The sequence below is a fragment of the Apteryx rowi genome, unplaced genomic scaffold, assembly GCF_003343035.1.
Source record: "Apteryx rowi isolate R43461 unplaced genomic scaffold, aptRow1 scaffold_983, whole genome shotgun sequence".
NCBI lineage: Eukaryota > Metazoa > Chordata > Aves > Apterygiformes > Apterygidae > Apteryx > Apteryx rowi.
Window position 1 is genome coordinate 554 of NW_020451297.1, and position 72,089 is coordinate 72,642.

The following is a 72,089-nucleotide window of genomic DNA, read 5'->3' on the forward strand; positions in this document are numbered from 1 at the left end:
TGAAAACAACATTTTTGTTCTGCTCATAAAGCTTACTAATCTCATAAATTAGAACAGAGAAAAAAATTATTCCTTATGTATTGGTTTAGAGACACTACAGTCATTACTTACTGTAAACTTTACATGATAAGCATTATTTTAAATTTAACATAAATTGTTATTAGTTTCCTGGAAGTGCAAAGTTTATAATTTCTCTCTAGTTTAAGAGAAGATACTAAGGAGGCAGGAGAGAAAATACGTACGATATTAAATTCATTAACTGTTACAGACATACATTCATTTACAGTATTACAGAGATACATTTTTATGGCATACACCAGAGAATTAAAGGGATGCTTTAGGGTACTTATTGATATTAATATGTGCACTTTACATAGGTAGAGAAAAATCAAAATAAATTAGCCAGCACATTTATATAATTATTACTCATAGCTGACAAAATTATTTATAGACATGGTTCATTAATCAAATTACTTGAAATACCAGCAGCTATACTGTCGAGAAGGAAAACAAACCACCAGAAGTAAGCCTTAGCAGCGTAGGTCACATGGAGCCTGAAATTCACCACACTCACATGCTACTGAATCACAAGTACATGTTTCAAAGGCAAGATGATCTCAATTGCTGCTGATAAATACAACATTAGAAACACAAGATGCACAGTTTCTGCACGTCTGTAAGGCAAAGTAATTTATTTCCAGGAACCATCATTTTCTCGGACYATTCACTGGTTCCCACCGCATCCAACTGCAGTTAGAAGAACAAAGTGAGTACTTGGGAGTGTTTATGCTCCAAGGRGCTCTCAGAGTCCCAACACAAGGCACGAACAATCTCCTGAAGGCTCTGGACAGTCTTCAAGGTTAAACCTGAGTACAGCCCTGAGCCAGCAACAGCAAAATTGGAGAAAACAGCTGTGAAGTAACACAAGCAATAAATGATCACAGGTTCTTGTCTAGCAGAGACGAGCAATCGCATGCAGTGTCACCAGTGTCCAGTCAGGATGAAAGTTGGGATCAATAAATACTAACAAATTTTAAGAGACTGTGAAGAGACATCTACCAGTAATAGACACTGCATTGCTGCCTATTTCTATAAATATTTTTCTAACATTACAAAATTTGCTTTGCAATTTTCTCTCATGCTGAATAAATGGCATTCTTTCATCCAAATGTCCCTCAGCTGATCAGATATGGGAGTGGTGAAGTGGTGTCTGGAATAATACTCATGCTGGAGTTTCCTAATCCTGCATACAAATTCTGAAAACCTTGTATGAACTAATAGAATCAAGGAATCACTAGAAAAAAACCATACAATCTAATGACTTTAATGCTACTGCAATCCTAGACCAATTAGGAATTCTTTATTTGGGAAAAGTTAGACTTGTAGATTATTTTCCCCACACAGAATTTATATCAGGACACTTACAGAGGTATAATCATACAGGTAGAGTAATGCTGATAATTTTTTCCAGGAAAACGAGCTCTTGTAGAGGAATATCAAGCCTATAGCTCCAGAAACTAAATATTATTAATTCTTCTCATATTTTTTTCTTTCTTCTTCTTTTAAAGTTTTTCATGCTTTCAGAAATTAAGAACCGACTATATATTATTGGAAGACTCAAGACATTTCTTAGATTGCTTTTTGTTGAACTCTTTGGATTCTTGATAGCAGTTGCTAGAATTTCAGATGGTTTTGATTAAAGAACAGCTACTATGAATCATGCAACCAACTACAGGACATCATTCTCATGGCGAGTCCCTCACAATCAGAGATTACAAGCRCTATAGGGGGAGCAGCAAGCCACTCTAGTGTGTGTACAGATGATAGTACAAGCCAGTATAACATAAGTATGTAAGACTATAATAAGCACCTTTTATTTCAAAATTCATAATGCAACTCAGCACAAGCTAGTCTGCTGACACTGATGTATCCTCTACCTTACAGACTTTATTCATTCAAAAGCATGCTGCTTCTATCGAAAGAGGCTTTGATAAAGTTGTATTTATTCAATAATTTTGAATTACCAGACAAGATAAAGCACTTATTACTTTCAAAGAGAAAGTGTTTGAGACAGTGCTAGGTACTTTCTGAAAAACCTTGTATTAACTATTCAGCTGTCTTTGATATTTCGACTGTTTCCACTTTCTGAGGGTCAGTGAGTGAAAAACATCTCTAGGCAGAACACAAGACTAGGCAAGTGTGGTAGCAACATCTCTGTTCTGCCTGGACAGATGTGCTGAGGGACACAAGCAGCTTTCCAACAGTAGGGATACTACATCTTCTTGTATCCATTGAGGATAACATAGCTCCAAATCTAATTCTCTGTGAGATCTAATGGCCATTATATACAACAGTCCTAATTTATTAAAATATATTATTTACCCCATAAAGAAATCTGATATCCTGTGCTCACCTTGTGGAGTTCAGCTAGCTTTGGGAAAATCCATACATACCAGTAGAAAAAAATTCCATCATACAAATAACAAATGAATTAGTTGAATCAGCATCTGGCTGATTCTGAGGCAGCTCCTAAGCTGTTGTATTAGTTTCTGAGCAAATATAGTAAGTGGATATTTGCAGTCTTTTTTTTTTTTCTTATTATGGAATATTGGTGTATTTTTATGACATTTGCATTCCCACTGCAGACCATTCTTTTCATTAGTTAGTACTTTAATGAAGAGAACTCTGTTACAGTGAAGAGAACTGCTAGTAATCAGCCTATCACAGATTTCTATATCTAGCATTACTATTCAAATGAGATGCTATGAAGACAAAGCTTAATGACAAGATCTGTTTAGAACTTAATCTCTTGCAGTTGTGTCTAGAGGTTCATTAAAAAAAGATACACATGTAGAATTAATGAGAAAATGGCAGTCTAGAAGTTACTTCATGTTTGTATACTTACAATCAATAGACTGTTCTTAAGACAGCTTTAAAAGAATAAACAATCAATGTTTACATGAATCTCTTAGAATTATAATGCAGTAACTTGATGTGAGACACCCACAATAGTGTGATCCAATTGGCTTCCATTCAGATCTCTTGACTTTTCCCCAGAGAAAATAAGGAACAGCTGTTTGAGCAATAGAAGCCTTTCCTACAGTCAAAAGCCTCCAACAGTCAAAAGTCTCTTCTTGTGTCTGCTGTAGCACAATACAGAATCACAGAATCGCTGAGGTTGGAAGGGACCTCTGGAGATCATCTAGTCCAACCCCCCTGCTCAAGCAGGGTCACCTAGAGCACATTGCACAGGATTGCATCCAGGCGGGTTTTGAATATCTCCAGAGAAGGAGACTCCACCACCTCTCGGGACAACCTGTTCCAGTGCTCTGTCACCCTCACAGTGAAAAAGTTTTTCCTCATGTTMAGATGGAAGTGTCTGTGTTTCAGTTTGTGCCCATTGCCTCGCGTCTTGTCACTCGGCACCACTGAAAAGAGTCTGGTCCCATCCTCTCGACACCCTCCCTTCAGATACTTGTACACGTTGATAAGATCTCCTCTCAGCCTTCTCTTCTCCAAGCTAAAAAGGCCAAGCTCTCTCAGCCTTTCCTCATAAGAGAGATGCTCCAGTCCCCTAATCATYTTTGTGGCCCTTCGCTGGACTTGCTCCAGTAGTGCCACATCCCTCTTGTACTGGGGAGCCCAGAACTGGACGCAGTACTCCAGATGGGGCCTCACCAGGGCTGAGTAGAGGGGGAGAATCACCTCCCTCGACCTGCTGGCAACACTCTTCCTGATGCACCCCAGGATACCATTGGCCTTCTACAAACAGTTGCTGTCGGCTGTAGCCGAAGGGGAAGACGACAGTTGCTGAAAGAGGCAGGTGCTGGTGTGGGAGTGTGATGTCAAATCCTGCTCTAGAGGAATGTGTGCAGGGAAGGAAAATGTGGCCCAGGGAGAGAGRAGCAACATCTAGATTTGGCTTTCACTGTGTGTAAGATTCAACCGCCTTAATCTAAATGCTTACTGGATTTGGTCATATGAATTTTCAGTCTAAAAAGAACATTTAACGCATGGCTCAGAGTTACCACTCTCATGGATATATTTCACATTTCAGTTTTGTGACTTTTATTGTGTCAGGCATCAGTCTTCATGTAGATAAATATACAATGCTAGTGAGAGGACAAAAAAAACTATTGAAGTTATTCTATAGTACTGTTTATTCCATATTTCCAGGAGAGGGACTAAACTGAATCTAATAATAATTTATTCCTAAGGCTCTCAATTATTGTATAATTCTACTGAAACTTTACAGCATGTTTTCTAGAAAAACTTATGATCTTTGCTTAAGTTTGCATTGTAGCCAAAACAGAGGCCTTTGACACCTGTAAATTGTAATTGTACTCATCAGGATATAATTAATATTAGCTTGCCTTGAACTCAAATATTAGTATACTAAAATATTGTCACTAACAACAGTATCTAAGTATTTTTTAATATTGTGATGGCATAACCAGACACAATGTATAAGCATTTTATGTCAGCAATGTCACCACCAAAGGAGCAGAGAAAGAAAGACAGATGGGTATAGTTACATGTAGGAGACATTCAAGTAACAAAAAGTGTCAAGACAAGATTTGTACAAGGGACTGCAAATAGGCAGAATGACATCCCAAGTACTCAAAAAGGATGACCAGCAAAGCCAAAAAACAAKATAAGCAGTATCGAGGACTCCTCCCTCCCCCTCTCCCCTTTAGGAGGAAGAAGGCAATAGCATAAAAACCATCAAGCATAATCAAGGAAAATCAGAAAAGAAGTAAGTCAAATCTACTTTGATTCCAACTTCTCTGACAAAGAGCTCTCAAGAGTGATCACCTTGACCTCTGAGAGCAAGAACCACCAGGGATTCAGCCATCAGTTCTAACCATATGGCATCAGCTCTGTAGCATTGTATGATCACAGGTGTTAAAGACTAACAGTTTTGTATACATGTGGTGACTATGACTATTAATGTTTAAGAATTAATCGTTATCATGAAGTGTGTTTTTAATGAATAAATTTACTAAAGTTAGGTTTTAAAGTTTAAAACTGGCCTGATTTGTCAATCTTCTAAACACTTATATTACAGTAACCTAATTCCCTGATTTTATATATATATATATACACACACATACGTATATGCACGCACACACACACACATATATATTCAGCTGCAAGAGCATTATAATAGAGACTCATTTGGTGAGATTATAGAATACATCGGCTAGTCTTCAGTAAATCACTTAAGTGTACATCAAGTTGTAAATAACTTGACTAGTTCCACTAAATGCAATAGAATGATTTAATTTTTAAAGTTGCATTAGATTTTTTTGCTTATTATGGGGAGATTTGATATCAGATCTTACCTTTCACAGAGTTTTAAATGTTTTGAATAATTGTATAAAAAAAAAAATTGTTGTCTCTGGGACAACGTAATCATATCAATGAAATAAAGTTCTGTCAGTGACCCTCCTCCCCTTCAGTAAAAGGAAATTAAATCTACATAGACAAAGTGGCTGTGGGACCTATTAATTTTACTATTCTGGATTATCTCATGCTACCATGATATATGATGGTATACTTTAAGGACTCCGAAGTTTCATATCTGTAAAAGCTTTGTTCAAAACACCAAGATAAGAACTAAGGAACCCGACCCCAAAATTAATACAAAATAGTTGTATATTTGCCTTCTGCCCAATCCCTCAAGAATACTTTCCTGGCTTAGGTTATCACTCATGACAATTTTTTAGGAATCAGTGTCTTATTCTAAGCAGGGCCAGCATCATGAACTGATCTGAAGACAAATTAGGACATAAACAGTCAAGAGCAAAAATTATGCTAGCAAGAGAGAGACCCACCAGGCACTATTCACTCTGTGTAGGTCATAGTGAAAAAGCCATGCACACAGTGATCCTCTTTACAATTAGAAAGCAGAGTAAGGAGAAGGGAGACTAGAGAAGAATGCGTGTATCTCCCTTCTCAGCTGTCAGCACTATGTTCTCTAGGTAAGGCTGGGCATAGGCACTCAGAGTTAAGAAGTTAGGGGACAGGGGCAGCAGAGGCAGGCACAGCCTGAGTCCCCAACTGTGGCCCAAAATATTCTCAGTCTACAGCAGTCAGGGAAAAAAAAATCAAAATGACAATGGTGTGACTTTGGAAGAAAGCTGAGCGGGTACTTGTGTTCTAAGAATTTAGGGTARAGGAAGTTAAAGATGTTATTCCGATTTCTATTTCTAGCTTCTTTGCTTTTTTTGGAAGTTCTCCCAGGACATTTTGGGATGGTCTCTTTATGCTTCCTCAGTTGGTCTATGGGGACTTCTAAAATCCAAACTATAAATGAAGACATGGGTACTTCATGTTCACATCTAACACTGCGCACCATTAATAAAGGAAAATTTGATGTGCTTATATTAGTCAAAATCACATAATATACAGAGGCAGGAATAGCAATCCAGGTGGGCTTAAAAACAATTTATTCTCTCTAGAAAATAAATAAATTAAAACACTGAACACTTTTCATTACCTTTTCACATCATTAGCCAGAGGTCTGACTTCAAGATTTGAAGGTTATGCGGGAAACCCTATAAAAAGTCACTCATTCCTCCTTATAACCCCATGCTGTATTAATACAGAGAAAATTAAACTGCTAAATCACAGGAAGTCATATTGCTTATTTATGATGGGCCATGAGAAACTGTTTAAGTGATTGGATTTAAAAGGAAGCATATGTTTCTCTGAAATGCTAAAACTTGACAATCTTTCATTTTCTGTACTTGGCAAAGTGGGATGAAAAGCACTCTAGAGCTCATGAGCAAATTTCTTTACATGTACTTCTGGAGTATTTTTTTCATCTGTCATCCTGGTCCTTTCATTCATTCCTCATTATCCATATCCATCTGTTGTCTCTTCTCTTACATGTAGATTATAAGCTTTCTAAGGCAGGGCCAGTTGTTTTTGTACCGTATGCCTCCTGGTGTGACACAATGGATGCAAAACCCAAAGACAGCGTTCCTAAATATTACAATATATACCATGAAATACCATTACCAGTCATCAGTTAAGCTCTGTCTCATTGATGAATACACTGTATTGATTTAGCTTATTATAACGAATGAGAGAACACAGTCAAACTGAAGACTACAACCCATCAGTGTAGTGCTTTGGGCTTTGATTTAAAACCTTGGTTGGGCTGCAGTGTTTTAATGAAGCAGAACAATGAGATACAGGTTCTAGCAGCTTTGCTCTTTCTGAAAATCCACTTATAGACTGAATAGCCATACTGTATTCAATGTGACTCCTGTCACGAAAAGCATCTCTTTCAGAAGCATCCTTAGCCAGAATTACAGACTAGCATCAAATATTTTGGAGGAGCAGGCAGAAAGAAGAAAGTCTTTAGAGCCAGCCCAGTCTTTTCAATATATACTTGGATAATACCTAACACAATGATGTCCCCAGCCTGCAAGTAAAGTGTCTATGCTTTATCACAAGAGGAATGAGACATTTATTCTTCAAATAGCTGGGGATAATCTTTCTGTTCCCTAAAGGAGGAGGAGGGCTTGAAAGGAAGTCACTCAGGCAGTAAACAAGCATTTATCATATTCCACTTCCTTCTGAATTGCATAATGACTTTTCTTTTTCTGGCTACCTGATTTATTGTGCCATACAAAGCCCAGCTGCTAACTTCAAATGAATCTCAGAAGCGTTAAGGCTCCTCTCCCGAGTTTTATCTCCATTCTCACTGTTGCCTACAGTTTCCATAAAGCAAATGTTTGAATAAAGCAAACTGGTCTACGGATCAAATAAAGTTAATCACAGCACTCAAGTCTCCATTCGGAAGAAAGATATTTGCTTCCCACATTTTGCGGGTGTGCCCTTGCAGTGAAACAGGAACAAACCACAGAAACAGCCCCTCTAATCCCTTTCTCACTCAAATTCTATGGTAGGAAGGAAGATACGGCTTATGCCAGTGTATCTAACATCTGAACTTTAAACTCACGCTGCCGTTAAGGCAGCTCTAGTCTGATCATCTGTATTTTTGTCAGATAATAAGAACAGATGGTGATATTTGATACAAAATAATCAGCTAACTTAGCAAAGAGTTAGGTATACATTTTCATAACAAGCAATCTGATGAGGCTGATAAATAAAACTTCCCATGGGAACAGAATACTTGAAATAACACCTTTGTAATAGAAAAATATAACCAATCCCCCCAAAAGAGCAAGTAAAGGTACACTTAATTATAGAAACCATGGTGTTTACACCCCTTATGCTATTGGAATTGTACTTGGAAAAAGGTGACTTTCCCACAGCTGATATATGAGAATGGACAAAATGCTCTTGAATGTCCTAATCTTTATCAAATGAATCTTTTCACAGTAATACAGGTATTATCAAAGTTAACAATTGGAAATAAATCCAGTCAGGAAATTTTTATAAAGTGTTTTTCTTCAGAAAATATTAATTTGTATTAATTAATAATTTGTATTAACTATGAATACTAATGTTCTGGCAGAAAAGGAGTGACTGATTTCTTCCCCCCTCCCCCCCAATCTTCCTGAAGTGTCCTGTTCTATGACATTTTTCACCAAAAAAAAGAACACATTTTGTATTTAATTGTAGGTGCCAGAAAGATGATGATAATAATAATAATAATAATAATAATAATAAAAAAGCTTTGGGCTAACAGTAAGCTTTTTCTTTTTTCATTTTAAAACTAAAATATTTTGCAATTTTTTCCCCTCATGATTCTATTTTTACTTTGAAATAAAATCATATCATAGCCATTATAATGGCATCTTAGCTGTGCTGGAAGTGAGGGAAAGAAGTTAATGTAACAGAACAAGATAAATAAAACTTACTTTGTTATGTCTCATGTCTTGCGCATGAGAAAATACCCATTACTGACAATGAGTCAACCATGAGTTCAGCTATAAACCAAGTTAGCTGTTAGTTGTGCCCATCTCAGAAAAACAAATCTTTCTCTGCACAGACTTTAAATGGGCTTTTTCAAATGCACAGTATAGGGTGTTTTGTTTTGTTTTCCAGTTTTAACTTTCAATTAAATAATTTGCTGTGAAACTTATGACTTCAAATAACCATCAGCAGTGGTTAACTTTTCTAACATTGGCTTTCTTGCAAATATCTCCTGTTAGAAGAGTCTAGAATATCTCCTGCTATCTTGTATGTACAACCAAATGTCTTTAAAAAAAACAAAACAAAACATTTCAGCACACAGCAAAATAATATCTTAATACTTGAGGAAGGTTCAAACCAGTAGTCCCTCAGCTCAGACCAGTCTCTCAGTAAATTCAGAATACTATGTGCTGAATCCAACTTATTCAACTATATACAAACTATTTATTAATATAAAGAATTCAAAGTCTTCTGCACTCATTGGCATGCTGAACTGTGCTTTACTGAATGCTATCATTTGAGAAACCTGTACACTGTATCATATTTGGTTAATAACACAACATTTTCATCAAGCAAATCACATCCGTGAGTACCTCTGTCTGCAGGTACCCATCATAAACTGGCAAAAATTGAATCATGCCTGCCCTAAGCAAGGACAGGCAGGGTCTTTAAAACTTTATGACTATCTTTTGAAGATATTTTGGAGCTAAACATTTGCTCAAGCTGAGAGGAAATCCTCAGAACAAAAGCAGAAGGGAAGAAATAATGAACATGAAAAATTATTAGCTAGGCAAAGTTATCAGAGGTGAACTATAAAGGTCTTACAGACAGAAGATTAATGGAGATACTAGAAAGCTACTGGAGAAGTAATTGTGCATGTTTTAGTTGCAAGGAGTACTAAGTTAAGGAATATTATATAGAGAGCAAGTCATGGTTGGGAAAGACAAGCTAGACTGAAAAAGATGTCATGGAAAAGCAATTTATGTCCTAGCCTAAGTAATACTCCAGTGTACTGATGAAGCTGAAGGATGGTTCTGAAATATATAAGCTTAAGAGGCTAGGAGCAAAAAGAGCCCGAATGACAAATAGAGCCTCCCTCGGAACTTCCAAGAGAAACCTGTCTTGAAAAGGAAAGAAAAGCTTTTGCTTTCTAATTCCTTTGTGTTTTATCTTTCAAGCAAAAAAATAAGTGTATTCAGAAAGTGTGTTTGCAAGTATAAAATGCCTCCTAAAGACTATGACTAAAAATTCATATTAGTCTGGCAAAGGGAGTGTTAAATTTCRGGTGCAAATCTGACCAACTATGACTTGATGCTATGACAGGCCTGCAGGTTCTACCTCTTACAAAGGTACTCTTAAAAGCAGGATGGAAGATTATGTCTAAACACTTAAGAAAGAGATCCTAATCTGAATAAGAAAAGCTCCTGAGAATCCACAACAACAAATATCCACTGAGTGACACCCAGCTAATTTCCAGCATACATTCTATATAAATCACCAAAAGATYGAGCTGTTTCAGTTAATAAACTGAGACAAAACTCTTCAATTACTGTGATGGCTAAAATGTAGGGAAAGTGTTACTTATTTAATACTGTGATGTTCTTTAAAAACAACAAAAAAAACCCTCAGACCTGTTGAGATTGCAATGGCAGGAGGAGTATCCACTTACTCCTCAAATTTTTAAAATAAGGACCCTATTTTCATTTCATACCTTTCATCTGTGCAGAATACTTATTTGTTTCATTCACATTATATTCCAAAACAGTTTCATTTGTTCTAACCACAGGATAATTAAGATAATGGGATAACATGGCTTTGGTGTCAATGCAGAATTGTAGAATTTTGGTATTCCAGAGCTAAACACTTCATTGTACCACTACCAAATCTGTTTGGTTCACTGCTCAGACTGTAATGCACACAAATTTCACCTACTGAGATCAATGGGATTCCATGAGGTAAGACAAACTGCCTGTATGCAGACCACTGATAGGCAACATGAAAACAAACAAACAAACATACATATTAGGAGGAATAGTTGATGGGTTCATCTGGTCTTGTATCAGGCTTGACTGTCTAGAATAAACGGGACAACTCATATCATAGAATAACAGTCTCAAGCATAAAATCATAAATTCTTTCAGGTTGGAAGGGACTTTAGAAGGTCATCTAGAAAAACATCCTGCTCAAAGCAGAGTCAGAGAAATAATTATACTCATCAAAAATACATTTGTCTCAAAAGATATACAAATATAAGTTTCCCTGTTAACTCTCACCCTTTAAAGTTCTTTAAAACTTGACATGCTTCACATTAAAGACAATAAGTAAAACTAACAATTTCAGTAGGAAGGTCTTCCAAACAAAATTCTGTTCTATTCAGCCTTGGTAGTGTAGTATGACACCTGTTGCTTTGGGCTCATGAACTGATTTCTCAGCAGGAAAACAAGAAACAAAAGTATGTTATTTGAACAGCTGAAGAACAGTGCAAAGAGTTTATGATGGGAAGACTGTGACCTACAGGAACTTCATGTGTTGCCAGCTGTTTTAAAAACCTGTATAAATTTGAAGAGTAATTTGAAGCCCTGTATGACATATAACAAAGAATTTTCTACTTAATAAAGCAAAAAAGACAAAGTCTCTTCTTGATGTTTCAAATAGAAATTTAAACCAGAAATATTTTCTTTTGTCTCTAGACATCTATTCTTAGAGATAGTAAATGCTGCCAAAATAATAAGGTTGTGTTATTCTTCTTCACAGCTTTCATCTGGGAACCAAGATCAGAACAAATACTGAGCCAAAAAGAGGTAAATGGATTTGCAGTCTGCAATTCATGGGGGATAGGCTGTGCCTACCCTCATATTTTGAACTGTAGCTCACAAGAAGACAGTGGTGAAGAAAATGTGCAAGTTTGGGCTGTATTCTAAAGAAATGGTATTGCTGGGGGAGGGGGAAGGAGAGAAGAATTTGAAAAATTCTTTGCTGTGGAATCAATTACAAATGTAAGGAAGAATATTTCTGACTTGAAAACAAGAGGAAGAAAGAGAGCTTTCAGTTCACTGACAGAAATGGGACAGAATTAATGACAACGTCTCATAGAACTCCAGAGGTAGGTTCACATCGTGTTTGGTTTCAAAAATACATGCCATATTTTAAATATAAAACATTATGGTGGTCATGTTATAATAAGCAAGTGGTCATATTATAATAAGCAAGTAATATATAGATTTTTTCAAGTGTGGGAAAAAGAGTGTGAGAAAAATCAAAGCAGGAGGGGTAGTAAAACTTGTGCTGACCTTTGTTCAAAGTTACCAAGAGTAAATATAAACTGAATTAGAGCTCACATTATGGCAACTTTTTTATGATTCCCTACATTTGATTTGTGAACTCTGCTGTGCCCAGTAACAACAGTGTAAAAGAGTGAGGATACTCTTTAACACTTCTGTAATTCTAAAACAAAACCCACATAAGTATAAGCTATTTTTTCTACCAGTGCAATGTCCAAAGAATTTTGTATTGTTTTTTTTTTCCTCCCCTTTTCCTTTTTTGGTTGGAATTTTCAACAGAATATCAAAATAAACTAAACAGAGCTGAGACGAAAAAGCTGTATTCCTTTTTGGGAATAAAAAACAGGCCTCCATAATGCTGCTCTTCACAAGGGATGCATGTAGTCTTCTAAAGCTTTTATATGATATATTACAAAAGTGTTAAAATTACTTTTCCTGACTTTGTATTCAACAAGTAGCATTTCTCAAGTATATATGTACTGTTGCCTCAAAAAACATTTCTTTCCTAAAAATACTGCATTTTTAAATACATATTTTATTATTCTACTTCTAGGAAAACTCATATGATAAATATTCTTAGAGACTGGAAATGTCATGATATACAATGAAAATCTAGAGATCACCCTGCAAAGCCACTCAGTGGTGTACTAAGATCTTCCAGGAGCTCTTCTGATGTTTTAAAAATCTTGAATTGTTGCCAGGTATGTGCTAGATTTGAAATCAATTTATTGCTGCATTGTGACATTTACTAGAGTAAAGTCCGACTCTCATGATACTCATAGACAGTCAATATAGACTATAAAATACAACAGAAACACAGAATGTGGTTAGTGTAGATCTCAGTGAAAGAGTTTTTGTAAGAATTAAGGGCTTATAAACAAACACTTCAAAGAGAAATGCTTACGTACTTCCCAGAAAGAGAAAGAATGAGGAGGCTGAGATTTTCCCACAAACAGAAACAGGATTTCTGTATTATCTCTTGTATCATGATAATTTAGATTTGATTGAAACAAAGTCTTTGTAATCACTTATCAGTTGAGACTTCTCTTTTCTTCTCCAAAGTTACCCGTGAAAGACATCACCTGCTCAATCACATCATCCTATTCCACTATGAAAAGTGGAGGCTTAGTCATTATCTTACCAGTACCTATGCTTTTTCTGAAGCTTTTCCAAGAATGCACCCCTACTCCTGGTCCTGCATGGTTAGAAGTGAATAAATAAGCCAGGGATGCATAGAATCTCCTAGCCTGTCAGAGTCTTTGGAGATTATCCRAAAAAGATGGGCCTTGAGCTGTATTATTGCTTTTTCCAAAACCTGTTCACAGTGAGGATTCTGAAATAGGGCACTGATATTTGTCAAACTATCACAAAACAGGAGGAGAGCAGACATTTATGAAGGATACTGACATCCTACAAATACCAGCACAAACAGGGTCAGCATCGTTTCATCAACTTTAACCTGGTTTGATGATTCAGATGTACCCTGTAAAAGTTCTCTGAAGAAATAAAGTTTTTCAGAGATCTCCTCCTGGCTCTTATGAATTTCACTGCTTAGCAATATGACCACGCCCAAAAATCTATCTACCAACATGCTTTTTACATCATGATTTTCATAATCATATATTCGCCGAAGTACAAAATAAAAATAGCATGAAAAAAGTGTTTTCTTACTAACTGCCCATTGTTTAGACTTGGGCATTTCAACAATTTCACAAGCCCATAATGAGGTAGATTTCTTTTACCCTCACAAAAAACCTCTTCTAGTTAAAATGGAACATCAGCTTTTATAAATTGCGAAGAACTCTGACCCCCTCTTGTGACGAAGGATCAGAAAACAGACAGTTTCAAAGTAAGTTGCTTTAAACTGTGCAGCATCACATTCAAATAAGATTCCTTTAGAAAGATGAGACTAGACTGAAATAAATTAGATTCAATTATTTATTGCTCATTTTTTCCCAACATTACAGCAAATGTCACATGAAGAGAAGCATCATACTTCAGTCACAGTATTCTGTTTCTGCTAGCTCTCTGGGTGATTACCTTTAAGAGTTACTTTACTTCCTTTAGTCATGATTCTCTCTAGCTTAATTTACCTAGGAAGGCATCCATCAGATAAAGTTGTACCAGATAAGAATAAGAGAAGTGTTTAATAGTCAGTCCAAATTCCTTCAGTCTCCATCACATATGTAATATTTGTATGCCTGCTACACCTCACACATAAGATAAAAAAGAAGCTCTACTAGCTTTATGCCATCTAGTAATTTTTCCATGCCATGGAAATCCTCACGTACAATCCACATGACTCTGTCTGTGAGTAGCTTCATATATGTATTTTGGAAATTATATTTCAACAGCGAACAAAATAAAAGCTTATACTATACTGATTTCCTAATTCTACAAACGGATAAAATCAGAGTTTCCATACCTGTGTAACAGAAAATCACTAGCACCAATTTTCACTCCTGTTAATGGGAGTTCTTCAGAGACTTGCATAAGGTATGAGAAAGCTGATGACTGTCAGAACTAAGACAGGGTCCTAAGTAGAGKGTAAATTAGTATTACAGAAGAAATTCCAACATTTATCCTTGCCAAAAGGAAACAGATTGTTTCTTTTTTTCTACAACAACATAACTCCTAATCCAGGATTTTACCCACAGGCAGGTAAAACACATTGTATAGGGGTTGCATAACCAAATCAATGTACAATATAGATTCATCCTGCATATCATTCCTTCCTCCCCTCTTGATACTTGGTTTTSAAATCCAGCACAGTATGACATAATTGCCAGCCCAAATAACTCAGTCTGCTTCCCACCCCTTGAGTTTTAGCTCCAAGTTAAGGGGAGCTGTCGTCTGGTAGCATCTCTTCTCAGCTCATTAGCATTCTGAGTTTCTCTCTTGGCATGGTGTCCCTTCTTCAGCTGATAGCTCTAGCAGCAAACTCACCCTTTTCTCAGCGAGTTTCACAGTTTTAGAAGAAATCCTGAAAGCGGTTTGTTTCTGCTATGCAGACTGGAGGGTCTGCATTTGGGGTCCAAAACATAATCAGTGTTCAGAGCTCTGACTGCCTGGCAAATCTCTACAGACAGACTGTACAGACTGGTCCAAGCTAACAAGATTCCTACTGAGCACATCTGGGAGAGAGCCTATAGCTTCTGACATGGACAGCAAAAATTAAAAAGTGCCTTCCCAAACCAGCTTCTAAAGTTTTTGAGGTTGTAAATGCTCTAAACTACCTACCCACATACTGATGGCACTCCAAAGTCATCTGCATAGCTTTTCTTATAGATAGGGTCATCCAGATAGCAAGGCAAATGCTGGTGGTCATCATCAGAAGTTTTATCCTGCAATCCCCCTGATTCAGCATAGTAGAGAAGAGGGCATAAACACAAATAAAACCTGTAAGGCACTCCCATTACCAGAAGGGTAACCATACGGTACAGACGTTTGTGTGCGGAATAAGCAGAGATGAATTTATAACATCCATCACCATCATTTGTACCAATATAAAATATTTATTCATGTATTTTTTATAAGATATCATCAAGTACTTCCATATAAGTGATATGTTGATAAATTTTCATTAAGGATTGAGAAAGGAAGTGTCTAGTTCTGTAGAAGACTAAAAGGCATCTGATGGGAAAAAGTTTTACTCATTTTGATCTCTTAGATATAATTCAGTGTTTTTTCTCTGGGAATTATCATTTAGAAAAATCTAGTTGTGCCTTTTGGGGAGGGGGGGAGGGGAGGAGCTCCCATTAATACATATTCTATCACTACTCTATCACACTATATAAACAGCCAAGCCACCTGGAAAGATTATCCCAGAGAAGCTTGCCTCTGCTACAGTCCACTTCTATACATAGAGAAGATGATAGCGTCTTATCAGCAAAGTGTAATTTTGTAAGACTTCCAATATTAGAGCTCCTTAGCTATCTTTAAATCAATAAATCTACATCAAGACTTGCAAGGTGGACTTAATTACACGGTAGGCCCACAATTTAGGCTCTAGCTAAGGAGAGAGATTTGATGAAAGTTTAGATTATTCTTAAGAGACTCTAGTAGCAACAACATAAAAAGGGCTACTTGGATCCGCCAAGGGTATGCTCTTAAAGTACAATAAATACAAGTAAGATTATGAGTCAGGGACGAATTTCTCCAAATCACCGGGTCTTCATGAAATACAGCATCTTTTGAAATGCAGCAGAAGGTCTTGTTTCTGTAATTATCAATATAATATTTTTTATTAACTGATGGAATTTCCAGGCACGTTATTACCATGCTGACTCAGAAGTGATGAAAGACAGTCCTACCACAGATGTGTGAATTACTGGACTGGCTCTTCTCAACACCTACCTGTCTGCATAGTACAGAGAGTTAATCTAACCATGATAACACACACACAGAGAATACACAGAATAGAAGTTAAAAAATTACTACTTTGAGGCTTCAGCACAGTAGTCAAAGGAGCAACAYGAGGCTCCTGTGAGTTGTTTATAAGCAGATTGTGAAAATCCTTATGTTGACTAACAGGATTAAGAATGCCCTTTGGAACTAATCTATCTTTTAGCTTACTGAAACACCTGCTGTACAATTGCAGAGAAAGCTACCATAAGAGAATGACTTTCATTACACAGTTATTTCAATAAAAAGATTTTAATCACTTTGGTCTAATCCTGATTTCTAATTTGATTCCCTTCAAGATGATACATAAAATGCAACTCTCATACGTTTCTAAGTGAAGTCATAAATAACCAAAAAGATTCAGTCTAAGAATGCCAACAACATGTTCAAGAGGAAAAACAGTAGCCCTGGAACAGAAATAATGATCTCAGATTTAAAAAACATACACTTCACATCAGAATATTGTGCATAAACTATGGGAAGAAAAAAAATATTAGTAGGAAATATAAGAAAAGATATTCCAAATACTACCATACAGCATTTCTCAAATTACTACTGAAAATCCCAGGGGCTGATACTGGGGTCAATACTGAACATCATTAGTGACCTGGATGATGGGACTGAGTGCATCCCCAGCAAGTTTGCAGACTGTACAAAACTGAGTGGCTGATACACCAGAGGGCTGTGCTGTCATTCAGAACAACGTCAGCAGGCTGCAGAAATGGGCAGAGAGGAACCTCATGAAGTTCAACAAAGGGAAATGTGAAGTCCTGTACCTGGGGAGGAATAACCCCATGCACCAGAACAGGCTGGGTGGCAACCAGCTGGAAAGCAGCTTTACAGAAAAGTCCCTGGGGGTCCTGGTGGACAACAAGTTGACCACGAGCCAGCAATGTGCCCTTGTGGCAAAGACAGCCAACAGCATTAGGGGCTGCATTAGGCAGAGCGTAGCCAGCAGGTCAGGGGAGGTGATCCTTCCCTTCTATTCAGCACTGGTGAAACACACCTGGAGTGCTGTGTCCAGTTCTGGGCTCTCCAGTACAAGAGAGACATGGACATATATGAACAAGTCCAGCAAAGGGCCACAAAGATGATTAAGGGATTGGAGCATCTCATACAAGGAGAAGCTGAGAGAGCTGGGACTTTTATCCTGGAGAAAAGAAGTCTCATGAAGGATCTTATCAATGCATATAAACATCTGATGAGAGAGAATAAAAAAGAATGAACCAGACTCTTCTCAAGAGTGCCCAGTGAAAGGACAAAAGGCAATAGACACAAATTGAAATATAAGAAATTCCATTTGAACATAAGAAAACAAACAAACAAAACAAAAATTCTTTTACTATGAGGGTAGTTGAACACTAGAACAGGTTACCCAGAGAGCTTGTGGAGCCACCATTCTTAGGGAGATTCAAAACTGACTGGACAAGGCCCTGGCAACCTGCTACAGTTGACACTGCTTTAAACAAGGGGGTTGGAATAGACAAGTATCAGAGGTCCCTTCCAACCTCAAACATTTCATGAAAAATCAAAAACATCCTGCCTTATGTACTGCATAATTTACCAAATATTTTGAAGATACTTACACCACAGTGGTTGAGTATACCTATGTTAATGATGGCTTTATCCCTTTTACACTGTTAAGAAGAAAAAAAAAAACCTTAAAGTTTCATTGGAAATTGGCAGCCAGCAATGCTTTATGTTTTCTCCTATTCATTTCCCAAAATGACTAGTTAGGAAAGCACAGAGTCATCAGATGTCTTTTGAAACCTTCTTCCTCAGAGCATCTCCTATATCTCCAGTTTGGAAGTATATACAGTTCAGAGTTTCACTGGAGGTAATGGTCATTTGTATGAAGCAATATAAAGCCTTGAGAAGTATTTTTAAGAAACAATCTTCTAGAATATCAGAGCCAGAAATGTTTTGTGTCATTTCTATGAACTACTGATAGACAAAGAGCAAAAGGTTCAGAGAACCTGAGATAAGATGGTGAATTGTACATTCAACCAGCCCAACTATTCAGACCTTTTCTAAACCAAATTATTGGAGCTCAGCAGTTCCATCCCAATTAGTCCACTGACTGTCTTTGCTCAAAGGATTGAGTACTCAAAAAATTTTCAAGGTTGCAGAACACACAAAAAAAACCCCAGCTATATTTCCTGTACAACCACAGGCCCACTCCCTCCAAGTATCCCTCGAGTGGGCCATCTGCTCTGAAYGAACAGTTTAAATGTTAAAAGAATAAAAAGTCTCTCTCGGCCTCATCTCTTCTTCCTCTAATCTTACCATATCTCTAAATCTGAATATTTCCTTACTGACTCCTTTCTTTTACCTTTTACTCTGTCAGTGAGTGCAGCCTTTTCTGCATTTGGATTTTAGCTAACAGGATGGGATGCCAAGTATTAATTACGGATTGTATCAGTGACGTGTATCTCAGTTTGAAATCAAGGAAAGTTGTACTGCTTTTAGCCAAGCTTAAAGCAGATCTATGATATGGTCATACTAGTGGCTAAAACCATAACTTTCCTTCCATTGTTCATTCAATTTCCTATTTTCCATACTACTCCCTATCTTACACCTTTTGCCCTGCTTGTCACTATTACAGGTACATACCCACTCATTCTGTCTGCACAGACATGAGCTCTGTCACATCATGTAGTCACACATCTCTTATCCAGCTACTAGACAGTATTTTAGTGTTAACAATCCACTTCCTCCCCTCCCCAGCAAAATTCTGACAGAGTTTTCTGAGATCTTGTAAAAACAGATATTTATACATGCAAAAATATTTTAAAATTAACAAGCCCTTCCTTGGGAAGAAAAAAAAGGAATAAAGTCTGGTACTGTTACAAACCAGGATATAAATTCCTGTGAGATAGTTCTATTGGGAAGCAGTTTCACTCACTTCTGGAGTAAAACAGAAGAGACTCTGGTAGGATTGTGTCAGGTGGTGAGTGGAGGCTGGCTATTTATATACTTAAAACAGCAGCAGTTATTTGCCATGATAGACTATTTCTCATAAATGGTGATTGAAAGATCAAGCMAGTATCACTTCCTACCTTTACTATCCACCCCAGAGCAGTGACCTAAAGTTGTCTTTAGGTCCTTAGCCTGCCTCCTCCCCTAACTGGTGCTGTCCCTTGGGTTAGTTCAGATGGTCTTTGAACTTCAGTTGCTGTGAAACCAGCATTTCCTGCTCTTATGTACAAGTCAGTCATGACATGGTCCTATTCGCTGGACAATCGCACCTGTTCACAAGACTTTTATATCTCATTACTGTTTGCATCCACATAGCACTCCATTGTGCCAGAACACTGGCAGTGGATGCTGGATCTATAGTTCTGGATGGCCAAAGCTCCAGTGCTTGTTTCACATTTAAAGTAATTTAGAGATCTCTACAGAGGTAAGGAAATCCTTCTGAGATTAGACTAAGCTTTAGGCATAGGCACTGAAGGTGTGAAAACAAAGACATAACAAGTAATGAGACAGGATCCATAGACAAATTACAGGTTATTGGTGCCCTTTGCAGCAAGACAATTCACTGATGCAGTGCTGCACTCATTTGAATTAGAACTCACTTCTTTCCTATAGTCACGTTCACAGTAGTGGGTTTAGCTCTACTTCATAGTCCTCTGTTCACGTAGATTTCTGTACGTGTTATTTATGGTGTAGCCTAGAACTTCCTGGTAGTAGCTCTACATTGCTGCAGAGACTTAACTGGACCTTAGAGACAGGAGTTGGAACTCAGTGTGCCTGCTCTGATTTGTTCTATGCTGAGTGAAAGCCAGRGGATAGGAACTAGTATAATGTATTAGGAAGACTTTCCTGAAGCAGTAAACAATGTACCGGAAGCAGAAGACAAGCTGTAAATGGATCCAAATTTAGCACTAATGAGCATAGTTCCAGAAAACTGCCTATCAGTGCTGAAAACATAAAGCTCCTGTTAAACTGATTTCCTATTCAAAAATGGAGAAACAGAAAACCCACTTGCACCAACACTAAGATGTCATGGCTGACAGCATTTCATGACACAAGTTTGCTAATACATTGTATATTGCGTTGTGAAATCTGTATCTGTTCAAATGAACTGCATATTAAATTTACTAGCACTTAATCCCATTGCAGTTGTGCTCTTTACCGAATAACTAATCATTTTTTAACGTTATGCTGCTTCACCTTAGGGAGAAGAACACTGCAGAAGGGTTTAAATGGATTCCTATATTTAGGCTGCAGTAATATTAAACCAATTAACACTAGGTAACTACCTTTCCCTGATATTGAAACATATACAGTGTACAGTATAGTATTATTGGGTTATAGTATTATTAGCTAAATATTACCTTAGTAGAGCTCCATCAGCTTTCAACTAACCTRACACTCTTCCTGTATTTGTACTTTGCTGAACACATGCAGGCTCACAGCTTCCTGTGTGATGGTGATAACATATGTCTGACTGTTGCTGGCAGCTGGAGTGGAGGGGAAGACAATGCCCTTTGACCTGTGAAAAGCAGTATAAAGCTTATCAGATCCTCTCCAGATATCACTGAAGGAAATGGGCTGGAAGAGTTGGCCCCACATAGGAAATACATATAAAAAAACCTGTCAGTGCTAATCTTTTTTGTAATGTCATTAAAAACTACTTTTGCAAATCTGAGCTCTTCTAGACAATGTCATTAGTACAAACTGAATTGAAGTAAAAAAGGAGAGGAAGCATTATATACCACACATAGGTTCATATAAACATAGGTTCATATCACTTTAAATGACTCAGTCAGTAATACCAAGAATGCTTCATTTTATGGTGCCAGAATAAATTTTTCTTAGTCATTATTTCTCTGGTCCATTTCTGAAGTAGACCTTAAAAGATCATGTTATTGTATAAAACATTATACATAACTCTTCCCACTAAACATTATTTTTTTAAACCTACAAGACCTTCTGGACAAACTGAAGTTAAGTACAATTCTGGGATGACACCCCCCCACCAAAAACCTAATGAAAAATGTATTTGCAGGTAGTGTTAGGGGAACACCCTTATTGCCCTGACAGATATTCTAGGCAGCATTAGTATGCTAAGCTTTAAATAAAGAGAAATAGCCTATTTTAAATTGATAGAACATCTGTCTCATCTACCTTACACTATATTGTTACAAAACCAGTTAACAGCATCAACACAAAAGTTAAAAAAAAAAAAAAATCATTTGAGAGTCAGGAAATTAGACTGGAGGTCATACTAATGGTTTCAAATATAAGAATGTTAGCAAAAGTAAATATTATTCCCTTCCCCAGACACCTATTACACAAGATTATTTCGAAGTAATGTCCTCACAAGCTTACTAGCAAGAATGAACATGCAACGTTCCACCATACAGTGTTCTGTTATCTCTGCTGTGTTCTGTTCCAGGTATCTGTCAAACCTGAGCTTCATACTTTTGGTGAAGAGGAAGAAAGGAAGAATTTGGGCTCTTTGCTGGTTTCTTCCTTACTTATTTATAAGTTTCATTCCTTAGCAGCTTAATTCTAAAAGTATGTGAAAAGAATACAGCTAGCTGTTGTCTGCCAGACYGGTACCAGTTTGGCTTTATTCAGAATTTACTGTTCAGTTCTAGGAGCTCACAGAAATCAGTGCTCTTTTGAAGAAACTCAAATCCAAAACTTATGGCAATTGCCTAAAGATTATTATTATACAATAGTAGTAGTAGTAAAGTAAGACAGCTGATCAGGACTCCATTGTGTCACTGTCAATACACACTGAGAGGACTTGCCTCTCCTTAAGATGTTACAGTCTAAACAGACAAGGCAGGGAAGAGGAGAAAAGAACCATTACTGATAGAAAACTGAGGCACAGAGTAATCTGGCTCAAGGCCACTCAGGAAGTCTGTAACATAGCGAGGATGATTAGATTCTCTTCAGTCCTGGTCTAACATTAAGCCAGAAAACTATCCTACCTTTCAAGCCTTAAAATATTTACAGTTCTTTTTTATCACTAATTTGGTACCTTTGACAGGAGGTAGCTTCTATCTTCAGGACAACTATTCCAGAAAACTAATCATTCTCTTCATTCCCAACATTTTTGATCCTATTATTCAGTCAAGGTTTAAAAAGTCCCTCATTTAAATAAAATTTCTTACTGTCCTGCTTCACAGTACTTGGAGGTTCCTGGGATAAAGAGACTGTGAAACACACTTGGTAATAAATATAATTCATTTTCAGCCACAGCAGGGAACATCTGTCAGCCTGGACTCCACAGAAGAAGAAACACCTGTTTTTTCAATCTTGTGGGCTCAAGCACAAGACAGGCACATATGTATAGGAGAGCACCAAGGCATACCAGACAGAATACAGAATGCCAAGAAACACAGGCACCCCCCCTCCCCAGAGCATGCAGAGGTCAGTGTTTCACAGAGATATTTGGGGAGTGGGGAAGAAGCAAAGGTGGAGGCATTCTCCATCCCTTGTGTCCAAGCACTGCCAGCACATGGAAGAGAAGACAAAATCTGTTTGGAGAAGAATATGAGTAAAGCATACAGTTTAGAATTAGGATGCTCACCTGGAAGAGGGAATGTGTCAGATTACACAACTGTCTTCCTCTGCTCATGTTATACTCAATGAGTGTTTAATACAGAGACTATCCAAAAAACAGGAACTGTAAGTTGCACAGGATAGTATATGAACTAGCATCACCTTATTGCTCTCCTGCCCAGTATATCTTGACTTACAATAGCACAGTTGCAACAAGAGAGGTGCAAAGTACCCTTTCCCATGTGGTTTCAAGTAGTTTAAATTCTGGAAGTCAGAGACTTCCCAAGTAGGTGGAAGATGTAGATTTGTCCTTCCACAAAGAGACATGGGAATTGAAATTTCATCTTAACTTTTCTCTTCAAAATTGAGTTCAGAATTGGGCTCCAGCAGTATTCAAAATTTCACCCCATAAGCTGGAGGGGAATCCAGCACTGTCTGGACACTTGATGGTAACAGTTTAGAAAGATGAAGACAGACAGATGGTGCTACATATATGCCTCTTACAAACTCAGCAAGACTTAGTAGCTCAAGTAGCTTGCATGCACTGAAATGAAAGATAAAGACCTCATTGCCTTAAAATAAAAAACAAAAAACAACAAAGAAGAGACACCCACTGTTCAAAGAACATTAGAAAAATAAAAAACTTGCACTATTAAGCAGCAGTTGTTTCTAAAGGTCATTAACAGTTGGATTCAGCCATACAGTGTGAGGGCTCTCAGAAACATTTAAGCTGCTAGGCCTGCTGGCAAAGATACCTACTGGCTGTTCTGCTTTGAAGGTGAAGAAAAGAGTGTCACTTTGCCCTTTGTAACATTTCAAGAGGATGAGGATTCGAAACACCTGTACTCTGAGTCTAATAAGCCCAATAGACCAAAAGGGGAAGAAATAACCAGACTGATTCTAGAACACCAATGGTTCAAAGGGCAGCCATCACCTTGTACAAGCAAAATGACACATCTTGCATTATGTCACAGAACAATTCATGCCTGCAAACAGAAAGGATCAGTCATGTTATATATGTATATACACACACACAACTAAATTAGAACAATATTTCCCATTTGCTCTGTAGAAGGCCTTCCTGTACTATGACTTGTAAAAAACATATGCCTAAAATATCCACAGTGTAGCTGTTAATCTATAACACTTACAATACAATAAAGCATGTGGCACATATCACTGAATGCTGGTGATCCTAAACAAGAGAAACTAAGGAATAATTTCATACAGGCATTGACATCTGTCCCTCCTGCCAGAAATGCTCTTGCAATGTCATGGAGCCTACTCTCTATCACAGATGTCGTATTTGTCATCTCCTTCTCACCAGCAATTTATATCCATTTATAGGAATATGTGTGTGTTTACATTTATAATCCTATCTTCCAAATGTACAAGCAATGCAAGGTACATACTTTGCTAGGTCCATTCCTCAAACTTGAATTTTTCCAGTACTTTTCCACATTCTTGCTGGTCTATCTAACTTCATTTCTTAAATATGCTAAGGATGTGGCTACTCATAATTCAAGTAATGAAACCACATCACTCAAAGCAAATAAAAATCATTATCTATTTCCCTATTCAGAATTTCCAAGACTTAAACATCTATACTGCTTCCTTAATTTACATGTATAATTTTCTTGAAAATCCTCTAACCACTTGATTAGAGCACCACTTATACTGCTTAAACTAAGGTTCAGGCCTTGAACCTTTTTCAGGGTTCACTCTGAAAAAAACTTCAAATGAGTCTTCTGCTACCCAGAGTTTGCAGCTCTCGGATCCACAGTATGAAAGTAATAGCAAATGAACTCAAAGCTTTCTTCCTAGGCTGACTAACAATAATAAAGTAAGAAAACAGGGCACCAGTTGTATAGCACACTTCATTTTCAGAAAGACTGTAAGTTACAGGGGTAAAATTACTGAAAACACAAGTATACCACATCCAGTCAAAAGGCTAGTAGGAACTTTAACAGGAACTAAAATAAGCACTGAAAATTGTATAACCCACAAGACAACACATTGTGCTTAGCTATTGTCAAAACCAAGGGCGAAAAGACTTGCTGTTGGTATGTTGCTGTATGGCTGTGAACAGGTCTAGTGGGGAACAGACCTTTTTTTTTTTTGTGAAGAGTAATTTTCTTTTCCCTAAATGTCATTCATGAGAGATGATGGGGATGAAGCGATGAGGATGAAGAAAGGGACATGAACAAGCTGATCCAAGATATTTTACAAAGTCTGTCACATCCAGCTAAAATATTATACTCTGAGGACTTGCTTAAAAATGTTTGCACTCTGAGATTTGGTCCAATGCTACTTTGCCAGCTCCCTGCCCTTTAACTCTGCCCTGCTGGCAGGGGCTTTATGAATTGGTTGAAAGAATAAACTCATAGGATTATTTGACACATCACTCAGTTAAAAAGAAAAGCAAAGACCTCACTCAGCGCATTCTCTCTCAGTCTTTACTACACTCATTTTCAGACCTTATTTCATACTTGTCACTTCAGCCCTTCCAGTTCAACTTGCCCAGTTGAGTTGTCTCAAGTCAAACTTGTGACCAGTTCACTTGACTCAAGTCCCTGTATCAAGTACTCATGTAGTGCTTTCCACACCATTGTTTTCTGCCCCAGGTGCCAGGGTCCCCAGCTCTTTCTTCCACAACCTGGCATTCAACAGATTCCTGTCTAACCTTGTTCCCACCTCCATATCCACCTAGATCAGGGTCCTGCAGCTATATCAGCTTTTCTTCATCTACACTCTTCCTCCACCATCCAAGATACAGATCCATGCTGACATGGCACAAAGCCAGACTGCAGTCTCTGGCTGCCTTCCCACAGCCTCACTCATCTCCCCCGCACCCCTCAGGGCCCCACCATCCTGCCCCTCCGGCAGCTCTGCTCCACCTCTGTCACTTCCCAGCAGGGCTTAGCTGTTTYTAAACTAAAGAGACACTTCAGAGAAGACTAGCACAAGACGAAAAGAAGGCTTTCTTGTGCCTTTAAAAACATAATAAATAAAGGGCTGTTGGATCCCTATTACTGCATTATTTCTGTTTATATTCCAGGAAAAACTACGGAAGTGTTTTCAACACTGAGACTATCAACTGTTTGAAGAACTGACACAAATATTTAACAGAAAGTGAAAATAAACGGACACTTGTTCAAAAACCTATAGGAGGTGCAACAGTTCCCCCTAGTGACTGCAAAAGAAATAAAAAAATCCACCTAGCTTCTGGTTACTATTTTCGGAGTTATTTAGCTATACAAAAAAGCACATAATAAACGACGTGTATCTCAACTATGTTAGAAAAGAATCAAGGACTGTCAAGCGACAGAGAACAAAGTCAAATGAGAAGGCGATCCTTAAGCTTCTGAAAAAGCTCCACCGATAACGAAAAGCAAGAACAACACTAACAATTTACTGCAAACGCTCACAGCTTTACAACGTGAACACTGCGACGCTGCAGGCAATCGGCAGGAGCCAGGCGCCACCCCGGGGAGACAGGCCGCAGCCCGAGGCCTCGAGGCCGGCAGCGCAGGCCGCCACCGCAGCCCCTGACGGGTCCCCTAACGGACCGGGCGTCCGTTAACCGCCGCCCCGCCGGCCGCGCGCGCAGCCGGGCAGAGGCGCGCGCGGACTGGTGGGCGGGGCGGGCGGGCTGATGAGGCAGCCCCGCCGTTTCCATGGGAACGCGCGGGCGCAGAGGCGGTTGCGGCCGTTGCCCCCGCGCTCGTCGGCGCCCCCCAGCCATGCCCCGGCGGCGGGGGGGCGGGAGCGCCGCGCTGCGGCGGCAGCAGGACCGGGCGCTGAGCAGCACCATGCGCGTCGTGCGGGAGCTGGGCCCCACTGCCTTCCTGCTGCAGGAGGACAGCCAGGAGGGCGCGCCGCTGCGGGTGCGGGCGGCCGGCCGGCCGCCCTGTCCTCGCCCGGGAGAGCGGGCGTAGCCACGCTCCGCTTCCAGACCCTGCTGCTTGAGGGCTGGCGACTTCCCTGCCTCCCGGCGGCCGTAACTAAGGACTGCTGCTTCTTGGTGTCTCTGACAGGTGTTCCTGGGAGAGCCCCACTCGCGCACCTGCTCCGCCTTCCTGAAGGAGAAGGCCCTCTGTAAGCACATCTGCTGGTGAGTCGGTGCCCCACGGGGCAAAGCAACACGGCAGTGAGGACAGCAGTGCCAAGAAAGGGCTGCCAGCAATGGAGGAACTCCTGGAGGTCAAAAACATTACCTGGCAAGCTCAGATGTTAAATTTTAATGTCACATTTGGGAGCGGTGTGCGTGTGGTGATTCTTTGTACAGGCTGAAGACCTCAGAGCCTATCTGTATAGTCTGATTTATTTCTGCAAAAGAGAACTGAGACAGTCATTGGAGCAAAATATATGTACAGTAGTGGCATCTACATAGCATGCTGGAATTACCAACAACATGTGCCCTTTTTTTGTTTTTAATGCCAGAAAAAAAGAAAATACATATCAGGGCAGGTGTGCTTATGTTGGAACAAAAATAAATGTGATATCAAAAATAGTCACATGAGATCCAGATGGTTACTTCTTGGTTATATGATACATATATATTTCAGACTTACAAAGAAACCCATGCAGCTTCAGCCACAACTGGATAAATCTGAGGGGAGAATTTAGAATGAAGCCAGGAATTCTTCAGGGTCCAATAAACTGCCTGATATAATCAGAATTCAATTACGAACCACACCCATTAACCTGAAGTGTAAAGAATAAGCTAGCGCAACCGTGATTAGGGATTAAATTTCAGTACTAGAAAACAGTTTACAAGCTGAAGTCTACAAATCTTACCAGTACCTATTTACCTTTGTARTTTTTTGTTCCTTAAGGTTTTTAACTGACAAGCAGAAGTGGTTTGCTGCTGCCAGCAGTAGTTGTGCCCTTCTCTTTTCCCTATTATGGATGTATTGTTTATCTCAGGATTTGATGGGCTGAATCAAAACCCACTAAATCAACAGAAAATTACTTTTTTGTCTAAGTTAGATTTTTGGCAGTCTAGTGAGAGTAACCAGGTCACTGAAGGAATCAAACAAGCTCAAGGAAGTGACAGGAATATGAGCTCAGAGTGGGACTATCTCTCTGATGGCAGTTTTCATTTAAATTTATTAAACTGAACAATTTACTACGTTAAGATAACGTAAGTCTGCATAGGACTCTTAGCTGTTTCACTTATATTGTAAAACTGAACTAACAAGTAACTTTAGATTGATGTTTTCACTTACTAGATATTTTGATTATACATTATAGGATATTGCTGAAAAAGTACTGATTACCAAGAGATCATGAATGTAAGTATTAGACTCTTTTATGGCTTGCATGTAGAGCTTACCAATTTTAAAAGTCCAAAGCAATATCCTCTGGAGTTTGGATAAAATTTGTTTATAGCTCATTATCTGTTTTCTCTTCCTCTCCCTCCTCCACCTCAAAAAAAAAAAAAAAAAAAAAAAAAAGTTTAGTGCTCCTTAGGCATTTTCCAGTTCATTTCATTTTTGTGGTACAGAACACTGTGTTATGTCACTGATTACAACTGTAGTTTCAGGAAGAATGTAAACATGGAAAAAAACAAACAGTGTTACAATTTCAGATATATATATATAATAAAGGCTATTAATTTATAAAAGCACCTTGTACTGAAGTTAATCCAGAATGCTCTCAAGATGCTTGCTTTAGCAATTTACCAAGTGTAGTCACAGATAAATTTGGTGCTTCACTTTGTAAGAAATTAGCTATAGAAGTATAGTTCATCTTTGATTACCTTTTTGTAGTGAGTCCTTCAGCATAAACTAAAATAACTGCCATGTCTTTTCTAGCTTAGGGCAACATTTCTACTTTGGCAGTATTTGGACTGTAGTATTTCATGAATACTGCCAATGTCATGGAAATTCCCCCTCAGACTTCCAGGGATGGGTGGAAGGAAAGCTGTACAAAATGTAATCCATTACTGATTTTGATATTTGTGACCTTCCATCACCAAAACAATAGCTTTCTAATACAGAGGGTGTAGTCTGTATACCCAAGTTAGCTTTCTGACCTGAGTCAGGATCATTTCCTTAAAAGTTCTTACAGCTTAGGCTATTATGAGCCAGATTCTCAGCTGCTTTGCTACAGTTCCTTTCATAGAACTTGTGTGGAAAGAGAGATCAAATAACTTAAATATYCCACAAAATAATTAGTCTAAATATCTTTTCCTGGGTAGTAGCCGTAACAAAAGCAGGTAAACACAAACCAACCTTAAAGAATGGCTAGCATCCAAAAAGTTGCTGCAAAAACATGTATACATGCAAAACCAAACATCTTGTAAGTAGTCAGAACCTAGGTTGTGTTTTTCTAACAGAACTAAATTTTAGAACACTTTGCTTTCTGAACTATTGTACAGACAAAATAACTTCAGTGAGAAGTGAGCAGGATTTCATCTTAACTCATGAACAGAAGCTTTCTTAACTGTTTTCTTGCTATGGTATATAATGGTGCGTGGTGTCAGAAATGATGGTGCAAGGCTTAATTCTTTAGCGTTTGGAAAGCATTTTAGCTTATTGAACAGAGACCACTAGAGAAATAAAAGCATTATGCTCTTTATTTTTCCAGTAAATAATATTTCTAAAAATACCTCCACAGGTGTTCATTTCCAATGCTTAGAATTAAGAACTTTTTTACTTGGGCTTAAGCAATTCTATAAAGGCCTTTTGGACTGAAACATTGTTTTGACTAATACACATATTTAGTGAAACAAGTTATTCTTGAAAATTTCCTTCTTTAGAAACATCTTGGATTCATTTTTGCCTTGGACACCATTTTAGATGAGAACACACATAAGCAATATTGTTACAGTTTCTATGCAAGCTATATAAAAAGATTTACAACATTTTGGGGGCTGAAACATACTGAATATATTTGACAGAAATGGTCCCTACTGCATTTTATAGATGGAGAGCTATTACAGGTAAGTGCAGAGTTCTGCTGAAAGGCTTTAATTTTTATATTTACTTTTGGTAGATGCTTTGAAGTTGGGTCTTCTGGAAAGAGAAATTGAGGATGTGCTTCAGTGGTTACAACAGGAACAGACACTAAATCCTGAGCAAACCCTCTTCTCACAAACATTAAATGAGGAGAATGATAGATGCATTCATCAGAAAGAAGTTGGTTTAGAGGATGTCTGTCCCATTTGTCAGGAGGAGTTACTAAAGATGATGCTTCCCATCACTTACTGCAGGTGAAGTATACAATCATTCTTTGTTTTGCTATATTTCTAATTACAGAATGTTACAAGGATCTCTTAGTGTAGGTAGCTTCAATTCACAAGAATATATGACAGTTGTTATAGCCCTTTCCAATCCAGAAAATTCAGCAGTCCCAGGAGTTAAACTGTGGAGGGCAGGGGAAGGAGGAAAAGGGAAGACTGCTTAGTATTGCTATGTGATTTTCCTAGATGCTTATAGAAAGATTACGTAAATTGTCATTTGTTTTCTGCAGATACAGCTGTGGTAACAATGTACACATAAAATGTATGAAAATTTGGGCTGATCACCAAGATGAACTGGGGACTGAGTCTGTAGTAAAGTGTCCACTCTGCAGGGAAGAATTTGCACCTCTAAAGCTCATTCTAGAAGAATTTAGAAACTCTAGTCAACTTGTGACTGCAACAGAGAGAGCAAGACTGGATAGGCACCTCGGAATTCCTTGTAATAATTGCAGGGTATTTCCAATTGTGGGAAAGTGCTACAAGTAGGTATTTTTAAATCAAGATTTTGACAGTACAGCTTTTTGCTTATTCCTCTGTCTTTATTATGAGTAACCAAACAATTTCATCCACAGAGTAGACAATATTATTTCTTCTGATTCAACTGCAATTAATTTCTGGTAAATTCATGTTATAAAATTATCTAAATAATAGACATAATTGCTAACGGTGTGTGAAAGGAATCATCATTCTAGAATTCTCTACCAGTTTACCAGTGTTCAATCTGAGGAAGACTTAAAGCGCTTCTTACATCACCACTACTTATTAGAAGGCTTGGCCTCCTCTGGTTGGACTTACTGAGAACCATGGGCAGTTTAATTAGCTTCCTGCCTAAACAGTACCTTGGTCCAGATAAGCGGTGTCACTTCTATGACTGTCTGTCAAGGTCATCATGTGGACTAACGGCTTTTTTTCTTCACGTTTCCTTTGAATCAAGTTCACATCAAATATCAAGAATGTTTGATCATTTCAGGTTAAGATGATTGTTCCCTGTAAAATTATAATAGCTTGCAAATAATTTAGAATAATAAAAATCCTCACTTGTAAATTACAGAGCCTTATAGCATAAATTTAGATTTTATTCTGCTTTAATTTTAAATTACACTTTTCTGAAGAGCCTGTCCACAAAAACTTCTCTATGAAAGAAATAATAATTGTTTAGCAAAATGAAGACTTTTTGCCTTCATGCATACACAATGTGTGCCTTATATATAAACAAACATCATTGGTAAAGAAAGTATTAAAAGTGTAAAAAGCATTAAAGCATAAAAATTTTTAAACTCTTTTTTGTGCAGTACATCTCCAATACAATTCTGTAGTCCTTTTGTCTTTTTGCATTGTCCTTTTCCAACTAGTAAATTTAGCTCCTCCTGTATCATGAAATGCTAACTATTTGTTATCCTAACTCCTTACTCTGTGTTTTTGTTTTTCCTTTTAGGTGCACTGAGTGTATTGAGTATTACCTATGTCATGAATGTTTCATTGGCTTTTGCCATTCTCCCCATGTCTTTGTCTTCAGACAGGTACCAAACAGGTTTTCTTTTTTGTATCCTACGCTGACCTATATAGTATTAATTGATCTCATTTTCCTTAGACAAATCATGCAGAACCTGCATTGAATTAGACTTAGCTAAAAGCAATATATAGAAGGATATTGAGATGTGAAAATTTAACACCTTAAAGAGCTTAGTTATCCTCTGCCTGTGTAAATTATAATTGTGGCGCCCTTATGTGGACAGTAGATGCAAATACATCTTAGCTTACTTAACCTACCTTTCCAGTTTCCYTATGTAGATAAGGCCTTATAGTTGGCAGGGTGATGCAAAAAAAGGGTCATAGTAACCAACAGTAAATGACAAGGCCTAGAACTAGAGCACGGAAGCCACAAAATTAAGGAGCTCAAGTGTTTCACTGAGTTTGTACTGTTCTACAGATAGCTGTTTATTTTATACCATTAGGTCACTATGTAAAGTCAGAGCTGTGAAAATCAGTGAATTCAGGTTACCATAACAACCATAAATGAATACGTTTAAACTTGTCTTTGAACTTCATTTTGCTACCACCTTGTCTGCAGATTTCTAGAAATATTAGCTCTTCAAGTTTGCTTCATGAGTTGTCTTAAAAACAATGAGAAATTCTCCAAGTTTTAGTTCAAGACTTTAGCTGTTTTTTGTTCCAGGCTTTGCAAAAGTTTGAATAAGAGATTTCACTTAAGATGTTTGTTAGTTGTATTTGCCTCAACAAAAATAGTTACAAAACAGATTTGTTGAATTGTTCTCAGCGCCTCTTTGCATCATTTACAAGAGAGTTTATATCTTGAGTTCAGCTTGTCTCAATTACTTTTGCACATTACAGAAGAAAAATAAGAGGTGGAGATCTCTTGAACAGCTTTCAGAATTATCAGCCCAAGGAGGAAAATTTAAAAGCTTTAACCCAGGAAACAGTTCTAAAGAAGCAGTATTACATCTTCAGGAGAAGTAAGAGCCAGTTTTTTTCCATACTATTTTTTTATGAGAAACGTGAGGAGTTCTTTAAACAGTTTCTTTACTTCAGCAGTATCTGAAAAAATAATAATTACTATACATAGAGCAATAAATATATTTTTTAAAAAGCATATAGTAATTAGTACTTCCAATATAGCAACAAATCATCTTAAAATAGCTAAGAATTAATTGTACTTTGCAAACTAAGTAATTCTTTTCATATGGTTTAGAAACTTATACTACAAATACTGAAAAAATATTTAAAGTTTTCAGAGTCAAAATATCCCTTGGTTAACAGTATTTAAAAAAAGCCATCAATTTTTCACTCTTAAAAATTTGGTATAACAAATGATGATGAGAACTGATAGCTTTTTTGTACAGAAATGAAACACATCATACAGAGAGAAATAAAAGCTTTTGCTCTTCTCTGTATCTGCCACATCAATGTACAAGGCTTCTCACCAGCAAAATAGTACTACCTGATGTAGTTGCTGCATGCATAAAAGATCAACATTTAGAAAACCTCAGAAAGGCACATTCCAGAATCATCTCAGAAATGAACCGGTACTATTCAAATCAAAGACTGCAGATATTTCTACATCCTTGTATTATGAACATCTGTTCAAGGTAGTCATTCTTCTATACAATAGAAAAACCTTCACCACTATTTGAAAGTTGATCAGACTTTTATTTCTGCCTTACTCCTCTGTCAAAACTATGAAAAAAACGTACTAAGAAGAATGATTTACTGAGATGTTTATGCAGACACTGTGCACCCATAATTAAAAACTAGAAAAATGCCACTTACTGCCAAAGCAGACTACAGAATTAGGTTTAAGGGCTATAATTAGGAATCTGGATCCAAATGAAAGCAAGATATGATCCCACATAATTTCAAAACAAAGGTAGCTTTGCAAGAAATTAGAATATTTGGGTTAATTTCTTGTCCCTGTCACAAATTCTGAGCTTGGGTCATGGAAACTTTTGTACTTTTGTACTATTGGGTAAAATTTAATGGCTTATATTATGCAGCTGTTCAGGCTAAATGAACATATTGGTTTTCTGGGAGGTGTGTCTGCTCATACCTGTCATAGTAAGATCAACATCACTGGAATGGCTTTCATAGCAGCTGTGGTTTAGAGGATTGTTTATCCCATTCAACAATTAAAGGTACTATTAAAGAGAAATTTCTATCAAAAGCTAACTTATCATTCTTGTGTTCAGTTTTATTTGCTGTTTCTCCTGATTTACTAAACTGTTTTTTCTTTGTTTTGTTTTAGGACTAGTTGTACCCCAAAGAGCATTGTAAAATCTTTACCTAACATTTTAGTTAGAAAACATAGTCATTTACTTGCTCCAGGTATTCAGTGTAGATGCTGCTTGAAGCCATTTGACCTTGGTCAACATGTAAGACTCCTACCATGTAATCATAAGGTAAGAGAAAATAAATTCCTCTAAATGTTAAGGAGCCACATCTTAACCTGTTAGCTTGTAGCACATCAGTTTTTCCACAACTCGCACTGGTACCCTCCAGTACATAACTTAAGTGAACCCTCAAGGCACCACTGTTAAGGGTGTTCATGTGGCTAGTCTGCAAGTTTGCATGCTGGTTTCACTGCATGCCTGAGTCTTAATAGCTGCTTTAAGACACAGGAAGCATATTGATCAGAAGTGGCAGCTAAAATCAATTTGTACAAACTGATGGCAGGGAGCAGCATAATCAAATGGTCTGATATGTGATTCTCTGGTAGTGATGAACCAGACTGTCAACTAGTTCAGTCTGCTTTCTTATCCTTGGGGTTCGGACAATGTGAAAAATATTTGAAACAAATATTGTATCAAGGATATGTATATAGTATGAGTATTAGTGACAATTCCAATACTCTTCACAGTTCTCTGTTGTTATTGATGTTTACTTCTCTACAGAACAAATTGTGAATAACGTGGGAAGCAGTGGCTACACATATTCCACTTCATTGTACTTTTGTTTAGGAGTTGAGTTTGGTTCACTATTCATTTTCCTCCAATTCCCAGTGCATTTAGCAAGAACTCAGTAGCCTCTTGAGCAAATTTAAACATTTAAAAATTTAGACTAGATAATGTTATTTTGCAAATATTTAATCTCTGGGGTATTGAAATATTGTCTGTCCAGGTTTGCTAGTTAATGGACTGAAGCCAAATTAAGCAGCTTCTTTTGGTGATCCGTAGCTAGTATCATACCAAGTTAGCACCCTGCCAGCCTTTGAGAAACACATTACATCTGCTGGGAAGTTTCTAATTTCAAACATTTAGCTGTGCAGCCTTGATTTGTCTCAGTACTTTTTGCAAAAAGGAGTTTGTCTGAAACATGGGGAGCTTTGTGCAAGTCAGCAGTAAATTTCATAATTTAGAAGTATATATTACCCAGCCAACCTGTCAGGTTCATCTTTGTTGGTTTGTACCAGCACCCCTAAACAAGTCCACAGAAGATACCCCTTTTCAGCTTGATTTAAATAAAGCTAGCTTACCCGACTAAAAGTATTTTTTCATTGATGACATGATAGCAGCAATATAAATTCAACCCCTTGATTTGTTCACTTGCGGGGTCTTTGTTACAATCTCAGTAGTTAATGCCCTTTAGATCCACAACTGATGTGGAACAGAGTAAAAAAAACAGAACTGGGCTGAAAGGGAAGGTTAGCGGAATCAGCACTGATTCTTTGTGTTAGTGAACATGTATGTAATTATATCTCTATAAGAGTTAGTTGAAGTCACTTGATTATTGAAGCACCTTAAGAAATGTGATTTAAATGTCAGTTTACAGCGGGCAGTAAAACTTATATAACTTTTTTCAGGCTGTCTGTACCCAAAGTTTAGAATCTATTCATCATATACATCAACAACATAGCTCCCCTGGTGATCAGTGAAGTTAGTCTGGGCTTGCACACATCAACTTAGAGAAGAGACTTTTTTGAATTACTGTTATATGCAAGAACAATAAATTGATTAGCTCATATTTAGCTGAAAAGTATTATCATGCAACAGCTGATTTATTTATTTATTTAAAGTTTCATAGGGAATGCATTGACAGTTGGCTACTGCACCAAAGAAACACATGTCCTATTGATGAGTATGTTGTATACAATCCTCTGATTTGGAAGGATACGCCAGCCAAACATGAAATCCACCCAACAGGTTCTCATAGAAATGTTAGCAAACTTGCAAAGCAAGTGGAACCAGAAATTTTTATATCTGGAAATGGATTATTTCTCAAGCGAACATTATCTGAACATACATCAGAAAGTTCTCAGAGTAGCTTCAAAAAACTTTGTAACAAAGATGTGCCAGACTCTCTAAACTCTTTTGAGACATCATTTTCCAGGAAGTCTGATACCGTTAGATCTAGAAAGGATGACATTCATAATGCTGAGAGAAGCCCATACCAGTTTGACCGCAGCAACATGAACAAAGTTGCTTTTAAAAAAGATATGGACTGTGAAAATTCCACAATTCTAAGATATCCCAGGGAGCTGAATTTTGAAATCAATCTGGGTGCAGCAAGCCATTCCTCAAAAAGGGACAATAAGGATGCGAGAAATGCCAACTATCAAAGCAGGCTTTTAACAAGACTACTACCTAAACATAATCATCTGAACATTAAAACAGCAAAAATAGATTTATTATTGGAGGGAATTCCACTGCATATCAGCTCATGATTATCTTGTTTTAGATAACATAGCTGTATGTTTATTTTCCTACTCCATACATAAGATTTCATAGAGAACAGGAAACAAATTAATAAATGATCAGATGTCATGAACTGTAGCTACTACAAAAATTAACTTGGTGCTGTGGGAAACTTTCAGGCTAAATCTGCTCAAATAAACACAGGAACTGATATGGCTGGTGTAGATGTGTCTCAGAAAAAGAAAGTCATACACCTGTAAAATTGACACTCTTTCTTATTTGCAATTTTTAACCTTCAGTCAAAGAACTTACTCTATAAAGAAATGTAAAATGCAAAAAGCTTTTATATTCTTGAAAGACCAATTAGATAAAGTATCTTATTCAGAGCTGGAATAAATGAAGCCAAACTAGTATTAATATTGCCAAAATAATGGTATCAAATCTGCTGTTTTCAATGAGTAATAACAAAAAGCAATCTAACACAGAAAAGAAGCTACTTATAATCTCAGATAAATTCTGTAAGATGTACTATGGTTTAATGATATCTAATGCTCAAAAGAGGAGCTAAGCTTCCAAATGTTAAATGGGAAACTCAAACTTAGGCATTTTCATATATACAGCCAAGCCAAAGAATTACTGAGCCTAAAAATTATTTCTCAAATGGCAATATAATAAATTTAGCCATGTAATTTTATCTTATTATACTTATTCCCAATAAGTGTAATAAAGATTTAAACCCATTATTACTTATGAAAGTAATAATCCCAGCCCCATGTTTGGCTGCCCTAATCAAGAAACGGGAATCAGATTTAATGTGGATATAGATGTCTGTCTTCAGTAGAAATGGAACAGACACTGTGACCAAATTAAGAATTGGTAAATTTTTGAGGATGAGGATAATAACTTTCTTTTATCATTGGAATGATGGTAATCATAGAAATACACATTTTTAGTGGTATTTAGCAAATAAAGTGTGTAGTGAGACAGGTATGTTCCTGGACAATGGATGACTTCAAGGATATTTAAATAAAAATTAAAACATTGATAACTTTTTAAAACTATTTATTATATTGCATAAGCTATAACGTTTTACAAATCTTAGTTACATTTTCAGCAACAGATACATTGATACTGTAGTAAATACACTGAGAAATGAAGACACCTCTGACAAAATATAAAAAGATAGAAATACTTTTAAAAAAATGGTGACTATTAAGCATCTTTCAAATGAACAATATCTGTATTAGAGCATTTCTGAAAATGATTGCCAAAGAAATGAAGCGCTTGTTTGAATGTACGGCTCCAACATGCAAGGTGGTGAGCACAGCCAGTGCCATCAGCTCATCTATGCTTCAGCACCTCAGAGTTGGGTTTTAATGAGCTTCATGCTCTAATGAGTACTAAAAAATGCCTTTCTACACAATACCAGGATGCTGTGAAAACACTTACTTACTGTTGTAATACAGACTGAAGTGCAACGTGTGCTTCAAATGAATTAAATCAGTTAAAATAAGGAATAACATACCAGTATATCTGGGGAGGGAGAATATACAAATGTTCAAAGAATCTTAACAATTAACTGAAAAAAATTTCATTTGATAAAATAATTTTAAGCCAAGAGTGTTAATGTTAAGAATTATGATACAACTTTCATCTGACAGGCTTACAAATAAATGGCTTCAAGATTTTTTTTTTTTTTTAAACAGAAATCATTGAATACTGCTTTTAAAAGAAAACAAAGCTCAGATTAAAGTAATTTTTTAAAAAAACTCACACCTTTCATTTTAATTCTTTAGCAAAAATATTCATGCCTATTGTTAGAAGCATGGCACAAATTAGTATGAACTACTATAAAAGAACACTCGTTTTTAACTCTATAGGCCTAGCATTGTGTTTTGCCTATGTATAATTTCACCGAATTAAAAAAAAAAAAAAATTTGTAGATGCTTGGGTTATGTAAACAATGCAGGTTAGGCCCCAAAATGAGATACAAATTGGTTCTAGGACTGTAACAAGAATTGAGTACCTAACTCCATGCACTTTCTGCTTCTACTGGCCAGGGAGGTTAGGAGCTGAAAAAGCATTTTTATCAAACTAATAACTTGCATATATAGAAGTATATTAATTTTGTTTTTGAAGTTAAAATCTCAGTCAGTTTCATACCTGTAAATCAAGTGATTTCAAGACTCTTACTCTTAGCCTAAATTGAATCAAATCCTGCATGTGCATTTTTAAAAGATACAATTCTTCACATTACTAAAGATATACTTTTTTCCCCCTTTTCAAACATAAAATACAAAAAAGATAGGGATTACAACAGCTATTATCATCAACATGCAGGAGTCAGTATTCTAACATAAAAACACTAGACCTGCTTTTTAAAATATTATAAAAGCTACATAATTTTAAGTATGAATTGGGGCTTTTTGGCTAACAGAAAAAAATATGTACGTGTGCTTTTCAGATAGTCAGGTGTCCCATTGATAAAATAAGTCTGATGCAAGAGAAAGGCACTTCAGCAGGCTAATTTACTGTAATATTTTCCATATATGCAACATTTCATATGCAGTAGCAGACAGYGGATGTAGTGTACTGCATTTTAGTTTGCACACTGCTACATTAGTAATACTATTAACCTACTTTGCTTTTTAACTAGTGAGAACAGTTTAGACTGTTGTCCATTCATTTCATCCTCTTTGGTACAAATTACTGGACAAAAGCAAAGCAAACAACTAAAGGTTTTCATTCCTACATCCTGGATTATTTTCTGTGTGTTATCTTTTCTAGATCTGCATTGGTAAATTATATCTCTAACCATCAAATCCAATTGTGCTTTCAGGTTTGTATGATACCAAAGATAGGGTTCTCCATTATTTTCTGATAGTACTATATAGATTTTTCTTTTCAATCAAATAGATTTTTTGAAATTATTCCCTTTTTTGAACTCTGTAATACCTGGTATTTGATAGCAATCTGTAAACTACTTCTAATTAGCTTATTCTAAGGAACATGATAAGATTAATGTGCATGAAGCTATATGTTACTTAATTTGATCACTTCCCTTGATTTATGATACACCAAAGAACTGATCGGAGCCACATAGCTATTTTGCATAAACAGGCCTTGGCTAAATCCATCTGCCACCTTATCAAAACCAGGTAAGACCTGGAACCAGTAATGCACTTGGGCAAGAAGAGAAGAATCTCAACATTGTGTATTGTAACCGCAGGGGGGAAAGCGTCCTCAACTTTATTAACCACCTTTCATCTTAAATGTGAGACAAAATTTGGCCTCCAGTGTTCTGTAAATACTTAATATATACATGTATGCACAGTTCCAAGTGAAAGGTGACTTTTTTTGAGAGATGATGGTGCAGAAAGCATCTTGTGAAGAATCAAGACATAATGCTCACAAATGTTTGTGTTCTTTAGAAAGAATCAATTCCATTGAAGCACAAGTACCAGTCTGAAAATAAGCATCAGAAGAAGCCATGCCCTTTCCATTCCTCCCCCCGTCCCTCTCTCCTTAGAGAGGGTTTACGTTCAGTTGCCTCAGTCATGGCCCACTTCTGCTCTTATTCTCAAGGCAGTCAACCTCCAGATTCAAAGAAGTCAAAACCTTTGAGTGTTTCCATGGTCTCTCCAGGAGCAGTTTGTCATGAATCTGTACTACCACTTCTTGTACAGACATAATTTTAGTGCTGGCATTTTAGCCCTGTGTTGAAATATTGACCCAGCAGAAAAAAAAAATCTGTTCTTGGATTCATATAGATTCTTATATAGAAATCATACAGATTCCATATACAGAAATACAGACAAGCACTAGAGTGACCACAAAGAGAAATTTCATGATGATGTTTTATCTTTTCTACCTATGTACACATCATGTACGGTATCTCTGGAATTAAAGTTTTTAGAATACAGTGTGGTCTTAAACTCCTTTTTTAATGGATGTAAATACAAAAAGAATTCCAGTCACTAAGAGGTAATATAGGTTTCCAGTGCATAAATTCTAACATACAGCTGGAACATGAAGACTCAGACAACATACTTTATAAATACTGAATATAAATATGAAGTGTAATTTTAATTATTGTATGGTTATATAGAGATTTTTAAAATCAAAGATTTAATGCTTATGATAGAGTCAAGGAAGAATTCCCTGTCATTGTGTGCTTAGGGGTTTCAACTGTTTTCACCAGCATTTGTCTTCCCAGATACAAACGTAGTCAATAATTTCGCTCTACAGACTAGTTTCCCATATTCTGACACAGAAAACACGTTATGTATTTGCTTTTAATACAGAACTAGACGTTAGCAAAGCCTTTTGAAGCATTACCAGCAGCATAAGACATTATGTGATAAACACTAGCAAGTTACACACAGAAAAGTTAGCATATGGGATCTACAAAGAAAGCAAATACAGCTGTTGCTTGACTGGCCTGGATAGAAGCAACAGTTAGCAATAAAGGCAGCCTTGAAAATGGTATTACCAGAACCACAGCATACACTCCCCAGAAATTAAGTACTAGAGAATTTAATCCCTGGACAATTTAACTACTTCACTAAAAAAACTGCCCACACCCACATTAGACAAGGGAGGAGCAAAGTTCTAGTAGAGATACCAGTCCACAATGAAGGTCCTGAAGTGAGGTGTACTGCCAAAGACATGCTACAGCTATTTCAGAACCTGTAAGGACACGTGCTTTATATACAGATAGGTCATTTCTATACATGTAATGAGATGCCTATTTTTCAGAAAGCTTTATTCTATTTTTCTTCCTACTCCTGAGAAGCCTAGCAGCAAGCAGCTCTTGTAAGGTCTGTTCCCTTCTGACTTTCAGTGTTGGCTAAAAGCTGAAGTTTCCCTTATTTATCTATGACTTTTAAAGGGCACCTTTTGTACTACCGTCTGTGCAGGGTCAAACTGTGACTGAATGCAGACAGCCAAAAGCTCATTTAGAATGATGGTGCAGAACTGACCTCCACCCTGCCCTGAGTCAGCTAGCATAGCCGACGAGAATCTGCACTACATCAGGACATCTTCAGGCATGGTTCTTCTGAAACTCCAAACTTACAGCTGAGCTTTTCAACATTTCTAATCCTTCTTTGGTGAACAAATACCTACTCTGATACAAAATAGGTACACTGGAGTGCAAAACTTCATTCCTTTGAACTTGCATGTATAAAGCCTTTTACTGTTGTCTTCATTTTTTAGTGATACAAGTAGTTTTGAGGAATTACCTCTTTTTGGTATATATAATGAAACAACACATTAAAAACACAAAAAATCTGCAATATATTTAAATTGCTGTAGGTCAACAAAAATATATGTAGTGACATATCTATTTAATATTGACTGATATCTCAAAACCATTGAGTTTAGCAGGGATTTTCTGTTAGTTTCTGCAGAATATATAGTTTTTTTTTTTTTGAAAAGGGACTCATCAGAATTGATGCAACTCTAAGAGCAGGGCAATTTTAAACCTCAAAAGTCAAATCATCTTTCAGACTAAATGTGTGCCTATATTCAAAATTTAATGGACTCCTAATATATGTAACAAAGCAAAGGATAAAAACACCACCATATGGGGCTCTAAAGTAAGTCATAAACAAAATCCAGTGGAACTGAATAAACATCTATTGTAAAAACACATTTTGTAGAGGAATAATGAATTAGTTAACCTAAAAACTAGTACCAAAGGCATGCTAATATGGCAAGCCATCCTCACCTCTGAAGAAGAAATGCATAATTAAACCAGATTCTTTTGGCAAAACAAAATTATAGATTTAGTTGCACACCTCTCTCTCAAACTTATTTTGCAATTTCACATTTGTGAATTCAACAGGAATATCATATTTTGTTCATGAAGCAACTGCATACCAGAGAAAGCCATACTAGAAACAGTACCAGACAATCCCAAAAGAACAGACCTCTAACAGTAGTGTTTCCTGAGCAAAAGCTCCCAGAAGCCCAGCTGCATAGGGTATTTCCCCACTCTTGAGTGCCACCCTTTGCCACATCCTGACTGCAAGTTCAGGCTGGATCTAGAAACGCACCTTCTCCTTGCACACCCTGTTTTTCTGTGGAAAGAAATCCTGAAGTATGGGCACAGAGAGAGCCATGGTGTGTTCAGTAATGGTGAATAATGGGGCAGGGGCATCAGTATTGCAGGGCAGACCATGGAGCGCACCTGACTCCTCAATTTAGGAACAGGCATAGTATGTTTGGGTCTCAGTATAGAACCTTGAACACTGTAGACTATACAGGTAATATTTACAAAGCTTTTTAAGGGTGATTTATAATCAATCTGCCAAAGCCAAAATGCTGGAACTTATTTCATCAGGGAAGTAGCCTAAAAGCCRCAGAAAGACGGTCTACTATACAAAGCACATTAAGGAATGTGTCTACTTTTCTGTTAGCCAAAGTTGAATCTATCACTTTGACAAGATGAACATTAAAAATAAAGATTATTCTGATGGCCTTTTCCTTCCTATACATATCTTAGTTACATATCATGCATTCATGACTTTTGGTAACAATTTAACTCCAAGATGAGTTATAAGCAGTATTTATATTGTGTTACAGACCAAGTTTTGAGATCCACTTTCTCATGCTCATTTAAAAAACTTCATTAAAGTCTGTCAAACCCCTCTGCGATGAACAGCCTAGGACAAAAGTAGCTCAGGCTGGCAAAATGTAGGCACATAAACCTCTGATGATCTTCCATTTTTTTAAACATAAAATAAAAAGGAATGATGCTGAGCTTCCCCATTAAAGAAATCTATTTGAAAAGCATAATTTGTCTCAACTTGCATACTTCTTCATTATGCGCCACACTCTACCTTAACTTATAAATCTGCAGGAGTCGCTGACTATGGTTCAGAGCACAACTGGCTCAACAACATGCAGAAGAGAAGATTATAACTGATAAGCCAAAACAAGCCCACTGGAAGCAGCAGTAGCAGCAGCTTCAAATGCTACCAGCACCAGTCCTCTTCTGCTGGAGGCAGACACTTCATAGCAGATGCTGATCTTCAACATCCACAGTTCACAACAAAGCAGGTTAAACGGATAACAGTTTCGGTTAAGACAGCAGGGATTGTGAACAGCAGGCCACAGAACTTGTACACTTGACTTCTGCCACCGCTGCAGGGAATGGCAACCTTTTGCCTGTGGGTGGGCACACGGAGAGGGCAGTACTGCTATAGAGCTTGCTGAAAAATCCAACAGAGCTCATCTGCTGGTGTCTTGAGRCTAATTTATGAAACTTCATACAAAGAAGTAGTAACGTATCCCTACAAAAGGTCACATATAAAATACTGTACAGATGGTCACATGTATTAGGAACAAGGCTGGGGAATGGCATTAACCACTCTACCAACACATTAGCAACAAGTATAAAAAAATTAAAAGATGTGCCTACATTTCTCACTGTGCATTCCAAGAGATGCATCCAAGAATGACAGGCTAATTAAAACATGGCCCTTCCCTATACTGTCAGCAAAATTAGGAGCTGGAAAATTTTAACCGTAGCATTTCTCTGTTAACAAACCACATTAAGTATCAATTGCTCAGCTGAAGTTATGGTAACTCAGTCTGCATATTAAAAAAATGTAACTTTTCTTGACACTAGAAAACAATGTTTCTATTGTAAACCCAACACTGCAAAATTACACATGAAACCCAGAGGGCATTAACCAGCAGGGAGAGCAACAACACAAAGCACGTTGTGTTTTAATTTATAGGAATAAGCGGTCTCTCCTCTCTCTTCTTCCAGATATTGGTTTTGCTATCTCTTTTTATGATAGATGGTCTATCCCTTTTTTTAGCTGGAGGGATGCTAGACTCACGATTTCCTGTTACAGCTTTTCTTCTTAGATCTTCATCATCATGCTGTTCTGCATCAGGCCCATTTCCTCCATCCAGAATGTGTCTCACAGCCTGGTCCTCTGGAGTGCAAACAGTGGTCCCACTTTCACTGCTACTCAAATCCAGATCTTCCAAGTAAAGTATCTTAGAATGAGGCATATTTTTAATGAAAGTTTTCTCTCTCTCCAGTTTCCTACCAGGGTGATGCTCATTCATGTCCACACCAGAGTCCAGACTAGTATCATTACTCTCTGTTTTTCTGCCCTTTTTCAGATCTATAAAGGAATGCCTCACCTGAGCTATTGGTTTTCCATCTAGGGACACAAACCATGCTCGAGGGTGTGGAGATGGTTTTCCTTTAGAGAGTTCCAGTAATGTTTGTTCTGAAATACCTTGAAGTTCAGATGAGAATGGAGTCATTACAACTGCTTCGTTCAGTGTCCCAGGAACAGAGACAGATTCCAGCAAACTATTGGTGTACCGGCTCCAGTTTGATGTTTGAGAGGGTAAGCCCTGTTGGCCATCTAATGTACTTTTTTCATCTCTGCACACAGAAGGCTGTGGATGAGAATGCCCTGGCATTTTGGGTAGCGTTTGCATGTAGCTGTCTCGATGCATGGGTTCCATCATGGGGCTATATACTAACTGCCCTTTTCTTGGCAAAGTTGCTGATTTAGCAGCATGCAATTGTTCTGGTGAGTGGAAAAGGTCAGAGGTTTGAAGAATAGCAATCGGTTGATTGTAAATATGCGTTAGATGTTCTGGGATATGGGAAAGGCCATACATTTCCTCTTTCAGTGGAAGGTATCTGTTTTGGTCTTGAATGTCCCTTGGAGCCAGGGAAATATTGTTAATATGCTTTGGCTGCTGTAAGTGTCTAACTCCAGCATTAGGCTCCAAGGAATGGGCTGAATTTCTTGACTGACCATTCTGGCGGGATGACTGATAAGAAGCATCCTCTGTGTAGATTTTAAAATTGTCCCGGGTTTTTCCATCTTCTATTTCTGCAGATGTCTGTCTTTGAGGGCTATATGAAGAAATCTTCGGTGCATATAACTGTGACTTATCCTCTAGCTTTAAAGACCCCTTGACAACACTGGTGTGATTTATGTGAGTTGTTGATGTTGTCTGGTCTTTTTTTATGATCTCCAGCCTAGCTGTATTTTTTTCCTTCTTTTGTGTGCGACCACATTTGTCCCTATGCAAAAGAAATGCAAGATAACTGTAGAGCACACTGTTGACTACAGTACCTGAACGTTAGATTTTGCTTAAGAAGTTACTAGTGAAATATGATGTCACAAACTTAAAATGAAGTTCTGTAATCACTGAGATTATTAAAGAAATACAGGCTATGCTATATTAGAGTTTAGTGTATTAAGTGAACAAAACATTTGGAAGAGCAAATGCCTTTTTGAATACTGCTAAGGAAACAAGTCTCAAGTTCAAGAGACTATTTATTATCCTTAAATTCCATTCATGCTGAGCTTATTACAACTTCTTTTTTTTTACTTACCTGCAGTAACAAAGTAGAACAGCAAAAAATCCAATGATAATGACAACAGTACCTCCCAAAATGGCTGTAAGGAACACTGTGTGATAGGCTGTTATGTCCTTGGAAACTGCACTAATAATGGACTCTAGATTTTCAAACACAAAACCAGATAAGAATTAGCTTTCAAAAACCAAAGAATTTTGCTTGATATGTAGAGCTGTCTCTGATAAATTACACTGCACTTTTCCAGTGATTTTGTGCTCCTATAGCACTATTTCATTCCCTCCCTTTTCACCTTGCTTTTTCAGCAAACTTGAAAATACACGAACTGTGGTTACATATAATGGATCTTCAAGGGTTCATCTCAAACACTGAAGCACTGCCCTGACATCTACTCAATTCCAGTCAAGTTACATTGGAATTACATGTCCCAACTTATTTAAAAACACGGTCTATATTTTGTTTAGTGCTTCTGTTTGGAAGTGCTGCCTGTTTTAAATTTTGACATCACATATCTCCTGCAAGAATCTCTGCATATGAATTAGCAAAATCCAAACATGCAACAGGTCTAAATAATACAGCATCTACTGGGACCGCTCTACCCAAGCCTAATCTCCTTGCTGCATTTCCTCCGGTCATACATGATCCTCAGGGACAAGGGACACACAGCCCAGCTGATTTTTAGATCTTTATGGTCACTATTCCCTTATAGGTTTCTTCCAAAAGATGGCAATACTGTAAACATATATAACTTTAAATAAGGTCTGGACTTTTTACTCAACAACATTAAAATTAAGTTCTAGGGAATAGTTAGATGCACAAGGATACACTATCAGAATTCAAAGTTATCCAACTGTGGAAAATGTATCTCATTTTTCCCTTTCTATTGTTAAAGGAAAAAATTAACTGACAGCCTGTTGATACATCATTATTTGGGTTATTCAGCAGTTTCTTTTCTAGTTGTTTGCAATACCTCTTGTTCCAGGCAGTGGAGCTGCTATCCAGTAGCCTAAGTGTGGAGCAACATAGGTCCATACTAATTGATCGTTTGCTTCCTTTACCATTCCCAGCCCACGGTTTACCCAAGCACCTGAAAAAAAGACAGTATTACACATGCTGTGTAGCATTCCTCTAGAGCTAAAACCATCAGCAACTTAATTTGAATACTCAGAAATACATGAGGTCACAAGAAGCAAAATAAAACTTCTCCAGTATGCTATATATCACAAAATTTTAGTTAAACATGCAACTTTGTCTCTTGACAATTTCATTGCAAATATCCGTGTCAACATTTACTTTGAAACAAAACTACCTACCATCGTTAATTACTTTAATTTCATACAATTCATTCTCTATTAACATATGTCTTTCACAAATATGCATGCAAATCATTTGGGAAAAAAAAATCCTATTATATGAGCTTAGAGCATGTACGAAGGCCAAGCCTAAATCGAGGAACAGGTAATTTAAGCATATGARTAGAAGTTTACCATTAGCTAGCAGCACTTAGTGGGCAAGCAATACAATCTAATAAACTAGAGTAGGATAAACCATGCTTGCCCTGAATGCCTCTCCCACCCCCATCCCACCCCACGACAGTGACAGTTCAATGAGAGCAGGGAAGGGCTATTGTCAGGCCACGGACCCCCCACCATCTGCTTGGCAATGCAAAGGACAGGCTTTCTGGCAGGCCAGCTTCTGCAATTAATAAARCATGCAGCAGAAGAGAGAAAACCATACTTAACAAACTAGAACACATTTATTGTGGACCATCTGTGAAATTACATGAGGTTGTTTTCCATTCTTAGAAACAACCTCTTATTTTCAAACTGCAAATACTGAGGAGGAAAAGAAAAAAAAAAGAATATTTTTTTTCTAAAAAAACAAGAAAAACAATAACCAAAGCAGGCAAAAAGTAAAATTTATGYAAGTCTCAATCTAATTGCCTTCAGGATCCTTCTTTCAGCAAAGGGATATATCCATCAGACAGCAGGTTGAGATGAGAGCATGGCACAAGCCACACACACACACAAAATAAATAAAAATAGCTGCTCCTCCTTGTCATTCTTCACTAAAACGCCCAGYCTTCTCTTGCTACCTGTGATGGCTGACAGAGGAGACCAGCAGCAGCAGCCTAGACCCCTGAAAGAGCTGGTTTCTCAGTTAGCCGGAGAACTTCTTGTCCAGGCTCAGGAGTAACAACAGCTACAAGTGTATTCCATACCTCTCTCTCAAAGGGAAGCAACAACAGCCGATGTGCAAATTCTGTGTCTTGTCAACTCTAAGACCAGATGTCAATATAACACAAAACTATGATTTTACAAGTAAACTTCTTACAGGCAGATTAAAACAAACACCACAAAACACCATTTAAAAAAATCTAGGTCTCCAGAAGCTCTGTCTTCTGAAAAAAAGTATAAGTTGTGAAAAAAGTGAAAAAAAGTATAAGTTGTATAATCTTTATTGTCTTCTTTAGTAAACTGTATCTCCCCCCACATACTCAATAGAAAATAGCACATGTTTACTGCCTTTTAGACAGAGGGATATCATTCTAAATTTAATGTTGCAATGCAAACAACTACTTTTTTTTTTTTTTTTAATCTATTAAAAGCCAAAGTACTTCTGGTACCAATATTGCAAATTGCCTAGTAAGAATCAATTCAACACATCATTCAGCAATTATGAACAAATTCTGCATTTACAGCAGCTGGAGTACAATCACAGACACTCACTTTCCAGAAACAGTCTCACTACCAGTACACTTTTGGTAAGAGCACCATGGAGCACTGCACAGGTAGATGTGTGAAAGCAGTTTCCATCTTTTTTCTGGTGCATGTTGACCAGTCTGCATGACAACATCAAACACACCAGTTTCCTTATCAGTACTGATGTGGAAGCTTAGATTACCAGTATGACTTATTACTCAAAGACTTCAGCGTTCAAAAGTGCCTATCAACACCTTGCTGCACGCCAGAGCCGCATCATGCAGCGGGGTGGCTGCTTTCCCTTCAGCTCAGACAGGGGCCAGCTGCCGCTCTTGGTAGTCTAGAGCGTGTGCTGGGGAGCTCACRTACTCAGCTGTCCTCGGTCACCAGAACCATGATGGAGGAATACCTTGCTACTGCTCAGTTACCTTAGAAAAAAGTCACACTTTATCCGTTTCAGCTCAAAGGTAAAATAAAAGTAAGAGCATTTAAGAATAAGCATCCAAAACAGCAAACATAGTTGCAAGTGTTCCCTAGAGAGAAAAGGTGAGGAAGTGGAAGCAAATGGGGAAGTTAGTACAAGTTACATCAGAAGTGTGTCTCTCCTTCTCCATAGGACTCCTTGTTCCCTCCTTGCGAAGTGGCAGTGAAGGGTCCAGGCTCTGTGTATGCGCTATACCTCAGTGCGTGCCYGCCAGAAACAAGTCACCTTTACAGAGCCTCCACCAGAGAATGTCCCCCAGCTGAGAGTAAAAACACACTGGTTTTGGTGGTGGTGGGTTAGTATGCCAGGCTCTTGCTCTCACCCAGTCCCAGTGCCCACAGGCCTATTTCCCTGCAACACCCACATACACACCATACACTGGCTTATATTCTAATCTGCCCCTGTGCTGTCTCTCTAATTTTTTTTCCTTCTTAAACAGCATTATTGGGATAGTTTTCTGTTAGTTTAGTGGAGTTAAAACAGCTCAGCACAGGTACAGATGAACACTGGAGCTGGCAAAGGAGGCTAGAGAAAGACAACCAATGGCATCAAGAAATTAAATCACTTTATGCTGCTTTATCATCACAGATTAAGAGTCTTATTTTGATGAAGAACGTTAACTTTTGTCACCAGTTTCCCTTTTGAAGTCTTCTAGGTGTATAGACTAATTTAATCTTTTATGCCAAAACTTAATCTATTCATCCATTTTTACAAGAGACAATGTCGCCAACTTTTYATTAGAATGTTCTTAATTCAAGTTATTGTTTTCTGAGTGTTCTCAACTAAGGTGAGCAGCTTCCTTGACTGTGCAAATAACACCTTGTCAGAGTTGGTGTCCCATCCTGTACTTGAATTGTTGGTTAACTGCTTTCTGCATTAATCAGGAATAAGACTCTTCCTTACCTCTTCGCTCACTTGCATGTTTCAAGATAAAGTGCGATGGAAAATACAAGGTACAATGTAAAATAATCAGTACACTAACACACACACCTAATACGGGACATCTAAATGGGATAAGCGTGTTTGCTCATTACTCTTGATTGAAATTAGACATGAAGGATTGACAAAAGGTTTCAAATGACTAATCCTCAACCTCCTCCTCCTATGCATATTGTAACAACGTTTCAGAAATAAAAGTTTTCCTTTGATAACTTATTTCCCTCATTTCACTTTCTGAATTGTTTTGTTGACTAAAAGAAATATTAAAGTTATATCTATGCCAGTTTTAATGTCAAAGGATCTTTAGCTCTGTGCTCTAGAAAACAAAGCATCCTAATCTTTGATTCTGATTTACTTTCCTTTAATAAGGCATTCACAAGATTATTATGCTTAAAATTTAACATAATCTAAAACGTATGTTCTCTGAATACTTGGCAATCCATGAAAATAAAAATCATAATTACGCTAAAGCTTTGTTTAATATGAATGCTAATGAATTTTAACAAAGCTCTTTGTTGAACTAATGAAAGCAGGGAAATCCCTTTGAACAAGTCAAGCTATTCAATCAAAAAACTACACAGAAACCCTGATAAAATTTGTGACTATTTACCACCCCTCTCCAAATATTAGTGCTATTACTGTTCTGTGACATACAGTGTTATGCTCCAAACTATATACATGTGGTGCAATGTGGAACAACAGATAATTTAGCCCACTTACCAGTTTTCATATCAAATGTCCATGCAGGAATAGCATCTCCTGATTTTACAGTACTTGTAGGAAGAGGAAGTGTAATATGAATAGGACCATTCACTTTCAGTTCTTTCCCAGCCAAAAGAACATTCACACATATTGCAGCAAGAGGAGTCAGTTCAATGCTTTTGAAACCTAAATGTAAGAAATATTTTGTCTATAGTACTCCATTCATAGTGTTGCTCTTTAAAAAAAAATTAAATTAAGAATCAATCCTCATTATAACTAAAGACAAGCCCTCATTAGGACCCAGCTAGAGTTAAACATCACTTTAACTTGATCAAACAACTTTTCTTCAACTTTTGAATCAATTTTTCTTCTCTTTGGACTACTTAAATTTTGTGATAAAAAATACATTTAGTCATTTCCAAATCTGTAAAGGAGAAACAGACTTTTGACATGTAGGTTGAACACTGCTGAATCAAAGAGTAAGCAAAATTTGATGGGGGAAAGGGGAAGAAAGGATTTTCCCCTCAGACAATTTAAGACACACATTCAAAATATTTATGTGGAATATAGATGATATCAGAATTTTTGTATAATTGCAGTTTGCAGTATACATAACACTTTATCAAACTGAAGATATGCTGCAAATCTATAACTGCTACATTTCTCTTCTTAGTCAAATAGTTCTCTTAATTAACTTTCCTGTAAGGATTAACTTTCTAATTTGGCAGTTAAAACTAATTGAATAGCTAATCAAGCACAAGGCTTGTCAAAGCACTCAAAGGAAGCYCTGCATATACAAGGATTTATAGTGCAGCAGGAAAGTTTGTTTCCTTTGTTTTCCTCACACTAATTTGCAAACACTTCAGAAGCCACAGTGTGACAGGAGGTGAGGAGAAGCTGAAACAGAATTATTAAGTACCAGAATAACATTAAATCTATGTAAGCTCTTGGAAGCTGGTTGTGAGAAAACTGTTGGTGCATTAGATACCAATTAGCTTCTACCTGCCCTGGAAGGAAGCCTATTCCTTTAGGAGTATATGAATAATTTAACACACATGCCAGACAGATGTGAAAGGAAAACTGGAAGGGGAAAAACTGCTTATTTTCTCATGCTTTGAGGAGGTGAAATATGGATGCTGAAGGTACTAAAAATATGTATGTAAGTGGAGATATCAATATATGTGATGATTTTAACTCAATGAAAATTAAAGAAGAGAGCATGCAAAGTTCAAACGAACTAACTAGTAGCCTTGTCACAGGTTGAAATAAATTTTTTTAAGAGCCTCATGGCTTTGGGTCCTTTGAGACAAGAAAGRAAATAACAAAAGAGAAATGGAACCATACACAGTATGATCTTCCAGAGATTATTATATTTATTTAAATCAAAAATATCTGTAAATATTTGTGATTMTATCATTAGAAGTATATTAAAAGGTCCAACTGCATAAGAGCAGAGTTATAATGACTCATGAAACCACTCATAGCTTCTTCGGTGAAATAGATGTGCTGAAAACATACTACCATGCTTAAACAAGCACACATAGATGAACTGTCTGTGAGCCAAATTATAACCTTTGCACAATATTTATGCTAAGTGTAAAGCTCCTAAAGCCAACCGAAAGAATTCTAGTGAAAACACAGAAAAAAAACGTATCAGAAGCCAACTGCTGCAGTTCCACTACCTTAAGTTCCCCCCATTTACACACTAGCCATAACCATATTTTGAAGGTGTTCAGTAAACCATTTCCAGTCTGATGAAATCCTGAATATCTTCAAACCCTCTACAAATGGAAGTGATTTAAATACTCACTTACTGTAAGTTAGGACTTCATAATTGTACTTCAACACTAGGTAGAACTACCTCATACATAAAGCAGACTTATACTACATGGAACATGATAAAGAGTGACATCAATTACTCATTTGACATGTTTATATCTTCCTCTTATTCCTATGGAACAAAGTTTTGTGATTTAATGGGAGCAGGCTCAGGCTCTTAACTTAGGCATAGGTTCTTCTGAACACTGTACACTTAGCTGCATTATATTATAAAAAAAAACTTAAATAACACATTTACTATACCTGATTTATTTAGAAGTATTCCTGTTGCGTAGAGAAAGCTGTCCACTTTTAGAAATTGCTCTGGCACTGTCAGATAGGCTGTAACGTTTGTAATATGGTGATCTGTTGGAAGTTTTATTAAAAATTTTGCAAACTGAACACTTGGTTGAGATTTGGCATCTGTAAAAGAGTAATATTTTGTCTTAGTGATGGTAAAAAGACAAGTGGTGTTTTTACTACTGCTCAGAAATACATTCAGCACAAGAATCTGCTTTACCACACTTTCTCCAGGCTCTGTAAATTTCTAGTCTGGTAGCCGTCACTACCACACACAGCTACACAATTAACTGAAAATGCGGCCTTGAGTAGGTAGGTAATATCTATTTTTTCTCGTGGAAAAAAGCGCTCAAGAAGCCACTGGATAAGTAACCTCTACTTTCCACACAAGATTACAAAGGTTGACAATGTAACCCTTGATAGAGAATATCAATATGTTTCAATAATTTATTTTTAAGAAAACATCTGTACGCAAAGTGTTTAGACTACAGTCTGCATACACTGAACTTACCAGATGATTTTCCAGTAATTAAAACAGTATCTTCAAACAGCCATATATTAGCTTGACTTTGTGGGAATAATGAAAGTGTCACAGACGAGTATACTGTGGAAAATGATAATATTATCTGTTACACTGTGCAAGCATCTCAAAATCTTCTAGGAGGATGCATGATTCTGAAGGAATGGTGAAGAAAGCAGACAAAAAGATGAAAGTGTATAAAGACTGGATAAATAAATGACTCCTGTAGTCCAGAGCATGAATTATATCGGTTAGGCAGGGAGATCTATACGCCACTATTCTGTGTTTTCTACTGATAAACAAGTGGCTAGAATTCTTAGCRTAGCCCACCTCACTTCTCTTTTTTCAGAATCTCAAAACTATTTTTAAAAACCAAAATGGAATAGTTGTATACTGGAAAATTTGTGAGGAAACACTGCTGGAATGAAACTGTAACAACAGGCAAAAGTACTCAAAGCAATGGCAGAGCTAAGACACTCCAGGAATCATCAGAGAAAACATGACTTTTGACAAAATCAAAACACATAACCAGACTTTTGTTAAGTCTGGATAAACAATTTCTCAGAATACTCTCACAATATTGCAATATAACCTACTTAGACTTGGAAAGGAATATTTTCAGCTTTTACAATACAAACAAATTTTGACAATTCTAACAGATTTGTCACCCTTTTATCTGCACTGGCAGGCAAAATCTCCTTTAACTGACTTCATCCAATCATTTTCAGTTGACATTAACTAGGCAGACTGCTGAAGAAAGAAATTTCAATTACCTACAGATAAAGTTTAATAGGACTGTAAGAGGCTTACGCACTTGGCATTTTGCCAGTCTTCCAAGGCAAAGGTGTTAACATGTAGCCATCCTTGTATGATGCAATAGTTAAACTTAATCCTAATTTATAGGGAACTTTTATTAATACTGCTCCGTTGTTTCCAGTAAGAGTAGAATTTGTCTTCGTGTAATTAACAAACACGTCTACAGTTGCTTGTCGCAGGTACTGATGACTGATGATGTCGTTTACTTGAACTTTTAGTGTAAACACGGATCCTTTAAACAGGAAAAAAAAAGGGGGGGGGGTCATAATACATCACGACTAAGGACCATTATGTACCTTCATTTAAAATAAGGCTGTTTTCTAGGCAAAAATAATGTTATGGTTATTGTTTACTCATTTTCATAAATACCTTCGTTTCCGCATCCCTGTATTTTAACATTCAAAATGCATTCACACTACTGTGATTATCCCCCAAAACAGCCAGCAAGGTAATTACTGCAAAGCAAAGTTATGCTGATCAGATGCCTACTGAATGCTTTCCCGAAATACAGCTTTTTATTTCTACAACTTTTTTTTCCTGTCATCTTACAAAGTCGGCTATGTATAAAAGACGGTAACATTTCCTCAGAGCTGTACTTCTAGAGTAAGAGGGGGGAAAAGGGCTTCCAATTCACAAACCACTTTGTGTTTCAGAAAGCTTCAGTGAACTATTCAGTCCCAGCTCCCAAATATGATGATCGCACAGACTGGAACTAGCCCATTCTCCATCTTAGGAGACTTATATCATACCTTGTGGCACATGTTTGTACCTGTCCAACATAACTACACTAATAAAACTGCAAAACCTCGTGGAAGACATAGAATTTAGAAGGACGCAGAATTAACAGGGACAAATTGAGCCCACTCTAAAGGTTTTGCTGATCTACTCACATGAGTTCAAAAAGTGCCGATTTTCCCATCACAATGCTAATGCAATGGGCTGGCAAAACGCGCAGAGGCAGACCCAGACTTATCTTCAAATTATTTTTTCTAGATGATGACGACTTTGGAATTGTGCTTTTTCCTGGTCACTAAAACTTGCCATACACAAGTGGGTTGGCTATACCTCAACATTAAATACATTTGACAGAACTTCTACAATTAGAAAAGAGAACTCAATCTTAGCTAATTAGATTTGTGCTGCCTCAGCGGAAGAGAGATTTGTCCTCTGGCAAATCCACTGGAAATACCAGCTTATAAGACATTGAAACATTTGCCAATACATGTTCATACAAACGTAGCAGTTATTTAGAAGGGAGACAAGAAGCTCTAACGCGTTTAGCACGTTTCTGAAGCATCACCACCAATAAGATGACACTTCACCTCTGCGTAAGCACACGCTGTGCTCCTCGAGCCGTCAGCCACAAACGAAGCAGCGCGGCAGTGGCGGTCCAGGTGGCTCCCGGGGCGCCAGCGCTCCCCTTCCCGGGCGTTGTGCCCTCTGCGGCAGCACCGCCGCCACACTGACGGACTGACGACGGCAAGCACAGCCGAGAAGGACTGCAAAACAGCCCTTTCGCCACCTCGGGAGAGCACGCTGCCCAGGAAGTCTTCCTGCATACTTTGAGACCCAGGCAAACATCCCCCTTCCTGTTTACCACTAACTTACTACAGCAAAAGAAGTTTCAAACCTCAAGCAAGGAAGTTACTCATCTCAAGCACACAGACAACTACCCAATTAAGCAATTATCTTAAGGGAACGGGAACTAGAATTGAAGTATTCATTAGTTCCTTTCTTTGGAAGAGACTTTTCTCATCCTTGCCTAGACAATATTTATATCAATGTCAGAAAAGTTGTCCTAAAATGGCATATGCATACACGTGTTATGGAAACTGCCTGCAATATATTACCATGCTATCAGTTAACCAGATGAAAAAAAGTGCTGTGCAATTTGCTTGGTCTCAGCTGACTGAACAATCAGATTTTTCCATCTTTTGTCTTTGCAGAACACCGTATTTTTTGGCTTAATCTAACTAGGGATATGAAAGGTGCACTGACCTATAAAGAAGAAATCACATGTTGTAAGAACACCAGGTTGTACCATTGCAACAACGCCTGTGCAGCAACACTCCAAACCATTAACAGAATATTTAATCTACACAGTTAACACGCATCTGGGTTTAGTTAAAAAAAAAAAAGTTTTTATAAAAAACAACCCCACAAAATAATAATTACTTAACATTTCCTGAAATATACAGTAATGATAGCAACAAACTACAAAAGCATTATCTGTAAGTAGTAAAAGCCTATTATACTTTTAAAGCTCATAAAAAATCCATGCACATGAAGGTGAGTTACGGCAGCAAGCAGCTGACGTGGGGGTGATTCCTGCTGAAGTCAGCCTTCCTCCCCACAGCGCACCAGCCTGCCGTTAGCCTTTGCTCTTCTTTAAGGTACAACGCATTGATACGCTACAGACTTTACTGCCTTGCACAGTGCATTAAAGTGATACAGTAAGAGACCCCTAAACACTAATCAAACTACTTTATGGTTATACTTTGACAGTTATTATCAGATATGAGGATAAGCTCTCTTTGACCAGTTTTCAATTATCATGCTTCTCATAGCTATCAAATCACCTGCAAATCTGAATTACCCTCCTCCCCACAACCTAAACTAGTTTTCTTTTGCTAACTTTTATGCTGTCTTACTCCACACAGTCACATATAGGCTCTACGTAGATGTGTATGGTCATGTATAGAGTAGTTTCTAAATGTACACAAATATTTCTGTATATTCCCAATTGATAACAGAACATCTCATTCAATTGCTAATTATGTGATTCTTTATGGAAGATGTTTATGTGCTGCTTATATGCTGCTCCTTAAAATAACAGCATAAAATAAACAAAGAAAAATATTTTTCCTCCCTAAAACAYGATACAGGAATGCTACTAAAATACAAAAACCACTGCAAGTGTTTTACACATAGGCAATTTTAACTTTGCCTTTATCAAATATTTAAAGTATCTTCTATGAATTTTATTTTTCAGTGCATTATAACTGAACTCACATGGTTCAAAAAGGTTTGCAGAAATTCTGCAAACTCATGTCTTTCTAGCAAGCAATGAAAATCAGTTTCTCTAGAACAGAGAACCTCAGATTTAGATACTAACAACTTACATCATATGACAACAAATATAATCATTCTACCTGACTGAAAAGAAAAATACTTAAAAGCTGAAAATATGCTTACACAATTTTATGCATCTAGTACAAGACTAAAAGCTGTATCACCTCTCTGCAGAACCACTCTGGAAATTAAAACTTTCATCTAGTTAGCAAATAGCCGTGTAAGAAATTTTAACCGTGAGGTGACTGGGTAAAGAACCTGAGTGCAGAAGGAGAGTCCTGGGTTATAGCGATAGCTAAAGCTTGTCTATGGTTAATTTGATCTTTAAGCAAAATGATACATGGCAAGCGTGATTATTTTGATAATTTTAAAGCAAGTATGGACTGCTGCTTGAAATATACTTCGGAAAAAAGAGCTCCTGACATTTCACTTCTGTATGTCAGTGGTGCTATTCAACAGTGTTCAACTAAAAATAAAGACATGAGATTATGAGAAACGTCCTTCTAGGTAGTGCAAAGTTTTTGTAAAAAATAAAATATCAAATAAACTGGAGCATAGATCCCAGAGCTAATCAACAACATCTGCTCCCTTTGAACATGAATGACTCATTCTGTAGAGATAACAGCATATAATCTTTTCAGTACATTTTGGTAGCCTAGCGCTTGCCTAAAGAAATATTTTAATGCAAGAATGAACATTAAGATGTATATTCAAAAGAGCATCTTAGGCAAAAATTTCTGCAGTGATGCAAAATACATTACTGACTTCCAGGGACAAAGCAACAAAACTGGGAAAGTAGGACAACACAGTATTCACACTGCCCTATTTCTAGTCAACCAATATCCRCAGAAGCCATTGACAAATTCACAGTTTTGAAGGACCTAGGGCTGGATCCTAAGGGGGACAGCAGTGCCTTTTACACAGAGAAGGGCTTTATGTTCTGTACAACAGACACAGGCTAACCTGATCTAATCAAATCTAGATGTCTATTGCAAGCACGTGCTTCATATTCAAGAAACAAACTGTGACAGATTACAAATTAGAAAAAAAAAGTAACTAAAAAAAACACCACTAGAAAAAGAACATACTTTTACTTAAGTGGGTGATTAGTTACCTGCCAGACTGCTCAGGTGAGCTTTTCCTAGAAAAAAACAAAACCAAAATTCCAACTCATTTTCCAAGTTTTTCACACTTTTTTTTTAAAACACATTTGCTTCAAATAAAGCCATTTCAATCATAGAGAAACACTTCCTTACTTCTATAGCACATGCTGTGATAGGCACATGCAGACCACAGTGCCAGAGTCCTTAGGCGCCTGTATATAAGCAAGAAGAAACATAAATTACTGTGAGCTCATTCATGCAGATACACATTATTTCAGCACACACTGCAGTCTTTAAGTGGCCCTTCTTCCTGACTCATGAAGACAGAATAAAAATAGTATTTAGAAAACATTTCACCCACTGTCCTGCTTTCTAAGTTTCAGATCAAGACCAGGTTGTTCAGCTCTTAAAAGCAAACATACCCAGGTGTTTCAAGAGATACAAACAGCAGTGTAGCAAAGATGTAAATGTAACAATTTACTGTAATCTCAAGTAGAGACATCTCTTCCCTGTCCACATCTTTTTCTGCTCATTTATTATTCTTTGAAAACTGGTCTTTCCCAGTTTCTATTCCTCTGTTTCTTCTATACTGTCCTCTTTCCCTCAAGCAGCTCTGCTCCGTCTCCCTCCTCCCAGCACTCATTCCAGCCCGGGATAGTCTCTGACGACGAAATAGTATTTTAGCCTGTGAAAGCACTGACTGAAGAAAGATCATTACTTTCCTAAAGACAGGTTTCTGAAAGYTTCATAAATTAAAAAAGTGACAAATGCATTAAATAAAATCAGATGTGTTGAATCAAGCCTGTCATGATGTGTGTTTTAAATGGAGACTACAAATCTAGCAAATTGAAGAACTACACAGGATCACTCACGGCAAATTAGCACATGATCCTGAATGAAATTCAGGGTCCATAATAAATCAGCAGGTCACAAAGACTATTATTTATTCATCTGTTTCAAAACTGAACCAAAATCTAGTTTCATGTTATAACATATCCACGTCAGGCAGTACGGAAAAGCTGACTACCTAGTGAAATACTGCAGAAAAAATATCACGTGTTGCAGATAAGGACAGGACCTATTTTGACTTAAAAGAGATTTTAGTAGCAAAAAGAGAATTAAATAAAACAATCACACTGCTTTAGGATAAGCTGTCTGCCTTCTCACAATCATACTTTTTTTTTCCAGGAGAAATATTTATAGACTTCACAGCATCCTTGCACATAGAATTAAAACTGAATTTTTGTATAAGAAAAGCTGATGCTTTTACAAAAAAGTTGTGCAGTTTTGTTTCAATTAGAAACAGAAAAATGACATTTTCCATTCATACCAACATATTTCTACAACTTATATTTTGAGTGTGTGTGTGTGTGTGTCTGTATATTTTAGGCAAACAACAACATAAAAGGGAGTATCACAGCATATACATTCCAACACTGAGCATTACTAAAGGTTAAACTACTTCACAACCATGATCTGGCGAGCCTTAGATATCTGTATTACTGCACAGGTAAATTAATATTTCACCTTCTTCAAGTTTAAGATCCATTATATATAAGAATGATCATCTTTAAAATCAAAACAAAACAAAAAACCCAAACCTTTCCTGTAACCGACAGCTGAGTAATACCACTGTAAGTGGTTACACTTCCAGCCAAGATCTCAGACCAGATGCATAACAAAACTGAAATAGCAAGATATTCATTCCACAAATGCTGGTAACAGTCAAATACTGATGAAATTAAGGCCCTGTAAAGATCTATTTTACTTTATTTTTTTATTTTTACAGGCTGTATCCTTCATGATTACTGCTGTATAATCAATAAATACTTTCCTGGAATGATCATGCTTGTGAAAACTATGCAAGATTGTCATCAGACCAATCGATAGTGCTGCAAACTCTCACTCACCTACTCAATGGGAATATATTCCCAAATACTTTCAAGTGTATCTAGTAAGATACATAAAATAAAAAGAAAACAAGCACTCCCCTTTAAATATTTTTATGTGCTTCTTGAACAAGAGCTATGAAATTTAGATGTGAAAAACAGCTACGAAATTTAAATGTGAAAAATGTTTATTTCTGTGTTCCCTTAAGACTCCTTTATTTGCAGAGCTCATTAAAAGAATTCTATTGGAATATTTTTACATGTATACCACATACTGTTGTAAGGTACTTGCTTGGTAAACAGCTGAATGCTATTTTTTCCCCACTAGCTGCCTTCTTCATTCAACTTGCATATTAAAATCAGAATGTTTCACCACGCAACAGGGAGTATGTGAACTCACTGGATGTGATAAATCAGAATTTTCATTACAGAATTATATCTCACGTATTTTGCTGTACTGGTATATTGGTATAAAGAATAAGAAATTCAATAAAATTCAAAATTGACACATGATAGCAAAGCTATGGATGGCAATTACAATTACCATAGTAATCTTGCATTTTTATTTGCTGCTACTTTATTGTAACAGTTAGATATGCAGCATGGTTGTTCAAACTCTGGTCACTATGGAAGCCAAGAAATTTGCTTTCCTGGGGCAGAGGATATATGCAACAGACAAGACAAAGTGCTGGGGTCTACAGAGCTTCACTTATTTAGGATTCATTTCTTTATTGCAAATACCTTCTTCTGTAATCTCAGATTAATGAGATAAATGATCAATATTACAATTTCAAAAATGCTTTATCAAATAAAATGACCATATATCAAACAAAGATAAATTTGCTAGTAGGAGAAGAGATACAAATTACTAAGAAAATTCTAATAATAGAATTCCTGAGACCTACAAAACAGAACACCTTTGTACCTGTATTTCGGAGGCCATTTTAAGATTCCTTTTTTCATCTCAGTTTACTCACTGGCTAATGCTAAACCTGTGATGTTCTTATTTCATTTTTTTAATGACTGCTTATACCATTCTACCTTGCATCAGAGTTGAGGGAATAAAAAGGAACATTAAAAATTCACATTCTGTTTTAGAACACTGGGAAGAAACTAGAGGAGAGAAACACCAAGAACATAATATCCTATTTTAGATCTGCTGTCTTAAAGATCCACACTACATTATACACCCTCCAGAAGAATGACCACATGCCTATTATGTGATTAGTAAACAACATGCATTTCCCACCCGTTAACTTTACAATTAAATCCTCAAATTGTAAACAAACCTAAAAAAATCATCCAGTGTCACCATCCTGACAAAACAAGACCATTTCTTATAGAGATTTTCTAACGATTTGCCAACCCAACCTCTTAATGTTCAGTACACTTGGACGGAGGAAGAGTATACCAGTAACCCTGTAGCATGAATCATCCTATTATAACATGACAGGGTAGATTTTTGCAGTGAGACAGGATTTGTTCCACATAATTCTTCAGGGTGGTTAGGGAGAATTATCTAGAAAAATTCTCTGCTAGTGCTAAAAACGTCCCCTTAATTTGGCAGATAACGAAAAAAGTCATAGGAAGACAAAGCAGTGCCCTCATCAAATATGATATTCAATGCCCTAAAGGTTTTAACCTCAAGACAGATACGCCTGTATAAGCTCGCAATGGAATAATATAACCTGCAAACTAGTAATTCAAATGTTACTGCATGTTACTCACTAATTACGAAGGAAAACTATTGATACATTCAATGATATGATGGTCACTATTCTTTTCTGAAAATATTTTCCTTCCCCAAAAGCTGCAAAACCCTCAAATTACTGCTTGAAGATAGATATTTGCACTGTTATAGCAATATTTATCTATCTTTCACTTACAGGAAAAGATCTTCCATCCCCTCAGAAGGTGGCCAGTGTGTACTGACATACATGGAGAAAATAAAATTAGGAAATTTGCAGGTCAACATTTCCAAACTACAGGGCAACTGACAAGGAGATTTAAAAAAAAATCTGTCATGTTCCAGGTAAATATTGCTGCTCTGTATTTCCTCAACATTCAGGTCATTTGTGGGTGCTCAAAATGGCTTCTCTGAAAGCCAATATAAGCCAGCGAGACTTCATTTCCTTACTGTAGCACACTTGCTACTTTCATACATGCTCCTTCCCCAGTGTGTCTCTAAATTCCCTTTCGGGCCATTCCCCCCCACCACACACACACAGGAGATACTGCCTCCGTAATGCTGTATATAAGCACATGGTGGGGAATTGTTTGTTTTAGCACACTGGATAGGAAATCCATATCGCAGCAACAAAACTTAAAAGCGTCCAGCAAGCTACTCTATCATATATAACTTTTTATTAAAGTTGAGTTGCACAAAGTAAATCATCAAAACCAAAAAAACAGTATATATACACAAGACATTTGCTCTTAGAAAAAATATTGCAGATCTCTATTAATTTTAATCAAGCAGAATTCCAAGGATATCATAAAAAGATCTTAAAACACAGAAATACATGTCAAATTATATTAAACTGTAAGGCAAAGCAATTAAATCAAGACTGCCCCCACAGAAATATACCACTTCCACACAGATGGATGCTATCCAGGTAAAGTGACAATACTAAATATATTAATGGTTTAACCTCTGCCGCTTTGAATCATTATTGCCTCTTCACAGCTCAGCACAGGATAAAGTGCTCCAGGATCCAGTTTAAGGATGGTTGTTAGAGACGAACATGCAATTATCAGCCCACCAACTGTGCCTCCAACACACACCATCCATGAAGCCACTTCTCCCTTTGCAGCAGGTGGCCAAACTCCTGTAGAGAGCAATTGGAAAACAACTTAGCACCATGGAAACTATGCTAAGACGATGGAAATATTTTCATTGCCATCAAGACCAAAAATGGGACATTAAGTGCTGCTTTCCCCCCAGAATAATCAGATTCATTCAGCACCTATGATGCTGTGGCAGCTTTTGAAAGGCTGACGAAGCTCCAGCTGGACTGAGGGAAACAAAGGCACATAATATTTCTGAGATTATCTGTTCCATGAACTACTGAAGAAACCAGGAGACAGACTTGTATAAGGATAGGAGAAAGACAGACAGACAGACAGAGGAACCTTACAATTAATTTAGAGGCAAATAGTTGCGATGGAGAATCTTTTGCCCAACACCGCATCAAAACTGCAGTATCTGACACATTTTGGGTCACTATTTCAGTCAATTTAATTACAGGATTTTCTCAGCACTAGTGGTCCATAATTCAAAGAAAAGCTCTCCTTCTGCTCTGTGAGAGCAGAAGTTTTTCTCCCTCACATCACAGAGCATAATTCATGTTAACAGCTTTTATTCTTCCAAGCACACACTCTACTGATGTTCTGCACCTACTCAACAAAAAACTACTGATTTCTCCTGTTCAATCACTTAATGGAAGGCTTCAGAAAAGAGGGAAAATTTTTTCCAGAAAAACATTTAAAAAGTTTTTTTTAATAATTCTGTTAATGTCTATAATAGTTTGAGAGGGCAAGCACCTCCTTATTCATTCCAGCAATGTAACCTACGTTTCCAAATATGTTGGCATCATTGACTTTTTTCCACTTAAGCTTATATTAGTACAAGCAAATTATCAAAGAGTTTTGCTGCATTATAGATGATAATTTCTATGAGAGAGTCCCATTAATAGCTCAGTTTTGTTTGGTAGCCTTTCCCATGCAAAGTCATTAATGAGCTTGTATTTTGCCAAATTTAATAACCAAAGCTGTATCCCCCTCACAACATTGCAAGTTTCCTGATAAAATCTTTCAACTCTCCCTTACACTACATTCCCACCACATGACAAGTTATCAGAAGATGAGGCCATCTTTTCTGCAAAACAGGGAATTTTTGACAACAGCAAAGCAGAGTTTTAACTATATTGATATGAGATCTCTGGGTAAGCTTACTTTTATAGAAATGCTCATAAAGAGGGAGAAAGTCTATGCTAAGCACTACTATCTAGTTCTGAGCCAGCTATATACATTACACTTACAAAAACAGCCCCAAATCCCTCAGCAGAAGATATAATTCCAAGTTCTTCTAATTCATGTATGCTAGAGGAAAAAGGTCTGCCTGACAGAGAAATACACAAGTTTCAAGAGAAACAGTACCAGCTGTATCAGCAGAAGCACAGCCAACAGATAAAGGGAAGTGATCAGTCCACTTTCCTTAGCGTGTTAGATTGCATCTGGAAACTGTTTAGTTTTGGGCCTCAAGAACAAGATGTTGACAAATTTGAGTTCAGCAGAGGACCATCAAGACAGTAAGGAGGCGGAAGCACTTGCCCTGTGAGGAGAGGCTGAGGGAACTGGGCTTGTTTAACCCGGCAAAGGAAAGGCTTCGGGGGCGGCGGGAGACAGGATGGGGGGACACCTAAATCACAGCCTTCCAATACCTACAAGAAGGTTACCGAGAAGACAGAGCCAAGCTCTCTACTGAGGTGTATGACAGAACAACAATAGACAACAGTCATAAATTGAAGCAGGGTAGGCACTGGGCAGGGGGAGAGGGGGGTGGTATAAGGAAATCTTTTTCTTCTCAAGGATAAATAATCATTGGAGCAGGTTGCCTAGAGAGGTTTCAGTATCTCCATTCTTAGAGGTTTTCAAGACCTGACAGGGTAAAGCCCTGAGCACCATGGTCTGTACTCAGTGCTGACCTTGCTTTGAGCAGGAGGCTGGACTAAAGAGCTCCTGGAGTCCCTTCCAGACTGAATGCTTTCGTGATTCTAAGTCCTCTTAGTTACCCTAATATCAGAGAAAACATTGGAGGGGAAAAACAACAAAACCAAYAACAACAACAACAAAACAACAAACCCAAGACCCAAAGTACAAACACTATCTTCACTTGATTGTGGGTTTTTTTGGCTGTTAATCTAAATACACTTGGCAAATCTGCCCCAGTGGCTTAGCAGCAGTGTCATATGATAATCTGGGGCTCAGAGCTTGATGCAGCTTCTGTACTCTATTACAGAAATGCGATGAGAAGATGAAGTATATCTTGCACGATTTTACTGCAACTCTTGCAGTGGAAGAGAGACACCAATTCTGAAGGGAAAAGCTTTCAGTTTGACTAATGAAAATGTTGCTATGAGCTGCACCTTTACAAGTAAACTGCAAATAAAACAACCTATCGTACAAAACCCCAAAATTACATGGACAACCAAGCAGGAAAGCTCAGTAGTTCAATACAGGTAAAAGACAGATGAGAAATAAAAGAAATAAAGGCAATATGTCACCCAGAGGAAAACATTTCAGAAGAGGCAGATGAACTGCTAATGACCGGCTAGAAACTGAAAGAGCTACATTCAGTTGTTTTCTCCAATATAGGCAGTGCGGTAACAGGCCAGTCCTCCAATTTATCTGGCTACGACTACACTGGTTTTGGTAGGAACACTCAAGCAAATGCTCAGATGTACAACTAAAGCATACAGTAATCTAACCGCTCTCTACAGGCCTGAGARCCCTTTTGGGGTGCAACAGTCATGCCAATACCACACTTCAATGAGAGTACACGGGGACACGTTAAAATATTTCTAAAATTCTCTGGTTTTTTGGGCAATTCATGACCTCCCAGTGCTTATGGCTCTCAATATCTGTCCCTTACTCACACCCTCTAACCCCCGGTAAATACAAAAAGCCACTCCCCACCACAGCTCTTCAGCCACTATTTGCAGGTTATCTAGATACAGCTGCCAGCAGTTTAGATGAGACTCACCCCCAAAACCTCCAAATCTTTCAAAACAGAACAAGGAAAATCAGAAGGCAGAAGGCCAAGAAATTTGTTTGTCTCTATCCTATCCAGAGCCACAATTTCCTTCCATGTAATCTCAGCGACAGACCACCTTTCACCTCTTCCACTGGTAGGATTGCACTGTCTTAGGTACCCGGGGCTATCAACAGTAGATGTAGAATGTTTAAGTGAGGAGGGCCATATGGAAAGCCCAGCAGGAGGATCCGACCCTGTAACCTGTCATCTTCAAATGTCTCATCCTCATGTCAAAGTGAGTAACCATTGCTCCCTGAAGCCTGAACACTACTAGCTTTAAGTCAGCAGAGACTCTTTTCAAGCTTGCATGGTAAAGTTTAATCACAACCTGGGGGAAGAGAAAGAAAGAAGAAACTGAGGGGGAAGGAACAAGGACAGCAAGGGAATCAGACAGTGTTCATGTGCCCACTTGGTGAGCCTTTGGGGGCTTATGCACACACAGACTGAAAAGAACATCACTCCTTCGCCCTGTCAATCCTAGCAGGTCACACGGGATAGTTCCCAGGAGCTACATCAGACAAAGATACACTTATATCATCAGGATCATGCCATGCAAGCACAATAAACTGCAGACCTATCAGTATTTTGTTTACAAGGATGCATAACGTGCTTGCATTCAGAGGGAAAGAGCATCATTTGGAAACTACCTAGTTACAGAAGCTGGCCCAACTCAGATGGGAAAATAGATTTTGTTCACATTATCTACAGATACCTGACAACTGCTCATGCAGTTCATAGTGTATGATACAGTTTGTTGCTTGACAGAACTGCTAGTTGCCACACTTAACTCTTGTGTTCTGACTGGGAGGCAGCATTTAAGATAACAGGTGCTTTGGGAACGTGCTCCACACACGATGGCACTATGTTCTGCTGATGTTTATCGCCTGGTAAATGTGAGAGCCTGCTCACACTACAGTTACACTATGTCCCTTCATATGGAAGGTCTAAGCACCACCCCCTGATCTGTCTCTCCCAAAATGACAGGGCAATACATTCATCACAGTGATGATGTCCTGACTCTCTTCTGCCTATGTGGAACGAAGAAAGTGTGGTGACGGCTGTGCAAGCATACGCTTTATTTGTGCCACAGCCTCAGACAATGTTTAGAAGGATGGCCCTTTCCCAGACACCTAATGCTTTTCAGGCAACTACAGAGACCTAGGATCTGGAATGCCTATTCCATCTGAAAAGATGAGTTACAGCCTGAGTGATGCCTTCCTTACCAAACACCTGGCCTACAGACAGCAGGTTTAAGCTGCTCCTGAAGATAATTAATTTCTCTTGAGCTTTCTAAACCTAAGTTTCCCAGCAGAGGCCATTTCAGCAACTTGTAAAGCTGCACACATTCACACCCTCCCTTCAAACATGTGCTAGCAGGAAAATTACTTTCAAATCTCATATTTTTCCTAAAACAACTACAGTGCCAAAAAAGTAAAGCAATAAATGCAATAGCTGTTTTGCAGCTTGCTAGATACAGCTTCTTGTAGACATGCGTGGAAGATGACTATTCAGGTGCTAGGGCCTTGCAAGAGCACATGTGATATGCCGGAATACCTCTGGGGACCTAGAAGTAGGTAGGAGGAGGCAGATCTGGTAGTTTCAGGAAGCAATTAATGGAATTCAGAAATTAAACAAAGAATCAGGAGTACAACAATGTGACAGAACAGATGCATCCTTTGTGCCTCAGTTCCCCATTCATAACAGCAGGATACAGTGAAGACAAAAAATACACAGCATTCAAGATGCTAAAGCGACCCTCGCTATTTTTCTAAGTTTGACAGATCATACCAAAAATTAAGCTTATTTTGAATAAGCCTTCCCCTCAGATCTTTGCCTCAGATTGCAAATACTTCCTCTACTATCACCCAATTTACAGATAACGCATGCTACAGATCCCCAATGACACAGATCAGCAGTTGTATCCCAAACCCCGAAACTGCCTTTTTCAGCCCGACAGCAATTCTGTGAATGTTTTCACATATCAGTTGGTCTTTGATGATATATCATCTGCCAACAGACTAGAGAAAAGTAATGAAACTTTAACAGAAAAAATAAGAACTGCAAAAACTACCACCTCGCAACACGTAGCTTCCTGCCATCACTCATTACTCTTGCATCCTGCCACTTCTCGTCAGGGTGTAATTGTAGGTCCTATTTCTGTGATGACTAATGCATATTTCTGCCCTTGTTTCTCTCAGCTCTTTATTAGGTAAACAACTATCAACGAAAGTTTCTTGAAATGAAGTTTCCTGAATTACAGAACATGATGCTGTATAATATATAACGAGTTTCATTAAAAAAGAAGCTTTCAGTACAGGAGAGCTGCTTACCTCTTCAGAACCCTCAGTACCCTTTTGCTTATATCTCATCAAATCTCTCCCTGAAATTAAAAAAAATACACTTTTCTAAATTTGTGTTCTGGGAAGGAAAATCCCCCAAATCCTCCACTTCTTTTATTAGCAACTGAGTGACCTGTCATGGATCATATGGACACAAATTATCTATGCATATTTCCTTTTCATTATGTATTTCTGACCCAAATTGCAGATGTTTTATCACCCTTCAGTTTCCTAATACCCTCTCTGATTTTTTGTTGCTCTACCCTTTTCTCTAAGCTTTACTTTGTTATTATTTGTTTCTAGATATCCTGCAGTGGCACAGAAAGCTAAGTCACTTAAGACCATGTCTCCCATAACTCAAGACAAGTCTAAATCTTATATACTTTTTCACCTAGCTGAGAAATCATCACTACAAATCTCAGCTGCAAATTAAGCTGAACAAATTGAGCAGCAAAATCAAAGGACAAGTTTTCTGAATGCATTTCCAGAGCTGCTGGAGTTTGTTGCTTGCATCGTTCTTGTTGTTTGCCTGATACCATTTTGTTGGAGTAGGTAGGCAATACTTTTGAGTTCTATTTGACAACAAAAGAATAATTTTTCACCTGACTAAAAATTAGCCTCCCCAAATTTCATTAAGTTTTTTTGTATAAGAAATACATATTGATTGAGACTGAATGTCTACATCTGATACATCTAAAACCAATCAAAACATTCTTTTATTTTAAAGACTGCAAACTATCTTCTCCACCTCCCAATAAAAAACAACCTGTAAGCTTTGACAACTTAAAAATAAATCTTTTCCATGACACTGATTATATTCTAACACCTCTTGGCTGAGAATGCTGCGCTGCTGGCTGCAGAAAAATTCAACCCCAGAGCAGATCACAAGTCTCTAATTAGACAGCCCTAATTCCATGAGAAGGAGCTGCATCCTACATAATTTACACAGTCATGAAAATTGCTGAATAATTTCCTTCCTTATAGGAATGCTACAGAATCTCCTACACATCTTTTAACTCCTCACTTGTTTTCTCAGGATCTATCTCTGACTGTAACAAATGCTTCAAAACAAAACTGGATTTATTACAGCCCTTCTAATCCCCTGTCCAGTGAAGACAGAGAAAGAAAACTTTAAGGTTACTCCACGAAGCAACAAACAAACCATTCCCACAGCAGTGTGCGTATATGTATTTTAAAAGGTGCATCACTATGTAGTATCACTCCCTAAATTCAAACCCACATTAACAGAACAAGCTATCAAAACCAAAAGCTGCTCTACATACTTAAGCAGTACCTACACACCAATATAAACCACTAGGAAAAATATTTCAGAACTAGAAACTAACATTGAAAACAAAGATTAAAATAGTACAAGTCACACATGTGTCAGAGAAATACTTCTATGCCAGTATCTCAGATAACTCTTTTTTGCACTTCCTTTTATCTCTTTGAATGATCAGAAAGAATAAGGCAGTGTACCAAAGACTTTAGAAAAATCTTACCTAGAATTTTCTTGTCTAGAACATTAGATAGCAACATCACCAGATACAAATAAACACTACTGAGGAATGGGCACAGACTCAAATTCCAAAGGCAGCATCCGCTCTGGTTATTTGCCTCCAACAGGCAGTCAAGGAATCTCATTTTCTTCAGGTGTTGCAGGCAAGCATGTATTTGTCTTATTAGTCTCAATGAATGGAACAAACCGCATAAATATTCACAGCCATTCCAGTTCTCCCCCCTCCTTTGTTCAGGACTACTATTAGCTGTTACCATTTTTTAATTTCACCCTGCTACCATTTTTAATTTCATCTCATCCAAAAATCAGGCTGATCTTCCTGTCATATTCAATGCCACCTGCCAACCTCCCCCCCCCCCCAATTCTTTTCCCTAAATTCTGGAATAAGAAGTGGATTGGGCATGGTCTAGAATGAATATAATGGCAAGTCTTTTCTTGTGTATACTGGCATTTCAAAAGATATGGAAGGGTACTCAGAGCACTGAACTTCATGCAGTTTTATGACAAAAACTTAAAGAAATAATAACTATTTTAAAACATATTTCAAATCTAATTTAAGGTTGCAAAATGAAAATAACTCCAGCACTAAGACAATGTATGTCATTCTATGTGTTGTCTATACATAATGTGATAGCATCTATACACATAATGGCTGTTTTTTCCAGAATAATCCTGTTCATTCAGTACACATGGTAGACTTGCTATAAAACCGATGCAGTTAAGTATCACTTATTCAATTAGTGGTCTGTTTTGCTTATTGCACAATACCTGCATTACAAAAAGAACAACAATGCACCACACCCAGAATATCCTCTGGATCTCACACATTAATGAACATATCTCTGTATCGCCTGTGAAGACAACATCTTGATAAGGATAAATATAACAAGGAAAACCAAAACAGTTTTGCTTTGAATCAAAGACAGAATTACAATTTACTAGCTTCTGAGTATTCAAAGCTCCCACTAACTTCTCTTAATCACTTCTGCATATCASAGTCGAGATTTCTAAAACTACTGCTACACAGAAAGCAAAAAACTCACTGCACATTTACATAACCTGGAACTAAGACAGGGATACTCTGGCAATCACCACGGTACCCACAGAGGCCTGGCTCCCTCTTCCTGGATATTTTTTCTAAAGTTTGAAAGAACAGCTATATTCATGACATAACACAAGTCAGAGTAACTCCATGAACCGAGTCCTTCTTCCGCATGCCTTCTTTGCCTAGTCTTTAAAATCTAGTTATTTCTTTTGGCAGTGGTAGCTTTGCTGCTGTTTTGAAGGGAGGAGAAAGAGGAGAGGAAAAAAAAGAAACCATTCAATTATGTGCAACTGTCCCTTCTCACTACATGTATGTGTCAGCACCCCAAACCTTTGTACGCTGCTGCGCAGACTTCAGCATCTTTTCTGAGACAGCATAATAATTACACTGGCAGAAGTCCTGTAATCCAGGAGATAACTGATCTGTAAAGCTGCATAATTAGCTTGGACATAACAGGGGTATCAAAAGAGGAATGTCAAACGAGAAAAGGTTGCCAATCAAAACCTTAGCTCTCCACGCTCCCTATCTTAGGATGTTAAGGTTCCTTGCCATCTGCAACACTGGAGTCACAAACAAACAGAGTAAATCCAAATTCAGGCAGATTCCTCGTGCCAGGAGCCAGGCCGCTGCCTGCCCTGGGAGTTCCCAGCACAGGGCCTGCAGCTGCTACAGGAACGAACTTAGGGCTCTTCAAAACAGTCCTGTTAAGGGATTACCCTGCTGCCAGTCTTCTGCTGGAAATGCAACAGTCATTTATCTTGCCTGCTTTTTGGTGGTATACCATCAAAAGAGATTATTATGGAAAAAAACCCCAAACATTAATATCTGATAAACATCTGAACTCTGGCCCTTTTTAAAATTTCAAAAAATCATGATATCAAAAATTACACAAGTAYTTTACTGAAAGTACTTAACAGCACAAAATACAAAGGTATTTAGCAGCTCCTCCAGATTAATAAAAGCTTTATGACAGTGAGTTAGTCTTTTTTTAAAGATTAATCAATATAGGCCTTTTCAATTTTATATAAAGAAAAAATTACCAAGATCATTTAAAAAGCTGAAAGATGGAGTATCCAACAAGATACAGTACCCAACAAGAGAAATAAAGCTGTAACTGCATTTAAAYATAACTGAGGATCAGCACAAATGATCATTTTTAACA

The 72,089-nt window shown here is 37.5% G+C and overlaps 2 protein-coding genes across 2 annotated transcripts; one reads left to right on the top strand and one right to left on the bottom strand.

Moving 5' to 3' along the window:
• Nucleotides 1–26,845: 26,845 nt before the first annotated feature.
• ZSWIM2 (zinc finger SWIM-type containing 2) lies at nt 26,846–36,526 on the top strand. Its single transcript, XM_026055100.1, is given in 9 exon segments — nt 26,846–26,989; nt 27,140–27,216; nt 28,359–28,399; nt 30,105–30,321; nt 30,582–30,833; nt 31,787–31,871; nt 32,704–32,825; nt 34,112–34,265; nt 35,879–36,526. Coding segments are annotated over 9 exon segments (1,740 nt in total).
• Nucleotides 36,527–44,234: 7,708 nt separating this feature from the next.
• Nucleotides 44,235–54,374, bottom strand: FAM171B (family with sequence similarity 171 member B). Its single transcript, XM_026055106.1, has 7 exons — nt 54,144–54,374; nt 53,321–53,413; nt 52,774–52,932; nt 50,710–50,877; nt 46,835–46,951; nt 45,883–46,006; nt 44,235–45,567 (listed from the first exon to the last, which is right to left on the bottom strand). The coding sequence occupies exons 1-7, from the start codon at nt 54,181–54,183 to the stop codon at nt 44,235–44,237; spliced, it is 2,034 nt and encodes a 677-aa protein (XP_025910891.1). The 5' UTR covers nt 54,184–54,374.
• Between the last annotated feature and the right edge of the window lie 17,715 nt (nt 54,375–72,089).

Coding starts and splice junctions, on each gene's coding strand:
- FAM171B (XM_026055106.1), bottom strand. CDS start 54,183: ATGTTAACACCTTTGCCTTGGAAGACTGGCAAAATGCCAA. Junction 52,933..53,320: donor AATTACTGGAAAATCATCTG/GTAAGTTCAGTG, acceptor ACTCTTTTACAG/ATGCCAAATCTCAACCAAGT. Junction 46,952..50,709: donor GACATTTGATATGAAAACTG/GTAAGTGGGCTA, acceptor TCTTTTTTTCAG/GTGCTTGGGTAAACCGTGGG.